The 72089-nt window shown below is 49.7% G+C and overlaps 1 long non-coding RNA gene across 1 annotated transcript; it reads right to left on the bottom strand.

Moving 5' to 3' along the window:
• Nucleotides 1-18583: 18583 nt before the first annotated feature.
• On the bottom strand, nt 18584-71012 carry LOC109436157 (uncharacterized). Its single transcript, XR_002136063.2, has 2 exons — nt 70771-71012; nt 18584-18895 (listed from the first exon to the last, which is right to left on the bottom strand). It is a non-coding gene; the product is annotated as an uncharacterized LOC109436157 (long non-coding RNA).
• Between the last annotated feature and the right edge of the window lie 1077 nt (nt 71013-72089).

Below are 72089 nucleotides of genomic sequence, written 5' to 3'. Positions count from 1 at the left end.
CAGGGCCTGAGGTTCTTACATAGCCGGAGAATTCTAGAGACAGATTGGGTCTTGATCAACCAAGTACTGCAGCTGGCCAGTTTTAGCCCTGAAACGTCCACGTCTCAGGACATCTCTGAGTTCCACGCAAATTATGCTTTGGACCCCTAGCTAGTAGGCCGAGAGTTTTAGATCAGGGCCTCTCCCTCCTGGCAGGGCCACTGCGTCCTGTTCTAGAACCTTCTGTAGGACAGGCTACATGATGCTGCCACCCGGCCCGCCTCGGCCTGTTCTGGCTTTATTATCTTTGCTGTGACCCCCCTACCCAGTGCCCTCTTGGGTTTCAGCTACAGTCTGTCGATCCCCATAGTGCTTGGTGCCTCCACCCCATCGATACCCAAGAGGCCACAGTTTAAAAAGCCTTTTCGAACACCTGTGATATGCCTGTCAATTTACACAGCTGTCCATTCTGATGATAAAACACCTTTTATTTGTGGGTGTTGTTTTATTTAGAGCTATGTAATTCCAAAGTGCTTAAAATTCCTGTGGCAGCAACACGCACTTCACTGTTCCCAGCCCGCGTGCCCTCAAGCAAGAGCCTGATTTGGGGGTTTGAGTTTTGATGTTCCTGGTGCACGTGAGCCCTGGAGGCATAGACTGGAGCCCTGGAAAGCAGGGGACAATGGGTGATGGTCACGGGGGCTCATCTCTGAGGCCTGACTGCAGCTCTGGAGGGACATAGCCATCTACCAGCAAGAAGGTAGTTTGCACTGCAGCATCCATGCATTCATTTATTCATTCATTCATTCATTCAATCACTCATTTATTCATTCACTCAGCAATATGGTGCCTCAGAGATGAAGCAAAAAACCCCAGCCAGCATTGCCCAAGGCTCTCACCTGCACTGCCAAGCCATTGCCCGTTTCTGTGACCTAAACATCCTGTGAACAGCTGTACATGTTGCCAGCTCATAGGCAAATATAGGACGGCAGGGGAAGAAGTTTCTCCTCGACCATCTTGGGGTTCTTTGCTGGGTCTGAAAGTTAAACTGAGCATCTCGTACTGGGTTTGGAGGACAGTGCCCAGCTGAGGTGGACAGTGACAGGTACGGAGAGCAAGGGAAGTGCAGTGAACTGGGGCAACTTGGGAGGCCTGCATGGAGGAGTCTTCTTAACATCCTTTGTGCTGGAGATGAGAGTGCCCCTATCCTCTGGATGTATCGAAGGCACCTCTCACCTCAGGGTTTATGACCTATTTAAGGGAAGAAGGGTGAGGGCTAAGGTCAGGGTAACCTTCCTGCTTCCACCGTCATCTCATACCCTTTCAGCTTAAAATACTCAGTGTGCCTAGGTGACATACATTGGGTAGTGTGTCTTGAACCCCGCCAGGGCTCTGGCAGTAATGACGCCATCTGACGTCGTGGACGAGCCTGTGGCTGTACAATAGAGAAGCAGGGGCAGACATCAGTGACGCCAACTCCAGATGCCTGCGCCATCTTTGCCCCTGGGAACCTCAAGCCCTCGTTGCCAGCACTGGTGACCAATATGCAGTGGCCCATTCGTCGTAAGATGGGACTGAAATGAATGCCCAAGTCCTCTGTTTATTCGACACAGCAGACAGTCCTTGTATTGCAGGCCTTGAGTACAAGGAACAGAAGCTGCGTCTGTGAACCCCATCACCCGGGCCTTGTGCGAAGGGAACGGCAGATCCCCAAATTGCGGGGAAGCTGAGCCATCAGGTTTGGGGATGGGCGGCCCCAAGGTTACCTGGGGGGCCGCGGCAAATGGGCAGGAAGCGGGAGTCACATGGCCAACGTCACAGCATAAACCCCCAAGTCTCAGGCACCAGCGACCCGAAAACAGAGCCAGTAGCATGTCCACTGCTTGCTGTACCGAGAGGGAGAGGAAGCACTGGTGCTTCCAGCTCCTGTGTGGCACCTGGGTCCCCCCTCCCCCAATGGATGTCACACAATAGAAGGAAGTACTGCCCCAGAGAATCTGGGTGCTGCACAGATGGGATGATGCTGGTGGCCTTGGAGACACTGCAGTTGTCCTGACAAGGTTTCATGGCACTTTCATCACTAGACATCTCCAAGCACCGCTGAGGGATGCAGGTGGCTCTGGGAGAGGGAGCATCCAAGGGAGCCGAGGATCAGGGTCCCCAGGGCTGCCAAAGAGAAGGGCACCTTAACTTTAGCCAGTGAAATCGATTTCAGGGTCTGGCCTCCAGAACTGTCAGGGGACACACTTGTGTTGTCTTGAGCCACCAACGACTGTTACTGCAGCCACAGGAAACTGGAACACTTTGTGTGAGAAAAGCAGGAAGGTGAGGGGGACCAAGGGTGGACTGGTCACATCTGGGGACCCCAGGCCTGCCTCCTGCTGGTCTCCCCACCAGACCCCTCCCTGCACCAGAGGGTCCTCCAGGGCTCAGCGAAGCCAGGGGTAGGCTGTGGTCCTCCGTTGGCCCAAGTGGGCCACTCTCTGGACAGGAGACCAGGCCATACAGATGCAGACAAGCCCAGTGACTACGAAAGGCTTCCTGTGGCTGGTTTTGTTTCAGCCTCAGCCTAATGTATGCGTCTCAAGCTTCTCAGCACAATGGTTGTGAAGAGGGGGAGGGGATGCTTTGGCGACTCACTGTGGGGGAGGGTGATTTGGTCACAGTTCCTATTTACTGAAATGGCTTTCCACTGACACAGAAAAAGTCCTGAAATCAAGCAGCCTGCGTTGTTTGCTTCCTTTTGCTTTTTCGGTGACAACAGTAAAACTATCCTTCAAACGCAGTCCCAAAAGATGTGAGAGTCTGACAATGACAAATGGGGAACAGATGTTCTGGGGCCGTCAGAGTGGCAGCTTCTTCCTCCACACATGGGCTGCGGCTCCCAGGGAGCGGGTCACTGTCCTGCCTTGGAAGCCACACAGGCCCGGCCCTGCAGCCAGCGCTGGGCGCCGCAGGTGTGCGGGACCCCTAGGCCAGCTTCTCCTGCCCGGTGGGCAGCAGCCTTGGGATAAGGATGAGCTACTGAGTGAGGCTGGGGACAAGAGGTCTGCTTTCTCAAGACCCGCCACCCCTCAGCGGTTTTATGCCACTGTCACGGGCACTCACTGACTTCCTATATCACTTCGCTCCCCTCTCCCTGAGAACCCTCACAGGACTAGTCCATGGCACGGGCAGAAGGCGGGCACAGGCGGGGGCTCATGGCCAGAGCAGCATCTTCCCCCTGGCCGCCCCCACCCCACTGTCTCTGCTCCTCATTGGCACCTACCTCCCTACCAGGTCACCCCACATTTCTCCTTCAGGACTCTGTGCACCATGCCACAGGCCCCCGCTGCCACCGCCCTGAAAGGGCTGTGTCTGAGGCTCTGAGGGCTGCAGTGGACACGGCCAGGTCAGCTCCCACAGCAGCCGGCACAGGGGCTGGGGGTCACCCTATGGGGAACCCCGATCTGCCTCTACACTCAGTGCCCTGGGCTGGTGGCACACCTCTCTTTCCCTTCCACATTCATGATGTTACCACATTCCTTTAGGGACCACTGCCCTGCTGTGTGCCAGCTCCTAGATGCCCGTGGTTAGGAGGCCGGCTCTGAGCACTGCTCCCAGGGCCCCAGCATTTCATAGCCTCTGGGTACCTCGGTTTCCCTGTCCTCAAGTGGTGAGAAGTTTAGGATTCTCCTGTAGAACTGTTTGCGAGGATTGAATGACACGGAGCCTGTCAAGTGGCCAGCGTGGGCCTGACTTGCGGGAATGTCAGTTACAGATGAGGAGAGGAGGCACCGAGGCCAAGACCCCGGCCCAAGGTGGCAGGCGGTCTGTGCAGGAACCCGCCGCCCCCGATACCCACCGGCCCTCATGGGCCCATAGTCACACGTCCGTGTCTTGCCATCCACACTGCTAACACCAGAGGGAGAGTTGCTGGGCCCAGGGTCCTCATGAGCAGGGGACAAGGGGGTGGCGGGAGTCCAGTGCTCACAAAGCGCTTCCTGAGTGCACCCTCCTCGCCGCAGAATGAGTCAAGGTCCCTTTCAAGTGGCTTGCTGTGCCTCCCTGTGATCTGCACAGCCTCCCGGGATGCAGCAGCTTCTCCCCAGGAGGCCCCTCCCTGGGCCTAGCCTCTGCTCAGCTTCCCTTCCCTGTGCAGCACCCACAGGGCAAGGTCTGCTGTCCCCATTTTCAAGTGGGGACACTAAGGCTCAGAGAGGTCGGGCGAGTTGCTTTGGGTCACACAGCCAGTCAGGGTCAGGCCTGAGTTGTGAATTCACGCCTGTCTGGCTTTCCCTCCTGGCTCGCTGTGGGAGGGGAGGCCACGGGCACCCTCCCTTTCTGACAAGCAGAGGCCTGGATACTTCTCTGGGCCTGTTGGCAAGTCGGGGCTGGGGAGGCAAGACTGCGGAACTGGAAGGATTAGAACCGATCTGTCACATCCCAGGAGGAAATGGGACTGTGTTCTCTAGGCAGGAAACGCAAGGGCCCACTGAAGGGGCAGTGTCCCTAAGGGGTCACAGTGTTTTCAAAGGGCCTCATCTCAGAGACCGTGGTTCCTTGGTGAGGAAGACACCCCAGAAGTCTTCACTAAGGGCTGGCCTTGAGACGGGACATCTGTGTGGGGTGGGGGAGCCTCAGTCCTTCATCCTGAGGTGCAGGGAATAGGGGGTTCTCCAGGAATGCACCGCCCAAACCCCCCTCAGGGCCTTTGGGTCCCTCGACTACCAGGGGGCGTTAATTCTCCTTGGCACTAGGGAAGCGAGAGGAAAGGCAGCTGGTGTGTTCTGAAACACAAGCACAGCCCATCAAAACCAGCGCTTGCCGGGGGTTCTGCATTGTGCTGGGGGTGACTTATTCTCTGTTTTTGCTTCGTCATTGTTGTTTTGGTTTGGTTTAGGAGTTTTGTCAGTAATCACAACTAGAAACGCAGAGGTCACAAAAACGAAAGGGGAAAAAAAGAAGAACAAAACAGGGCGATGACGACAGCTCGACACATCTGACGACATCTTCGCAGGACTCACCCATCTTGTTGAAATGGAACCGCGTCTGCACACAGAGGCCTCACATCTTCTATTCTGATGCCCTCTCACCCTCTGTCTTTTTTTTAAAAGTAACTTTCAATGACAGAAAGAATGCCCAGCATCCTTGTAAAATATTGCAACATGATAAATCAGGCTCAAGAACCCCTGGTCGCCGCTGCCCGGCGGAGGGTCCCCTCCATCCGTTACCCCATTACCCACCCACCCCCAGCCAGGGACCGCTGCTCTGCTTGGCGGGGTTCTTCATAGGCTTTCCCTTGTTTACTACTTAATTGTTGCAAATGGGCTCAGTGCTGGGGGCTAAAGCATATACTTAAAGACGGGTATCCCGCCAGTCAAACCTCAAACACTGCCCCTCTCCTCAGAAAGACCCAGAAAGGCCTGAGTGTCCTCCAGACTCTTCCTCCAAGCAGACGTCAGCCTCCTCTGCAAAGCTCTCATGCCCTTGTCCACTAACCCCACGTGGGGCCCCAGCCCCAGCTGGCCAGCTCCAGCCTCTCCATCTCACTGGCGGTGGCCAAGGTTCCTCAGAGTCCAGAGTTGAGCACAAAACCACCCTCAGCCATAGCATTTCCACGGCTGGGCAGCTCTACGCCACCAAGTCCTGCCTTCTCACCAAGGTCTCAGGAGATGCCGGCCTTCCCACATGCATGTCCCACACCTATGCTCCCACCAGACTCCCTAAGTCCCCAGCTGCTCCTGCCTCTGGCTTCATGAAGCCCTGGGCCCATGCTTTTATGGAAGGGGCTGTCTATCCAGCCCCTCAAAGCAGGAGCCCAAGGGGACTGTGAGGTTCGAGGACATTCTAGAAGGCCCTGAATACCAGGCCTTCAAGTAGCAGGTAGTAAAAGCAACAGAAGAGCTGGACCAGCCTCCATCCCAGCACTGTCTCTGCCACGGCTTCCAGGCTGAGCACATTCACACGGGGTTGTGAGAGGACCCCCAAGGTCCCCCACTGGACCACAGTGCAGCTCTGTGGATGAAGTGGGCTGCTGCAGGTGGTAGCAGCTCAGGTGGGTACCCTCAAGTGGGAACAGTTGGGAAAGAGGTAGAAAATCAGACAGGATGACAAACGTGAGGACCTGGGGTGTACAGTAGTCTTCCCCAAGAATACTGTGTAGAGAGTCTGCACACCACTATCTGCCAAGCTTGGGAGACTTGCAGTACTTGCTCTTCTGAGAGACTGACCGTGTTCATCAGTGCATTAAAGGCCCTGAGAAGTCCTGCAGGGAAGGAAGCAAACAGTCCAACCACCTAACCCACGTTTCCCCAAACTTACTAGTCCAGAGAACTCTTTTCTGGCAAAATGCCTGTTGCTACCTCCCTGTGGATCACGTGTTGAGACCTGCTGGCCTAACTTCAAGGGCCCTGGCTCCCAGTCTTGCCTCTGATGGCTTAGACAGACCCAGTGCCTAAAAATCTTAGGGTGTTGGTAACACTTGCAATGATGGCTTGAGTTTAAAACTGCGGGGTCTCAAACTGTGGCCTGTGGGCCAAATCTGGCCCTCTGCCTGCTTTTTAAATAAAGTTTTATTGGAACACAGCCACTCTCATTCCCTTCCAGATCTCCTGTGGCTGTTTCTGAACCACAGTGCTAGGCAGAGCGGAATAGTGAGACAGAGGACATGTGACTGCAAAGCCTAAAAGAGTCACTATCTGGCCTGTTACAAACCTGAGCTCACTTGAAACACTGACTCCATCAAGCCCCAATATCATGGGCAGTTCAATTCTGAATGCCTGTAATTTGGATGGATGCAGGTTGTGCTGTGGTAGGTGATTGATATTAATGGCCTACACAAGGTTCAAGTGTGAAAAGGGGCATGTATGTGTGTGCACGCACACGTGTGTGAAAATGAAGTGGACGAGAGTAGGAATGGGGATGGGACAGGAGGGAAGTTTCACTGCTGAAGCATATTGGATTGGGAGCCAGAACAGGGCTCAGATTCCAGCTGCATTACTGGACACGACCTCTGACCCCTCACAGAGGACTCGGCATTTCTTGTTCTATATGCCCAGCACGGGGCAAGTGCTCAACCAGTGTGGCTCCTGTTCAGGAATCATTCAAGGGAGCCCTAGTCACGGGGTGGGGGTGGGGAGGGGAGGCAGGATCTGGGCAAACAAAGCCCCTTCCCCTCCTGGATGGATGCCAGGTGCTAATTTGGGGCACCCGCATGTGACCTCCCGCCCATTCACAAAGACCTTGCTCACCCAGCACCATGGATAAAGCACATGACCGCTGGCCCCGGAAGCAGGTGGCCCTGTGAGTGTAGCCCATAGACTGAGAATGACCCCTGGGCCAATGGCAAGGAGTGTGTGACTTTGACACTGGAATACATAACGGGACATCTGCCTTCTAGGCAAAGCTGAGCAGCACTGCTGTCCACGGCAAGGCTGGCCTGCAGAGACCCGTGTTTATCTGCCATGTCCTTCAGTTTTTATTATACCGGCCGCCTTGTATAGTTAATGGGGACACTGGCTGAGGTGGTTACCAAGCCTCGGGGAAGGAAGGGAGGTCTGCGCCACCGCTGAGGGGGCAGACCTCAGTGTTGTTCGGGTTGCGGGGTTAAAACCTCAAGCTAACGTTGTAGCAGGAGTTGGTTGGAGTACAGGCGGCCTGTCTCTCTGCAGTAGATTTATGGACCTTACTCCGCAGTGGACGGGAACATCCAGAACCAGAAGGACTTCCCGTCCCTCTTTCCCAAATGCAGTGATCACATTCCTGATTCCGGGCAGTGCACAGAGCAGATCCCGCATTTGACCTTCATCTTTCAGAGCTCAATCGAAGGAGGGCAGGGCAGGAAGGAGCCACCTGCGAGTCTGGTGGTGGTTATCTGCCCGGATGGTCTATGGAACGCCACCCACACAGGCCCTGATGTTGAATCCGGGACATCTGGCCACTGTGCCACCCCACTGGGACTCAGAATTCCTGGGAAAGCCCCCACGTTCCAGGCTGGGGATTTGCTGTCAGGGACCTAGTGGTGACACTTCTTGGACCTGATTGGTGGTGACTTCAGAAAAGTGAGGCTTCCTATCTCCCAGGTTGTTGGTCGTGCCTCCTTTCCACAGTGAAGCCAGAAGCGGGAGGGCCACCCCCTTCGGTGTCCACCCAGACAGATGCTGCCTCTGGGGCTCACAGAGTGGAGGGAGGGCGTCAGGATGCTTTTCAGGGGGGTTCCCTCACGGTGCTGCGCGGGGAGCATTCACCCTGCACCTGGACGGGGGCCTGGAGGCCCCTGAGTGAGCTCAGGGGAAGGCGAGGGGCACAATGGGATGTGTCCCTGCTGTGGGCCTGGCCGATTGGGACACACTGGGGACAATTTTGCCAACCAGAGAGGGTTGTTTCACAAACTAAGTTCACCTTTATAAATGACTTCACTAAACAAACCCACACGGAGCGCGGGCCTTGCCACTTCCTGATGGGTCCCTGTGGGCAAGCTGCTTGCTCGCTCTGAGTCTGTATTTCTTGGCCTTCAAGTGGGGGTGAAGCTATTATTTTCAATAAATACTAGACTGCTGTCTTAATTTGATGGAAAGATGCATTTCTCCTCGAATTTAGGGGCGAAGGCATCAGAAATTGTGTTTCATGCCAAAGTCACAAAGTCTGGCATAAATCAGACTAAACGTCCCTCCACTTACACAGGCACTCTAAACAACTCCCCAACGTGTTACTCTTAGAGGGTCTGAAAGTCTCGCCTAGAGTGAACACTGCAATGTCACAGCTTTTCCTTTAAAGGCTCTCCAGTTTCTTAGGACTTCAGTGTTTGCTTGTTTTGTTATTTAAGCCCCTGGGCTGCGGCTGATTTAAAGTCGGCACCACGTTTCTTTCCCCGCCCCAAGGAAACACTATAGTTTCCCTGTTTGAAATAAATATAAGAAACACGATGTTAACAGCCCCCCAAGTTGTACTCTGGGAGCCCTTCCCTAACAGAGGGCAGCTGACGGAGTTCCACATGTGATGAGCGTGTGATGACGGCTTGTGGGGACAGCTAATTACCAATGCAAGGAGCATCTTCTAACGTGCCCGGAGCGTAATGGGGTATGTTTGTGCGCACGCCACAACTTCCACACGAGTCTTTATATAATTTTGCAAAAACTTTCAAAGTAGAATCACACGTGTGTGTGCACACAGAAGCTGTAATTCACTAACACTAGCTAGGCAGTCTCGGCCTTAAAACTCCTGTGTCATCATCTGGCTGGAGAACCATCGGCCTCGTCATCACAGAGGATGGGTCTTGTGGGAACCAGATCCAACCACCAACCAGAGCCGTGACACAAGCACCACCACCACAAAGGGACTTTGGCAAGACTAAAGTCTGCGACTTTCCAATTTAAATACTTTGAAATGAATCAAGGACAGAAAAAAGACAGCATTACCCACAAGCAGCTGGATTTCTGAAGAACCTCTGACTGACAGCCTTACAAATACAGCCTCAAACTCACCAGCTTCAGCAAACTCTGCTCCTGTCAGCTAAGAAGGAACCAGGTCGGGAAGTGAATGAAACCTCCATTCTTTGGCATTCATCTGCTGTCTCACCTTGTTTGCTTCAGGAGAGAGGCTGTTTTCAGAGCTACAGTTTGCAGCACGGCCAGCTCGGGCTTTCCAGAGCTAAACCTCCCAATGAATGCAGAGTCCCGGGACCTGGAGCCCCGTTTTCTGCAAAGCAGGTGTGTGTGTGTGTGTGTGTGTGTGTGCGCGCGCGATGTACCTGGAGAACAGGAAGGGGATTTACAAGCTTTACAAGCAGAGATAAGATACAATCAGGAGCACAGGCCAATCAGATAAAGGCACCACCGACACATGAGGGTTTTGGCCAATTCTTTAATTTATTCGGAAAGGAAAAGTCCGGGACGAGGATGGGCAGGGAGGGTGCTGGGAGCTGATGGCCGTGAGCTGCCTCTCAGAGGGGCTTGCGCTTGGTCTCGTCCCATCTTTAGGGAAGGTGAGCGCTTTGGTTCATCTCTCCTTCTCCTTTCCTCCTTTTCCTCTTTCTTCTTCTCAGAAGGCAGGGAGAAACTTTCCTAGAAGTCCTGTCACCACTGCTCTTGAAATATTTATTTTCTGTGTCCTTAGTTTACCTTCCAGTGGGAGCATTCTTTGAAAGAGAACAGACACGGTGTCGTTGGTATAAATAGTGAGGACAGGGAGCGTTGTCCTAAGGCAGGGGTCACTACCAGGCTTAGGGACACTGAAGGACCGCCATCACCTGCTGCCGTGCTGATGACAGTCTGTCACGACTTGGCCTGGAGAGGGCTTCTCCCTCTGACAATTTCAGAGCAAGTTACAGATCCTGTGTTTTGACAACACTTCCATGAGGCTTGAAGACCAGAAAGTCACATCTTCACTTAACAGTTCAGGAAGTGACAGGGCAGAGGGTAGATGACACATTCAAGTGAAAAGCTCGTGCAAGAATCCAGGTCTTCCTTGTTTGGGTTGGTTCCTTGTCGCTGTTCTCCTTTATCACAAAACAGCCTTGCACAATCCGTTGGCAGGGACTGTGTTTGCAAACATAGCTGGCTCTGTCCGCCACCTGCCTGGAGAAAGAAAGGTGGCACCTGGCAGCATGTGGCTCATGCTCTGCAGCCAGGGCTTCGGATGCCTCCTTCCTTCCATCACAACGTCTCAGAAGTGACAACGGATGGACGTATGCAGCGGAGGACCAGCGACCATAGGGAATGGCCCGTGGCGGTTTCTATTAGAGAGACATGTTGGAGTTAGGATTGCCTGTTTTTCTTGTCTCAGAGAGCTTCCACAGAATGACTTTCCTCTCTCTATTGTGTTGTAAGTCTTCCTAGTTTTGAACAGGTGTATGTACACATTTTAAAGGTTTTTTTTTTTTTTTTTTTTTTTTTTTGTAATATAAATTAAAATAAAGCAATTTTTTGGTGGCCAAGTGTCTCCTGATGCAGAGTTAAGATGCAGAATAATGAGGATTTCAATCTCGCACAAGACTGACAATTAGCTAATAAAAATTGTGGGTTTTTTCCTATTTCCTTAAAAGTCAGTTCTCAAAAAAACAATTCATTTACTCTTGGTACCCTGTTTACCGCAAGGTTAAAAGCTCAGGGAAAGAGAGGCATCAAAATACTTACATTAAAGCAAATCAGTGTTCCTGCACCATGTCTGGCTCTGCAGATTCTGGCCCCGGCCCTTGTCATACTTGTCACAAGTAGAGGAATTGGGGCTCCAGCCGCTGGCCCTACACTCCTGCTCGCTCTCTTTCCCGCTACTATAATTTTTTCCCCCTGAGACTGCTGTCTCTGCTACCTCTGCTTTCTAGATCTTTTCTTCCTTTTGATATTTTATGACTTAGGTCATTAGTGTGTTTTTACTGATGGCATGTTTCTACTACTTGATACGTTTATGTTTTTAAAAACCCTCAGTTTTTATGATGTAAGATGGTAATTCTGACAGCCACCGTTTGCTGGATCTGTGCTCTGAGCCAGCTGTCATGCTACATGCCTTCACATGATTCTGCAAATGCCCGTGCCGCGGGGTCAGCATCATCCCCCGTGGATGGATTTGGACACTGAGGCTTGAGGGACTGAACCACTTCCCGGGGACCCTGCAGACAGAATGGTCTGGTCTGTCCAGTCTATTTCTCCAACTCCAGCCACGATCATGTCTTCTGAAATCCTTTCCTGAGTCAAGAAACAGCCGATGGCCCTCAGATGACGTGAGCGATGCTCTTTCTGAGGGGATGGCAGGTGAGGGCCAGGCGAGGGCGGTGCAGGCAGTCGGCAGGTGGCCTCCCTCACCTGGCCTGAGTGACTTGGCCACCTGTGCCGTCTGCCCAGGAGAAGCATTACTGGGGATGCAGTAAGAGACACAGACACCGGACGTGAGACTTGCAGTGCCTCCACGTCAGTTGGCCGGGCACAAGGAAGGAGCTTCTGTTCGGATGATTGTGCCCTGGGCACATTCTTCCTGAGGCCCTACTGTGTGCCAGTCACCAGCTGAAAGACATAGCCCAGTCCTGTCCTCAAGGGCTTCAGGCAGGTGGCTCGGGGCCTGTGCCCGACCTCACCTCCACCACACCCAGCCATGCCTCCACCCGGGGTGCCCCCCTCCCTGGTGGTGCTATGTGGAGTTCTGCACGGGCCTGAAGAGCACATGCAACCAGCCCTGAGTGCATGCACATCTGTCCTCCCTCATATGCTCAGGAAACACCCCCCGCACCCATTCCACACACCCACACATGTGCACACCACAGACACCCCCACACATGCACACACACCACACATATACATGCATATGCACACAAACGCACACACACCAGACACACACACACACACGACACCCCCAGGCAGGCATACACACCAGAAAGGTATGTGCACACATATCCCAGACTCTCCCACCACCCCCCACACCCTCTCCACACACGCACACCAAACAGACATCCACACTCAGCCACACACAAACACACTTACCACAGATATACCCACTGAACACACATTACATTCACCTACACTCTACCACACACGTGCCATATCCACATCAAGGCACACATACATGTGCCATAGGCCCCAAACTCCCATCCACCCACACACCACACACACCACACACAGCACACACTCACAATGCATACCACTCTGTTCACATGACCACACATGTGCATGCACACACGTGTACCCGCACACATGTGCACATGCGCATTCTCACCCGCATTGCTGGCTCTGCCACTCTAAGGCCGTCCTACCAGAACTACGGGTGAATGGCTCAGAGCCTTTCTTCTTTGAGAGGATGTGTGTGAAGGACTTTGTGTCTGCGAGCAACTTCTTGGGGAAATAAAATAACAGATCTAATGCAACCTGTGACAGGGGACCATGGAATTTACTGTCCAAACCAGGATGTGTCTGAGAGCGAAAGGCACAGCTGAAAGTAATTAACAAACATTAATTTGGTCTCAGGAATAGGACCATCCTGGTAACCAGGGGCATGGTCCCCTCACTTGAAGGAAGCAAGAACAGTCATTAGTGTTGAGTTCTGCTGCCTGCAGAGGTCCCAAAGATAAAATAACAGAGTAAGAATTAGTGAGGGCTCTGGCTGGACACTCGTAAACTATAAACAGTCACCAACGGGGTTGGTCTATTTCCCTCATTTTCACTTTCCCTGCTCAGATGGCAGCAATGCCCCTTCTGTTGGGGTTTGCTAGCCCTTCCCCGCCCCATGCTGCTGGTCCTCTGTCGGCTGAATGGTGAAGGCTGGCCTGGGTCTTAGAGCTGTTAACTGCTCCCCCACCCGCTGACTAGTGGCCCAGAATGAAGACGGAACCCATTTTACCAACACCTCTTCCCCATTGATGAGAGGCGGGCATGTGTAGGGCTCTGGAGATAAAGGTGTGACCACAGAGCTCTGGCTCAGCGGCCCAGAAGGGCCAGCAGCTCCTGTCCTCTGCCTTTCTGACACCTCTCCTCCCCCCCTCACCCCCAATCGCACTGAGGAGCAACAGGCAGTTTTCAGAGAACCAAGTCTGTCCTCAGCCCAGGCCTCTAGCGAGTCCCCTCAGGAGACTCTGGCGGGGGCAGGGCCAGCCTGGCTGCAGCATCCAGGCGGAAGAGGCCAGGGGGCCGCCACACCCACTGAGGCAAGAGGGGGTCCCAGGACAGTGGTCATGTGACCTCCAGTTGCCTCCTGCTTTCAGCTGTGCTCTGGTGTCTTTCTTCTGAATGCCCTTACCACTCACAGCCCATTTTAAGGAAAAAAGCACTTGCTTTTGCACGTTTATAAACTACACAGCACAGTATGATGGAGGCTGGGGAGGCCGAGCCCCTGAGTTACATCAGGAGGCACCATCACATCCCTCGTCCCGCGAGCCAGGGCAGGCGAGACTCCGTTTTCTTACCAGAAATGAGAGGATGGGGACCCCACCCTTGGGCCTGCTGTGAGGACTGGAAATGATGGCATGACCCACCGAGCCCTGGGTGGCAGCACGGGTTACTCTGAAAGCACTAAGCCACCTACTTGGGCAGCCACTGAGAACGCAGTACCCGTACACCTGGGGAGGAGGCAGGGGCACCGGGCAAAGGAAGAGCCACGGGGACTCAGGGTGGCTTTTGAGTTCCTGCCAAGTCATGTAAAAAGAGAACAGACCCATTATTACAGAAGTGAGAGCGTCACGCGCAGGTCGACTTTCAAGCAGTAACCAACATCCCGGATTTGGAGATACTTGGGAGTCAAGGCCAGGTATCCCCCAGGCTCACCCCCTTCCACCAGATCGAAGCCAAGGTGACCCCAAAGCACTCAGTATTAACAAGAAAGGTTTAAGCCTAGAAAGTTCAAGTAGAGCCATTCGTCCAAAGGCCTCAGCACCGATAAGCATGAAAGTCTGGCTGCCTTTGATAACTGAGTCAGAGAAGCCTGCCTGGGGACTCCCGTGAGTGCAGCCAGGCCAGCTGTGTTGGTGCAGGGCATTTCTGGCCAGGTGCTCCCACGGGGCAAAGGGGACAATGCCCACTGAGTCCCATATCCCCGGAGTCATGTATCTTACTGGCATCTCTGATGCAAAGGGAACACGTGGCCCCAGCAGCACTAGGAAAGGGCTACCCAAAGGCCACATGGGGGGCTCGCATGTGAGCCCACGGCCCAGGGACATCCAGGGAGCGCCCCCGACCCCGGACAATACTCTTGCTGTGTGGATGTAACCTCAGAGCAGCTTGCAAACATCTTCCAGACACTGGAGTGAGAGAGGGAGGGTCTGGAAGGCTGGGATCGAGCTCTAGCACCTCCATTTTCCCAAGCCATGGGCCCTGACAGCTATAGAAGCACACACTGAGTCCGGCTTCCGGGCAAACCCAGAGGAGGCATCATACAGGCTCCCAGAGTTGGGGACGAAAGAGGTGGTCTCAGAGGCAACATGAGTTCTCTGAGAGAAAGTCATTCCATGCTAACCTCATTTCCTGTTTTGACGAGCTTCACCAGAACAGTCGATTAGGGGAATGCCCCAGAAAGTGTGTCTTGCTTTCAGTAAGCATCTGAAAACCTCTCGTTGTGTCCTATGTGCATAAGATACACAGATGGGCAGGGGCGGTTGTGAGCAGGAGTGTTCACCATCGGCAGGACAGCATCCCAAACAGGCCAACCCCTGGCGTCATGTCAGCCCTGTGGCCTCTGTGACATGGCCAAGCTGGCCGAGCCACCAGGAGGCCTCAGATGGACAGGCTGCTCAGCGTTTCCTCCCTGCTGGCAAGTCTGCTTTGAAAGATTCTCAGCAGTTCCACACTTAGAGAAGGTGGAGGACTTTAAGTTGTCAGTGTCTGTCTGGGGCTGGGGAGCACCAGTTATGTCATTTGAATGTTTCCATGAAGAGCCACAGAGCCCTGTCCCACGTTCTGTCCACTTGCCATATTGAAAATAAGTTGGACGAAGAGACACAGAAGGCGTGTTTATCCACTTTGCAAATCACACGAACCCTGAGGAGAAAGCGGCCTCAGAGAGTCACTTAGAGAGCTGGATGGGCCACGGCAGAGCGAGTGGGGACGCCGTGCCTCTTTCAGCAGCACGATCACTGTGGGAGGGCACAGTCCAGACCCCTCGGTGCTCGTCAGGCAGCCACGTGCCCGAGCGTGAAGAGGCGACGAGACAGTGAGCGTTCCAGTGTCTTCACCTGTCCTTCTGAAGGCTTTCCATAACATGGAGCTGTTAGGCTGGCACTAAAAACCCCTTCCCTGCTTAGTTATGGCCTGGTGGTGAGGGCGAAATAAGTCAGAGTGGGTGAAGTGCTTTGAAAAAGGGAAAGCTCTGAAATTCAAAATAGTATTATTTGTCGTAAGGTGCTTTCCCTCCAAAAAAAGAAAAAGAAAATCTGACAGTCTGTGAGCGATAAGCAGAGAATGATTCAGCTTGGGCTCTGCTTCTCCAGCTTTAACCCCAAAGTGGTTAAGCTTGCTGAGCGTCTCCTAGGCCTGGCCTCCCTTAGCTCCAAGCCTCTCCTCTGGCAACCTGCTTTTCCAGAAGTTCTTCCAGGAAGGCTTTCTTCCCAGTCTTAAATTCCAGGATCACTGTGGTTCAGTCATCATTCGACAAGCCTTCTTTCCGGGGTTGGGTCTTCAAAGATGCACACTGAGTGCCCAGCCGGAGTGACCGCCGGATGCCCTGGGTCAGGGCCTTAGAGTCACAGGCATGTCAAACTCTTTGCACCCTTCCGGGCAGCGCTGCCCAGGCACACGCCCTGGGTGGGGCACGAGCTATGGCTCAGAGCGGACATGAAGGATGCATGCACTGCCTCCAGCGCCTTTCAAGCTGGTATGATTTCACCGGGTGCTCGCAGGCTCAGAGGCTCCCCCAGGCTGAGCTGCCCATAGAACTTTCTGTGATAACATACGTGCGCTGTGTTTGCACTGCCCACCATCGTGGTCACAGTCACACGTGCATGTTTACATTTAAGTTAATTACAAGTGAAAATTCAGTTCCTTGGTCATACCAGCCACATTCCCAACAGACACATGTGGCTAGGGGCTACCATGTCAGAAAACACAGCCCTAGCCCACAGTTGTGTTGTCAGCCTTGGCTACACAATGGAATTACCTGGGGAGTTTTAAAAAACTGACATCTGGCCCCCATCCTGAATTCTGATGTTAGTGGTCCTGGGGGGCTTGGGCACTTGGATTTTGAAAAACTGAGTAATTTGGATGTCTGGCCAGGATTCAGAATCATTGCCCCAACTGTCTAGAAGTGTGTGGTCATTTCTCTCCTCGTTTTATCCTTGTGAGTGTGTGACTTCCATCTGCTCCAGGTTATAAATGCCCTAGTGGGACAGTCTCTGGGAGGCTCAAAAGTGCAGGGGAAGGAGACATTCATCCCCACGAGATCCCCTTGTTCCAGGACACGGCTACCTCCAAGGGGCCTGATTTAGGTCTGTGTGAGTGCCCCCAAGGCACATCCATAAACCCACAGCTGGGCCTCGGCTCTGAGCACTCTCAGGGTCTTAGTCCTGCTGTCCCCACACCCTCTGCACTGCCTTCTCCTCTTCTAGAACCAGGAGAAGTAGAACACTCAGAGGGGATAGAATATAAGGGAATCTCCGGGCAGGATGGGATCTGTGACATCACGTCATCTGGTCCCCTAGTGTTCTGCTGAAGGAAGTAGCATCCAGAGAAGTCAGGTGGCTCACCAGGGAGAAGAGCTGACAGAGGCCATGAGAGTCCACACGAGAACATGTCCCTCCAGTACACGGTCACCTTTAATCTTCCAGAAATACAAGCAAATAAAATTCAACCTCAGGACATTTAGGACCAAGGCAAAATTTGTCTGAGATGAGAGTCTGATTATCCAGGGAGCATGGAATCAGAGCAGCCTTTTCTGCTGGGTGGGTCCTCCCCTGGCTTCTCATTACCTCATCAGAGGTCAATGGAGGCAGTTTCCTCGGCCACCAAGCAGTTGGGCTGCCCAACACCAGTGTTGAGATGAGAAGTAATAAGATAATAGGTGTGGTACCCACAATCATTGAACAGAGTGCCAGGTGCTGGGGACAGACTGGGCAGTAGACAGAATAGGACCTGCCTTTATAAAGGTGACACTGGGTGCAGGCAGGTGGGAGGCAGACAGCTAATTAATAAATGAATGATCAGGGTAATTGCAGACAGTGGTAAGTTCCATAAAGAAAATAAAATCGTCACAAGGTAGAGAGAAACAGGAGGGGCTCTCTAAGGACGTCGTGGTCAGAGAGGGCCTTCCTGAGGGGACGTGTGGGCTGAGACTGGTAGTACACACCATGCCACGTGCACAGGGGTTTGAGATTATCCTCGCAGCATGTGATAAATCAACACCAAGAAGTGCAAACAGTACATACGGTCATTTAAAATTATTCTTGGATGTCTGCTAAGTGTAAAAGTGAAGAGGACAACAGTACTGGGAGGAAACACTCATGGCCTCGGAGCCAGGTCCCCAGGTGGGTAGAGCTGTCCTACTCGGGTTGGGAAGAGAGGGGGTCTCCACAGAAGGAAGACTTTGACATTTACCCATTCTAAAGGCATATTTAGCTGCCAATTCCAGGGCTCAGCCTTCATGGAGGTTCCAAGACGTGAGGATAGCCAAGTGAAACGGCAGGGCTATCCATCCACGATGAACCCCACAGCACCCCTTCCCTCCGGGAGCAAAGCCCCAGCAGTGCCACGCACAAGAGGTGTTGGGGATGCCAAGCCAAACTGGTCCCATCCAGTGCTTTCTCTCTGGAACCTGGCGGACAGTGGGCCCCACAGAAACCTGAGTGGGATGAAGAAGTGGACGGGTGATGGGTGTGTGGAGGCAGCTGAGAGACAGAGGTTGCCCGTTCAAAGCTCGAGGCTGGCCACCATTTTCAGGCCACAATCAGAGTGTACCCACTTTCAAATGTCTTGCAATGTTTTTCTCAAATGCCAGTGTGCCATGCTGACTCGAGAGAGGTCTTCTAGAGAAGGAGAAGAAAAGGCAGGGCAAACAAGGCCGAGTAATAACAGAGTCAAGTTCAACACAGTTCTAAGGATGTCATAATGATCTGTGTGTTGTTATGGAAGGTTTCCCTGTGGTCCTATAGAAATTAATCTCAAACACTGGTGTCCTTTAAATTTGTGTTTAAATATGGCTAATAAGCAAACAATTCTTCTTTTTTTTCAGTTTTGCTTTTAATGAAGAAAAGGGATTAAGACACATGGAACCTGGCCAGGTAAGTAGGAAACTGCCCAGACGAGACCATGGACGTAATGCCACAGACGCATCACCAGCGAACACAGAGGCCCTTGACATCCACGCCTGTCAGAGCTGGAACCCAGGGCCGACCGGTCATCTGCACCCTGGCCATGGACAACGGGCAGCCAGGAGAGGCGTCAGAGGGGGCTGAGTCCTGATTTTTTTTTTTTGTCTGTGTCATTTTCGATCAAGTGTGTCATAGAGCTTCCTGTTTCATCTCCCAGTTATTCTGAAACAAAAACATGCATGAAAAACACAGGTCACTGCCAACCGCATTGAAAGACAGTCACTCCAGTACAAGGAAACTGAAAAGGGAAAGACAGATTGTAAATGCCACAGTGAGCTGGCGGATCAAATTTATCAGCATCTATTCAAATAGTGATCGTCAACAAAAATTGAGGGTGGTGATGGGGGAGGGGGTGGCATCCGCTTAAAAATTATTCAGAAGACACTGAAAAGGCAAATGTTCCCAGAAGCCCACTGCCTGTTTACTGGGTCAGGGTTGACTATGGGGTGATCCTGTGGCCCACCTGGAGTCACACTGGACTTTCAGGACAAGCTTCTGTGTGCCTGGGTAATGCCCTGATCCTCCTCCCCAGGGTTCAAAGAGACTTGAAGGAGGTCACCAAGGAATTACCATCCCATGAGGATGGTCCAGGTCAATGGCACCGACCCAAGTCCTGGCTTCTCTCCCCATCCCGGGAGAGACGTCCTCCCGGGTGCATGAAAGAGTCATAGCAGACCAGCTTGTGCCAGGCAGCCCCAGTGAGGCAGGGGAAGGGAAAACAGAGGGGTCCTTGACCAAGCCAAGGCCTGAAGATGGCCCCAAGGATTGTGGCTCTACTAAATCTCACCTTGCCACTTGAGACCAGTATGGTTTGGCTCCCAAGTAGCACATTGTTTGCCAAAAGCTCATTTTCCCAAACAAGTAGAAGGGAACTTGCAAAGACACACAGAGGGAGGGCGACTGAAGAACAGATGGCATCTTCGTGGTTATCCACAAGCCAGTTTTGCCCTTCAATCCAGGGCAAGCACTGCCCTGGGAGGAGAGTCAACCCCAAGCTCCCTGCTGGGCCCCACCATGTTGTTCACACAGCCAGTTCTGATGCTGAGAGTAGGGGAGTCCTGGATACACATGACTTTCTTGGGGCCCACCAATGCCCTCCACATGCGGCCTGCCCTTGATGCAGCCCTGAGTTCACCAGGAGAACTAGCTGCCTCCGCCCTCCCATCCCCTGACTGTCATTGATGGCACAAAACTCTCTGTGAAAGGGGAGAAAGTGCGTGCTTTTGGAAGAGCTCATCCTTCCCCAAGCATGGTCCCACACAAAAGAGCCTGAGAGGTAGGAAGTAAGGAAAACCGCTTATGTTAGTGTGTTGTGTGTATCCCACACAACTGTGGGGCACAGTCCTCACACCCCAGGCTTCAGGGCGTGGGAACACTGCTGAGGGAAACCTGTGGCCCTTCCAAAAGCACACTTCTCTTACCTACATCATCCACTGCCCTGGCACTGATGGCCAGTTGTGGCCATCTGTATTTATCTCTTCACACTTTGTATTATTTTTCCACAGTCTCTTTGCTGGAGGTCCTGTACACAGGAGTTCTCCCATCCACACCAACACCTGTAGCCTTTGTTTTTCCCCTCAAAGTCTTCATTTGCTGGTGGCAATGAAATAGTGGGTTTTCTGAGAGGTGATGACCCTGTGGGATCCAACCTCCTGGGGAGAACGCTGCCCTGGTCAATCTAGTGGTAAGCCAGCTTCCTGGAGCGCACTCGCATTTTACAATCCAGGATGAGGGCCCACGGTTTCACAGGCAGAGCCTGCTGGGTGGGCCAATTGAGAAAGGAACTAAGAAATGCGCTGTGTGGCGGCCAGATGGCTCAGTTGGTTAGAGTGTGAGCTCTAAACAACAGGATTGCCGGTCCGATTCCCATATGGGCCAGTGAGCTGTGCCCTCCACAACTAAATTAAAGACAACGAGCTGCCGCTGAGCTTCCGGAGGGACGGCTGGATGGCTCAGTTGGTTAGAGCGCGAGCTCTCAACAACAGCGTTGCCAGTTCAATTTCCGCATGGGATGGTGGGCTGCGCCCCCTGCAACTAAAAATTGAAAACGGCAACTGGACTTGGAGCTGAGCTGCGCCCTCCACAACTAGATTGAAGGGCAACAACTTGGAGCTGATGGGCCCTGGAGAAACTACTGTTCCCCAATATTCCCCAATAAAAACAAACAAACAAGAAAAATCCCCCATCCCTCATTAAAAAACAAAAGAAAAGAAAGAAAAAGAAATGCACTGTAGCTGGTAACTGGAGTGGTTGGAAGGGGGAAGCCTGGTTCTGTTAGTTCCCCACCGAGATGGAAGGGGCGCTGAAGAACTTGTACTGTTCTCTGTCCCCCCACTTCTGAGTGGGGTGAGAGACCTAGGGCAGCAGCCCAGGCTTCAGCGTGGGGTTCCCGGCCAGGTGGACGTGACCAAAATCAGAGTGAGAGGTGGCAGGGCCTTAAGGATCATCACACAGGCATTCAGATGGAGGAAGCTGGCAACCTCCTGAGGTCACACTGAAAGGGACACCTTTCCTACCCAGTCCTAGATCCACGGCAAGGCCTGCGCTGGTCTGTCTGGGAGCTTTGGTACAGATGAGTCGGTCCCTCTGGACTCCATGTTGGTCTGGCTGTCCAGCAACCCCAGAGAAAGCCAAGGTCCAACCAGGAACCTTAAAAGGTTTGTGTCTACTTCACAACCTGTCACACGTGTGGCTTCCCAAATGCCCATGTGCACTGGGCGTGGGTGGGGACCACCAGCACCTCACACGTTGGGTCAGTCCTGGAGGAGCTTCTGTCCCACATTCCGCCTTAGTCTTTCTCCAGCGTGGCTGAGTTGTGCTGCTCCTACAAGTCTTTAGTATTCAAGGGACCCCAGTTAGGCCTCCCCACAGGTACACAACGTCACTGTCCCTCGTGTCTGAGGGGTGGCCTCAGTGCCACACACATCACACTGTGAATGTGGTCCCTCACCAGGGGCCTCCAGTGTAGCCCAGCAACCTTCTGGGTACTCCCCGAGCAAGCTCCCAAATCGTGCTGTCTCTGTACTGATGGCAAGCAGAGACTGAGAAGAGAACAGAAACAGCAGCTCAGGCATCCACCCCCAGACGGATGGTTTCACGGGCAGGGCATTTGCCCAACTTGGGCCAAGCCTCTACTCCCCAGGCAGGGGGACAGGAAGACCACAAATGTCACTTGGCTGTGACACTCACGACACTGCCCACACGTCATGCTGAGAGGCCACACCAGATCCCCAGCCACCCACGGGCAAGATATGCCCTGAGCCTGCTGGGCAGCAGGTTTTCCTCAGCACTCACAGAACAAGCCACCAGTACACATATCCCGATGATCGTGACTCACATTGGATCCAATTGTGTTGGAAGCCCACCTTCTGAGACTGCAAAGTGCCTTCCCAGGAGGATGGAGTAAGCCAAGGTGTTCAGCTCTCAGGAGGGCCCCATTCTCGCCACACAGAAAGTTGAAACCCGGAGGGCACACTCAGGAAATCCTCACTGTCTGTCACAAGCAATGAGGCATAAGTGACATGGGTCCCTTATGTGAATGACGAGGATGCGTGCTTCTGGGTATGTCAGGCGGGAGAGAGGAGCCCATGCTAGAGGCCTCTGCCCATTTCGAGAGCAGAAGCCACGTAAGGCCGTAACGCTGAGCAAACTCAGAAGCTTTCCTCATGGGACCCCCAAGAAGCAGTTTTTGCAAAGTGCTCCACACACTGCAGACCTACTTGTGGTTCAGAAACAGTCCATGTCCCTCAGCCCCCAGGCAGCAGGGTGCGAACCGGTCTCTGGGTGGCCCCAGAGCTCACCCAGTCCCTCCCGCCAGACACTAGTCCTGACGTGCACTCCCAGCTTAGCACCCCACGGCCTCCTCAGATCCCACTGTGGGGTCCATCGCTCCCACCCGAGGTTGGGGGCATCCGACCACGAGGGGTAAGCGGTGACCTCTTCCAATCCAGCATCCTGAGAGTGATGCTTGGCTACTTTCGGGGACAAGCATCCACTCATGGGTGACTCCAACTCCTTGATCCACTGAGGACCTTGGAAGCTTGCCCACCTTCTGGGACAGAAAGGTCCCTCCCTCTGTTGGTACCAAAAGTAGAAATAGAGATGAGGGTGGGCAACCCACAGGCTCCCCTCACTGGATTATTTCCTGGCCCAGCCACACCACCCCTCACCGTGGCCACTTTCTCTATAACATAAAACTCACTCTTCAAGAACTAAACTTCAAAAACATCTTAGCAGATCTGTAGTCTGGTTGACGTTGTGACAAGTAACCTTGCTGTCCAGTTCCTGAGAGATGCACAGGGTCTCCTGAAAGACTGGCTGTACAAGTCCAAAGCCGTGCTCGGACATGAAGGGACTCTCAGTGTTAGGGGACAATGCAGACAGCCAGCAGGCTCTGTGGGACTTTGAGGTACCCAACCACTGCCGGCCATGGCCCTAAGAGTGCCTCTCCGTGGGGCCTCTGGGCCAGCAGCACATAACCTGAGTGCTTGCTAGCAGTGGGAACCCTCAGGCCCTGCCCAGACCTGTCCACTGGAAACTGTGAGCAGGGCCCAGGGACCTCTGTTTTCACAAGCCCCTGAGATTCAAACCCCTGCCCAGAATCACCGGTGGTGAGTGACGCCAGCCCCCAGTGGTGCTCTTGGACACGGGGCCTTGGGCTCCGTCCCCTATGACAGTGAGGAAGTGCAGGTTGCTGTCCACTGATGTTCTCAGTTTAGTGTGCACACTCTTCATGGATGGCTGTCTCCTGAGAACCCCCGTGGGGGAAGAGCAAGCCACCCAGAAGCCGTCTGAGACAGTCAACCAGTTCGGTGACCTGAGGACTGTGTGACCCTATTCATCCCTTGTCTCCCTCTCCGGTGCTGCTTCTCTGCACAGCCAGGGCAGAGCACTGTGGACCCTCCCTGCTCATCACGTCCTGTGTTGGATGCACTGCACACCCTAGGGTCTCCCTGCCCCTGCTCCCAGCCCTATTGGCCTGAGGAGAATACTGGAGCCCTGAGGTTTACAGGCATGTCTCTCAAACAGGAGAACAGAAAATGCGTTCACCACCTTGACCCTGCTGACCCCACCTGGGAAGAGAGGGGAAAATGCTTCACCCCGACAGCTGACCAGGCCCAGGTCAGGGCACCAGCAAAATGTTCACCACTGGACAGGTAAGAGGCAATGTACGGCCAGGTCAAAAAAAAAAAAAAAAGAAAAGCTAAAAAAAAATCGTTTGTTTATCATTTTAAAAAAACTAACCTCATACAGGAAGTATGAGAAGAAGAAGAAGAAAAACACACACAAACTCAGGCTACGACACTGAAAGTGGCAGAACTGGAAGTGCACACACTTTATTACAGATAAATGTGTGTTCCTCAGAGTCCATTTCACACTTGGTGGGGCACTGAGTGAGGATGGGGGCTTGCAAGTGATGTTGGTCCAACAAGAAAGGAGACCAAGGGTCCCCAGGCACAGCCTTGGCAGACACAGGACAGTGCACATGGCAGGGCCTTCCTACAGTTGCAGCTGTCCCTCCAGACGTGGGAAAGAAGACAGCAGACATGGAAACTGCCATCAGGGATCATCCCACGCACCCGCCTCTCCTGCCCCACGTCTGCTCTCCTGAGTGTTTCAGGGGACGACAGGAGCTCTGAAACTGTGATCCTCTCCCCCAGCCCCTTTCAGAAATGCCACCTGACCCATGATCAGCCCGACAGACACCACATAAAGGCTGGTGACCATGCAGCCCTTCAGGGCAACAAGCTCACACTGGTTTTGGTTTGAGGACACTGAAGTGAGGCCACCAAGGCAGGCAGGATTCAGGTGCACACCACAGCCATCTGCCCTCTCTGGAATGCCGCTCAACTGGATTTTAAAAATAGGGGCAGGGGACTCACACTGTCCACCCAAGAATTAGAATGAGGGAAACAGGAAGCCTAAAGACATTTCCTCTTCCCAGCATAGAACAGTAGGATGGCGAGAAAGGGCCATTCTCCCCCATAATACAAGTAAATCCACACACTGTAAAGTGTGCACACACTGAAAAGTAACCAAAGGATTTCAAGTCTCCTGTCACTGTCAAAGAAAGCCAGGGTCTTAAAAGAGAGGGAGGGAGAGAGGGAAAGAGGGAGGGAGGGAAGGGGGGGGAGAGAGAGAGAGAGAGAGAGAGAGAGAGAGAAAGAGAGAAAGAAAGAAAGAAAGAAAGAAAGAAAGAAAGAAAGAAAGAAAGAAAGAAAGAAAGAAAGAAAGAAAGAAAGAAAGAAAGAAAGAAAAACTGCACACCAAAATCTCAAAATAGAACCAAAACCTGCAAATCATACTCAGGAGTCTATTGTGAACCCATGTTGAACACTCTGTTGAAAGGTTAATAATTTTCCTACCGAAACTGAATGTGGGTTGTGAAAGAACATTAAAATGAAGAAAATTTCCCCGTGGCTGCTATTCTATTATCGCCAAAGCCATCAGGTTTCATTTTGAGTTATTTGTATTTATTTGTGAAAACAAAGATTAAATAAGTAAAAACATAAACCTCATCCTAATTATTGCTCTGGAGTATCTGATTATTAAGAGAGAGAGAGAGAAAAAAAAGCACTAAGACTATCTCACACACACTCAAGGCAAAAAGTCAAAACAGCAGAGGGGAGAAGATGCTGCTATCCCCTGTCGTTTGAAAAAATGTATTGTCTCGTGTAAAACATTAATATTTGTTTACAGTCTGTGACTATAATTTGAAAGTCAGTGTTTCCTTTTAGTTGCTGAAATTTTTGTCAACTGTGTGCTCAGGTAGAGAAGTGTTTTTTTAAACTGCATACTGTTTGTTTTCTACTTGCAAGAATGTAGTAGCAGCCCTAATAATTCAATGTTGAAGACTTGAAAACAAAATGGAATTTAAGTGCTCTTTAAAAGATCAAATTATGAGCTTTGAGACCTTCACGACTGGCCACAGCCTGAGTGGCATGGACGGTGTAGGTGAGAAGCTGGGCTGTAACCCAGATGGGTCTCCCATGCCCATGAGCAGCCTGCTTTCTGAACTTTTAGAAGAAACTCACTAGATGAAATGGTTAAATCAGAATCTAGGGGTGAGCAAAACCTCTTCACGTACTTCCAGCACAACATAAACATCAGAATGAAAAAAAATAACATGCAAAAAGAGCTTCAGTGGTCTCACTTCACCGAACAAACTGTTTTTCTACCTATTTTGTGTTGCTGGCTTTTGTTATCAGCCCAATCGGCAAATTGTGGCCAATTTTGTCATGGTTTAAGCAGACATTTTGTTCCCAAAGTGCTTTCAACATTTTAGCTACCAAATATAGTTTATGAGAAATTGAACAAGCCACAATACAAACAGAAAAGGTACTTATTCTTACTAAATTAACCCCTTTTTAACGTCAAAATGACACACACACATAAAAGATTTTAAAAAAGAATTCTAGCAAATTGAAATTCTGAAACAACTTAATCAGACTTTTCCTGGAAAAAAGAATAATTCATGATTAACCTACTGACTGTATTTTGAAACCAACTACAAGGCATTCCCCGATTCTGACACCTTGAAACTTGCTTTTAATGACACAAGATGGAATTTGTATTTTACATACACACACATCAAATATTGTTTGAACCCTGCAGAGCAAAATTCTAAAGGAGTCGACTGAATTATGCTAAGACAAGATGATCGGTTAAGCAGTTATTTACTACTGAAAATAAATGACACCCACGTAGTTCATCTTATATATTAATATTGAAACCAAATGACAGTCTTATACCGCAAATCATTTCATCAAAAAAATAATGAAACTAGTTTAAATAAAAACACAGGGTTTTATTTTATGAAACATTAAATATGAAGATCAAAATGATAGAAAGCTGGCAGGGCTTTTAAAATTTTGTTTCTGCTTAATTACAACAACAAATTGAGAATGAAAAAAAAATGAAAGCCTCCTTGCTAAAAATCTAAGAATTACTCCTTGGGAAAAAAGCAGAATTTCAGACAGAAGACTGAAGAAAAGCCTCTGTCTGCAATCCCACTTCATATTTGGAGGCATATCAATATGTACAACACTTTTAGACTTTTAAAATACCAGCATGCCCACACACTATATCTCAGATTAAAACAGGAGAAAAATGACACATTGTGAAACCGTTTTCTAAAGCTTCTTTTCCTGATAACACTCAGGCTCGTACAATCAAATTAATGTTTCTAAAAAGCCCAAACAACTCTCCATAAAGAGACAGAATTGTTCACAACAGCCTGCAGACATTTCTAGATGTTTCGGGCAATACTTTGAGCATCAGTCCTCGCTATTTACACTTAGAAAAGTTAAGCTGTTTTTAATGTGTCTGTTAAAAAGAAATACTACTCAGGGCTCTGGCTACATGGAGGAACAATTTGAAAAACAGCAGATCAGCCCAGCATTTTCCTGATCTCAAACAATTTAAAAATTAGTTAGTTCTTCTCTCCTACATTCTTTGCACAAATATGTATTCTCACAATTTATTCATACTTAAAAATTCTTAAAGTAGCAAAGAAAGGAAACTCCACAGAGAATGAGAAGTCATTGCTTCTGAAAGTGGATTTCTTCATAAAACAGAGACCAGCAAAGAAACACTGAAAAGAACTAAAAACCAGTAACAAAATTCAAGGGGAGCACTGAGAATGTATATTGGTTGACAGGGGACTTAGCATGAGGAATTTTAAATCCTAGAGAAGATCAGGCACATTTGTGTCAGTGCCAAACATTCTTAGTTTGACACTGCTCTTGGTAAACTTGAACTGATGGCAGTATCGATGTGATATCACTTTCTGTCCCAGGGAATGTGTTCTGCTGCTTAACACCAGACCCAAAGCATGGGATTCAGAAGTTACTCTTGGTGTTTTCATGTGCCAAACCCTTTCTACATGATGTGACTATTCTGACACTTTAAATCAAGAACATACAAACCAAAAAACCTTGAATGAACACTATAGTTAAAGATGACAGGGCATAAGAAGACTCTGGTAATCACCTGAATTTGTCACTTAAAGACATTTTCTGTATGAGTGTCTTGCCCTGGCATACCTGCCCTGACCCCCGGCCAGCATAATCGAACGCTCATATTCAGAAGAAGCCTGACCTTCACTCACACTCGCCATTCTTTTAACCACGCAGCTCCCCTTCCCCGACAGAAGACCTGGGAAGTGATGGTGATTTTAGTCATCTGGAAATAGTGAAACATGACATGTTCTTCAAGCACTTTCTTCAGACCCGTTGTCATTCTAACTCTGTTTTACCACAACTAAAAAGGCCATGGTCACGGAACAAATTCAAGTTCACCCTCAGTCGTGTCTGTAACCCGGGAATTTCTTACGAGTAGAGTTGCACAGCACAAAAATTTTCACTGAAGAAATATTCAAAGCATTAAAAAAAAAAAAATTCCACCTTTTTTTGCAAGTATATAAATCAAAATGTGAACTTTTCCAAATTAAAAATTAATGTTTTTAGCACAATTACTTCACATGCAGCCAGCTAACTTGTTCTTCCTTGTTTTCACAAAATGCATTTATTAACACCAAGATTTTAAAATAGCATTGTTATATTTAGGGGCACTCCTGAGTCTAAGTAAAATAGAGTTTTCCTCTCATTTACTAGATAGATGTTTTTACTCCAAGTCAGTCGTTCACGTATGAAATTATGACAATTTTATTACAGTAATCTGGTTTGAGGGTTAGGGCAAGTCCAACTGTAAAATTAGAAAGACCAACCTTTTTTTTTTTTTTTTTTTTTTAAGCAAGTAATAATTTCTAGAATCTAGAAATAACTACAACAGGAAAAAAAAAATAAGAAAGACAGACAATAAGAAAGAAAGACAGATCAGCCCAGAAACTCAGAATTCTTGACCTGGAAACAAGGGTCTCTCACATTTCATTTTCTATTTTCCACAAAGAAGAAGCAAATAGCTTTCTAGTCTCACAGTGGAATATGTAACAAGTATAAGAAATTTGTAATATATTAAATACTGATATATGTAAGTGAACACAGAGACATGATTGCATTTCTTGTTAATATGAACCCAGCTCACTGTGTTGGAGATAGGATGAGTTGACAAAGACAGAGCAGATACTGGATCTATCATTTGGGTTGTAAACTCAGGTTAGAGCTAAATAATTCTCCTCTGATGGTGTCTGTTGGCACAATTAAAAAATACTGTGGATGTCCCTGGACGGTGAAGAGTGTAGTGTATTTCTGAGCCTAAAATCTTTCATTGATGTTGGCTTGTAAGCTGTTTAATTAGCTGTAGAATGCCAATCTCTTTATCAAAGCCAGCTGAAAACAAAACTGAGAGAGACAGCTTGTGGTTTCACAAAAATGTATTTACATGAAGTATATTTTAAAGGGAGTTCGATCATTAGGCACGATGTCATCTGTGATGTGCGGGTGGGTTTGACATTTAAAGATGTCAGAGGTTGTCAGATTTATCTCCAGTCTATACTTAGTTTAGAAGTAACCACTTCTGTGAGCACATCTTGTTTTGTTGATTTCCAGCCTAGAAATCTGAAAAGATTTAACTCTTATTTACGGAACACAAATTTTCTCCATGTCCTACCACTTCCTTACCTAAGTTCTACTGAAAAGAAAGTGGAACTGTGGGTGATAAGTGGAATAGAAGCCCACCCTCACACTCAGTCACCAGGATGGTGACAGAGATTGGTGACTACAGTGGACAGAGTGGTGAGGGAGGGAGCTGTTGATAAGCAGGGCATTTCCCAAAGCAGGTCGGAACTTTTAGGTCACTTCACTGCCACTAGGAAAGAACATTCTGATAAGACAGACTTTCCCTCACTTAACACTTAGAATTGTTGGCAACAAGGAAAACCCAGAGTGACATCAAATGTTTTACCATGAGTTAAGCTGTCTCCATAGAAGTCATACCAGAGGGCCGGTCAAAAGTCCCAGGTAAACAAACAACTGCCCTCAGGTGCCTTCACCCAGGTGCCTGGCTCAGGCATTTTGTCAGCTTGTTTAGCAACCAAGAATTAATGATTTGTATTTCATTGAGAGATAGGTCAGGGAATCTCCATTTCACTGTCACAAGAACGATGTCTGGTATATAAATCAGTCACTCATTCACTCTCTTCCAAATGCCATTTCCTGTCTTGCCTAATTTGTTGGGAATGGAATTAAGCTGTAAGACAAATTAAGGTCAAGATGAGCCATGGCACACCCATGTGAAATCAACACTCTGCAGCCAACAGCACCCTGAACCACAGAACCCCCTGCGTGGTACCGCACAGGTCTCTCACACAGAAAGGGAAATGGCCCTCGGGGTGATGTGACAACAATGTACATTCAAATAGGAACTCTGCTCCTTCCACCCTCCACCTAGATCCCCACTGGGGAGGTCAGGTCCCCACCCCAGGACACAAATGCAGGGGTTACGCACATTTAGCAACACAGCTTTTAAAAGGTTACAGAAAAAAAAATTGTTTTTCATAAAACTGCATTTCTTATCAATTACTTTCCATAGCAGTTTGCTTTAAAAAGGGCTTCTCCCCCAAACCTAACTCTTTCATTGTTAATTATTATTATTATTATTATTATTATTATTATTATTATTAAAGGAGCACAAAATCTGTCCATATAGGTTACCAGTCAACCCCAGGACAGCCTAGCCAGAGGACATCCCCATGGGCGCCCTGAAAGGGCAGCTGGAAAAGGAAGTGGACAGGGGTCTGGGGACAGCAGAGGACGGTAAGGATTGCCACCTATCACCTGCTCCTCAACTGTCTTTTTCGTGGGAAACAAACTTTATTTTATAAACTCAAAGTCACCTGGACTTTGAAAATGTGTTTTATTTATGTATTAAGGGCTTTCTTCCCCTTGCCTATGCTGTGGGTGTGTTTGAGAAGTATCAAGACCAGGACAGACCAGGAAGCTGGTCTCCGGGGGGCAGGCAAGGAAGGGCCTTCACCGCCGGCAGCATCTGGGAGCTCAGCTTCCAGATCTGGGCCGTGGTCAGCCAGCTCCTGTGAACACCAGGCTGGGGTTCTGAGCCAGCGCACAGAGGTCCCAGGGACAGCTGGTCAGCAAATCTGCTTCACGGATTGGTTTTGCGAAGGACAAATAAAGAAAAAGAGTTCCAACACAGCAGTAAGGCACTTGTGATGGAACTAATCCAGAATGGCCAATCTAGTATACGAAACAAAATGTGAAATCTTCCATTTCAGCAAACCAACAAGCCGTCCCACACAGCCCGATGCTTCCTTCCCACCTGCCTGGGCCACGGGCATAGACAAGACGCCAGTGAGGCCACATGCGGCCCGCCCTTGTGGCTGCCTTTGCTGTTGACTGTTGACACTGAGTTTGTTGGGACACTGCTTGCAACACCTTCTTTCTGCTGCTGCCTGTTGCAAGGGAATGAGCCCTAATCCTTCAAGAGGCAGTGGCAGCAATTGTCACTTTTGCAATGAGCGCCAGTGACATAGTGTGGTGATAAAGTAGAAATCATCCTTAAAAACGTCCTCGTTTGCATTTCCCTCAGAGAACAGCCACATCGCCCAATCTGAAACACATATTTTCTTCACTTAATGTTGGACTGGTGCCTTTGGAACAGATCTCATGTCCCTACGAGTTTCCGACCTTCCTCGCCAGCCTCCGTGCCCCTGGTGACTGTGGCCTGAGGCTCACTCACTCGTCAGACTTTATTTAGTTTTTTTCTTTTTTTCTTAGAGAGAAAAGCAAACCACATCGTCAAAGCATTTAAGAACACAACCCAGAGGAAACTGTGCTTCCAGGCTTTAAGCAGATGGTCTTTACCCACAATTTATTTCCAAGAAGTGACTTGGAGACCACTGTCATTTTCACGAGGATTATTTAGAAGCGTAATGTCAGAGTTGCTCCAATGACCTATATTTGCTTCTTGCCAGTGATCAGTAAAAGAGTAATTTCTGTCTTCAAACCTAGACTCACCTCGGTTCTCCATGTGGCTCCCCAACCCTTTCCTGTCCCTTTCATGGGGTGGCCACAATCTGGCCTTGCTGGGTGCCATGACCAGGAAGCTGGTCTCCTCCAGATGTGACCACCCACACCAGATGGGAGTCATAATGTCACTTTGTGGGTTGAAATGCACCTTCTCGTTCCTCTCCTCGGAGGATGGACTTGTCACTGGGCAACACGTGGGCTTGGTGTTCAGGCTTGCCTCCAGTCGCCAGGGCCTGCATGCTGAGATTGGCTCCATGGTGCTGCCCGGGAGAGAGGGCAGTGCCTCCTATCCCCACACACACAATGTTTGCTGCAAGCTGGCAAAGAATGCGTGAGACTCCGCCCCGTGGGCTCGGAAGTGGCAGGAAGGGTGCAGCCTGTCAGAGCAGGAGGCAGCTTCATCACCTGGGAAACAACTGCAATTCCAAAACTGATGGAAATTGGTTCAGTGAGATGATGAGACTGAAGGCCACCATTTGTGGGGGTACCATCCTGGGCACACCATGGAACCTGGTGAGTTTGCCCAACCCTCTGAGGCATATACTCTTATTATCCTCATTTAGAGAGAAGGAAGACACCAGAGAGGTGATTAACCTGCTGCGTTTTGGCCAGTGAAGAGTCAGGAAGGACCGGGGACTCTGTGGGACCACAGTCTGGCCTCCTTCCCGTGCCACCTTCACTGCCATGCGTGTCAGTGATGACACCCCACAGCCCATGGAGCCTCTCCTGCACAGGTGTCGGGCCACATCCCCATGTGCCTGCCTGGACCGCCACTTCTCCAGGACAGACCGCAGGGCCAGCTGGCCCTGGGTCACCAGCACCAAGCACTGCTGCTGAAGCACGGTGGACACTCCACACGTGTACATAAGACCCTCAGTGTTTGAGAAGTGGTTTGCCATCTCCTGCATATGAGGCCTTCTTAAGCAAAAAGGAAATTGTCTTCAGTGTTGGGTGTTTGAGTTCTTGAAGAGCAGAAGTCAGCAGATGTATGAAGGCTCATCGCTCAACAGGGCTCGGCCAGCCTCGGGTTCCCACCTGTTAACCGGAGCCCCTTACGGAGGGGCCGAGGGTGCAGGACGGTGGAGGCTTGCTCATGGCTTGCTCTCGGTATGAGGAAGGGAACTGGCTCGCTGTGACGTCATGAAAAGGCCCATGAGAGGGGTTGGAGGAGTGCAGCTGTGGTTGTCTCCCCATCAGATAGTTCCCTCTCCCACAGTCTCCGACCACGCCTTGGAATCAGGGTTGTCCTGGGGGCGAGCCTTTCAGCATCACTCTAGAATATTAATTCATTGCTTCCTTTACCCTCCACAGTCTGCCCAGGTGACTAGCAAGTCCCAGGATGAAGCCCTTCAGGTCCGTGAAGACTCAGAAATCTTTCCAAAGACGTCCTGTTGGCCATATCAGAAGTACCTTGAAATAAAACAGAAAAAGAAGACTACACCAAGGTTGTTTATCCAATTAAATAACATTTCCCTTTGGAGGTTTGCGTGTGTGCAATCGACATAATAAAGGGTAGAACATTCTGGCACCCTTGATGCAAGGTTCTGCTGAAGAGTCTCATGGGCAGAGATCCAGAAAAACAAAAGGGCTCCTTGGTGATAGTGGCTATTGGTGACTGAGGAGGAGCCGCCGTTCTCACGCTGGGTCTATTTGAGGTGCGACGACTGCCGCAAGGAGTCAGGGTGTGGGGCACGAAAGAAGGCTGTGATGCCAGGAAAGGGATCCAACGGGTTTCCTCAGGAGTCAGAGGCTTCTTAGGTTGATTATCCCAGTGTCATGATTATCTCCCCTCTGGGTTTGCAAAGGGTCTTTCAGTTCACAGGGGTGGCAGGCAGGGCAGGTGGGACAGGTAGGGCAGCAGTTGGAGCAGGAGGGCCAGTTGACTCAGGCCCATTCATTTGTTTGTTGTTTATTTAACAGACAGAGGTTTTGACAGACAGAAAGACCCAGAGAAGTGGCTGCTTAGACCAAACACAGTGAGAAGACCCACACCTTAGTCCTAGGCTGTCCCAGTGGGGCTGCTGGGTCATCAGGGAGGGGACGTCTTGACACACAGAGGCCTCAGGACAGAAGGCAAGTGAGCCCAGCATTGGGTTACAGGTCAAGGAGCTGGCTCTTCACATAGGGCCCTGAGTAAGCTCTCAACACACATTGTCTGGTCTATCGTCCAAGTCCCCATGCCGGGTGCATGCTTGACACATAGCAGGCACTTCATGGATAAGAATCAACTCACTGCTCCTGTGCTAAGTGGGGCCCAAGACCACGTACCCCTGGGGATTCTAAAGACGCAGAATAATATCAGTCGCCATCAAAACTTGGGTTAGATTAGCAAGAGGATTCACATTACTGAGTAAAAATGATACGCATTTAAAGATGTGTCCGCGAGCACATGCAGTCAGGTGTGGGGCCCAGTCCCCGACCGTGTCACAGCACTGTGAGTCAGCCAGACTCTGGGAGCTGAGAGCAGGATACCTCGTGTAGCAGAATAGAAGGAAAGAGAGAAGGACAGCTTTCTTCCCTTCCCTGGGAAAGGCAAGCCTGGGTCCAGCCCCCTTTAGACTTCTTTGTCCCTGAGTGTTCTCCCTGCACCCCGTGCCTGCCCAGCTCCTAAACTACTGAATGCTTCCTCTTCCTCTGCCTCCCACACCCTGCCATTCCCTGGAAAGCCTGGGGAGGTGGACTCTGGGCACTGGGTCGTTGAGCATGGCCTCTCAGGCGGGTAGTTCACACAGTCTATGGGGTGGGGAGAGGGGAGGGATGTTTGGAGACAGGCCTGTCCCACTGGCAGGCAGCTTACAAGATTTCTCCCAGGGGAGCCGCAGACTGTTCCCCCGACCAGGGCCTAGCCCCACTTTGGAGGAGCTGAAGGCCACAGCTGGAAAAATAAAAGTTGTGTTTCTGTCATTTGTTGCTTACCTGGGCCTGTAGACAAACATATTGAGGGGTGGTTTCATTGTTTAATTCATGCTTTTTTTTTTTTTAGAAAAAATATATAAAAATACCTTTCTTTTTTAAAAAAAGCAATTTGTGTGCATTGTTTAAAAAATGCAGAGAAAAGTGAAGATGAGGACCCAGACAGAAAAGCAAGAGGGAGAAGAGGAAGGAGGAGGAGAGGTTTGGGAAGAAAGGAGGGGAAGAAAGACAGAGAAACCACACAGAGGCCACCTCATCCTGAGAGAGCTGGAGGGAGCCAAAGACTCATCGTGATTCAGACATTTACTCCCTGGAGCTTTAAAAAAGCAGCTGTAGAAATTCAGGGGAAGGCGCTTTGGTCATAGACTGTCACGATTTTGTGGAGCACAGTCCTTTCACATTGGGAGAAGACCCTCTTACCTTGTTATAAAAATATTCCTTTGCCTCCCTAGTGTGTTGACAGGCCCACATTAAGCAGGTCAGTACATGAAGCCAGTAAGAGTGCTATCAAGACTACACATGACACTGAAAGCCCTGCTGTGGCATAAATCTCTGCCTGCAAGGGAAGAACAAATCCCAAGGGTGACTCAGGGGAGGCAGCACTTTTAATAAACTATAGTTCTAATGAAAAATGTTTCTGTAGTAATGACAATTCTGCTATTTATTTTGGAAATCTGTAAATAACTTGGAAAGTCAAAAGATTAAAATAAATAATAAAATAAAATAAAGGGTGCCCCCAATATGACTCTGTATATAATTCCCAGTTGTGACCCCATAAGCTGCCACACAGCAATACCGAGGCTTTCGCAGCACACTGACTGCCATGTTTAGGAAGCCGTGGTCTGAAGACCAGGAGTAGAGGTGTGGAGGGGCCAGCAGGCGTTCAGCAGCTCCCAGCCCAGGGGCTGACCTGACAGGCCTGTGGCTTCGAGGGGCCCTGCACAAACCCACCACTGTCACCTGGCCCAGCAGCCAGGTTTGGCTCAACACTGCCAGTTCCTCCAGCTCAGAGGCTTTTCACTGTCACCTTCTTTGCAATGTCACTAGGACTGGTCTGCCAGTTTTCTTTTCTTTTCTTTTTTTTTCTGATAAGCCCATTTCATACTCTGATAGCTACACTCCTGGTGGGGGTTTGGAAGTATATTTCCAACATTAAATTCCAGGACATCCTCCTTTGGTTTCACCCCATTACTCTGGTTACCCTTTATCCACGCTAAACCTTCTTTTACCTCCAGGGTACTGGTCACCTTCACACATTGACAGTGATATTTCTTTTCCTGTCCAAGCGCCACAATTTCTCCCTCAAGCCTCTCACTCCAGCATTCTCAGTCTCTCAGGCTCTCTGCCTTCCGCTCCCCTCCACGGAGGTGCTCCCGACTGAATGTGCATGGCCCATTTCTGAAGGAGCCCAGAATCAGGAAAACTTACCAGATTGGGAGAAATATTCTTCAGTCTGCAATTCCCAAGTAGCTGAACTGCAAAGCTAACCATGGAAAAGGCTGGAACCACAGTGACATGGAAGGGGATAGTTCAGGCTTCCCACCAGGGTGGCAGGGTGGTATGCCATCGCCCCTGATAAAGCCACCAGAGGCTTGCCTGTCATTCGTGCTGTGTTTTTCTGAATGGCGTTTACCTGGGCCATGGTGGCACGGAGCATCCGTTTGCTCCTAGCAGGATGTATTTTAAAAAGTGAAAGCCAAGTTGGCTTTTGAGCTGTAGTTGCCTCATTTAGAAAGAAAAAGTATGTCATGCTTTTGTCTCTGTGAGTTGCCTGCCTCACACGTTAGGCATTTGTGGTCCCTTACTCACAAATGATTTCTTCATTCTGCTTCGGCTCCACCCGGGACTATGGCTGCTGACACTGGGCACAAAATGTGACAACAAAACCCTGCATGGCGTGGTACTGCCATTAGGAAGTGGTACTTTGGGCACGAGTGCGGCAGCAGCTGCTGTGAGATTAAATATGATTCGTGGGAATCCACTGAGAATCCACACTAGCAAATGCAGCTGCAGAAGTTGTGTGACTACAGGAAATACACAGTGGAGTAACAGCTAAAGGCATGCCAGAGGAAAGGCTCGGCACGTTGTATTCCAAGGCCGCAAAGTGGTTACTGAAATTGGTTTCATGTGGGTTGGGCTTCCCAAGCTCACTAAAGCACTTACAAAGATCACATGGATAATTCTCACACAAAACTCCCTTCATAGGATGGCACATTAACAATAATAGATGTAAACTGTTCACGAGGTAAGATTGCAAAGCATGGGCGGAACTTGTCACATCCAAACCTCACACACAGCAGCAGTGTCCAGATGCTGGGATAGCCGGTGGCTGCAAACTGCCGCTGGAAGCCACTTTGGTTTCAAACTCGATTTTCCTTGTGAAACGAAAGCAGCCACCCATCTAATGGCATCTGAGGTCACGGGGCTCGGTGGGACCAGCTCCGGGTCTGGACCCTCCCCAGAGAGACACCGTCTAAGTCAGGAACTGGCTAGGTTAAAGGCTGCGGGATTAAAACATCTCACACAGGTCTTTACTTCGGAGCTAATCTAATCAAAGGCACGTGGCCTCTGACCATTCTGGGGGAGGCAGCAAAGGGCCATCTAAAGGTCGCTGCCATCTGGGCTCCTCTGTCATCACTCAGGGTGGTAGACACTCCCTCTAGCCTCAGTTCCCGCATCTTGAATCCAGAGGTCTGAGCTCAGTGGAGCCTCCTGAGATTTATAACTTTTATAATTCTGTACAAATCCCACCTAGCGTCTAACTTTATTATACATAGTAATTCAAATGCCCTGTTTCCATTCCACACATGTGCTTTTTTTTCCCACCGTGGCAAAATGTACATGACATAAAATTTACCATTCAACCATTTTTTAAGCCTGCAATTCAAAGTCACTAAGCACATACATGATGTGGGGTAGCCATCACTACCACCCATCTCCAGAACTTTTTATCATTCATGACAAACAAAAAGTCTGTCCCCATTAAACAATAACTCCCCATGCCTCCCTACCCCAGCCCCTGGAAACCCTACCACACCTTCTTTCTCTTCGAATTTGACTGCCCTAGATATCTCATATAATTGGAATTATCCTTTTTATTTTTAATTCAAAACACCCTCAGCATCATAAGGATTGAACAGGATCCCCGTTTCTGATGCAGTGTCCCTTTTCTGTCCGGCTCCATTTAGTTATACGAAAACAGAGCTGGCCTGAGCAATGCTTTCACAGATTTGAAAAGTGGAAGTTGAGTCCAAACACGTAATTGCACATCTAGCATATCAGAAATGGCAGGGACTTGCTGTTTTGGTTGGTAAAAGACACACTTTTAAAACTGGTATCTTAAAAGTCATTTCAGAAGTAAAGTAAACCAGGCTGCTATCTCCTGTCCCCTGTGAGCATCTGCACACAAGTTTTTTTCTCGCCACTGAGTGAAGTTACGAGAAACAACAGGAAACCCACGGCGGACCCCACATTAGTCCCCGGTGACCGTAAGCAGAAAATACAGTGAGTAATTCCCCTGAGGACAAGGACTGAAGTTGACTACGTAGTGTTCAAAAAATAAAAAGGAACCAACAAAAAAATAGAGGGAAGAGAGAAAAAGACAATATTTTCTTCATTGATAGAAAAAGCAAGTTTTCGTTTTAAAATTCATCTGTTAGTACCCAAAATTGTTGCTAAAGAAGGTATCATGTGTCATTTGTTTTGTACAAAAGAGCTACATGCACCTTGCTAATTTTCTTGACTTGTATACTACAAAATGAGCAGCAGCAAGCACCGGCAAGCACATAGAAAACACACATTTCATAGGTAAGCCTGTATAAAATATTAATTTAACAGGTAAGCAAGTATGAAATATTAATGTCATGCAACCTGAGTGAATATGAAGGCAAAAATCACCGACTCAGGGTGTGAATTATTGATTAATAGCACTGTTTACTAGATCACAACAACAGCAAAACATGTGAGTGGTCACAGGACAGTTCTAATTTGAAATATAATCCTACATCATTTTTATTTCAGATCTAAAAAAGCCTGATGTTATGCAAAAACTGTTAAGGCTGAACAGAGAAGAAAAAAATGAAAGCCAAATGCTGCATTTTAATTCAGAACTGGGCAAATGTCAGCTAGTTTTCATTTCTGAGCCCTCTCCTGTTGGGGTTGTTACACGATGCCCTTTGTGACACTGAAAAGAAATTGAGTTCAATCAACTACTATTTCTCTCTTTTTTTAAAAAAAAAAAGCCTCAGATAGTTTGTGTATGTGTTAGCTATGTAAAATATACAACATATAACTATATAAGGTATATAAATTATTACAATAACCAAGACAAGTTATTCATTGGTTTCCCAGGGAAAGGAAAATTTTCCAGAAAAGAAAATTCTTGATTGGGCACAATTAATTGTAGGCTTTCTTAATTATCTGGAAGGAGGTTATACACTTATATTTATAGAAGAGAGTAGATTCTGTGGCCCAACACACAAACACGGAAGCTCTAACATCACACCACGAGGTCCTCCTGCTTCCTCCTGTCGCTGGAATCCAGCAATGACCGTGGACGGCCAAAAGGAATGCCATCTGGGGCTACGCAGGCAGCTGTCCACCCCAGGGCCAGGCTCCGCATCCAAGCTCCCTCGCCCCATAGGATTTTGAGTCACTAGACCACACACCAAGCAAGGAGTGATCACTTAACAGAGAGAAAATAACTGTTTAAAATGAAAGCATTATCAACAGGGGCCTAAGGCTGGTAAAATGACCTTCGGAGAAATTTCAAACTGAAACAGATCGAATTAGTTTTCAAAGCCTCCAAAAATGTAAACTGTCAAAAATAGCAAAGTGCTGATGAGGGTCGGTGCGCTGATGGAAATCCCAACGTTTCACAACAGGGCCGCAGCAGGCGCCGGATGGTGAGTCGCTGCCCTTGGTAATAACAGTCACACTCCCGTGTCTGATGGCAGGAGCCAGGGGTGTGTGACTTCAAGGACCCTAGGGTGGATGTTTTGTTTTACATACATCCCCCACCACCAAACGCTGTGACCAAGTAGGGTGAGTGTGCTCCAAAATCTTCATGGATCTCAGACTCAGCTCCCTGGGACTACAAGCCAGGCAGGGCCCGCACTTCTGAAGCATCTGCAGGAGGGGGCAGGGTGGTGCTCTGCGGGTGAACACAATATTTTCTAATGAGTAAGACTGAAATCAGTGAAAATGCTCCACATTCAAGAGCAAAGTAACTTCTCGGCTCTGTAACCACGAGCTCAGTCATCTAAGAAAAGACTTCATAATTCATGAAAGTTGAGCCCCAAAAGACAAAAGTAGCCCAGTGTTCTTGGCACAATATGTAAACCCGACTTGACTTCTGGGGTTTTGACATTTCACCCAAATCTGTTCACAGACAGGGCATGGGTCTAGTCTAGTCTAGGAAGCATTTAGAGGCTTCGTTGCTGGAATTTTCCATTTACTGACAGGGGCTGACTTCGGTGGGCACACTTCTTGACTCTGAGCAGAAAATAAATGCTAAAAATAGGAATGAGAGTGCCGAATGTCTACGCACTCAACCCTAGAATGTGTGATGTGCCAGTGGGGCTCGGTAGACCCCGGAACGAGGACTGCTACACTTCCAAAGGCAAGGGGGTCCATCTGTAGGAGTCACGCTTCCTTTGAGCTCTGCCATAAAAGCTTCTTTCAACATGGGGCTCAGCATACGACCAACTGTGTCCCCTCTGGAAACTCTGCCCTTCTAGAACCTAGCCAAATGCAGCCACAGCTGACATTGCCCAGATCTTCCCCGACAGGGCTGGACCCTGAAAAGGCCGCTGGGCTCTAATCCATGAACGGTGGTGCCCAGGGCTCTGCCCTTCTCCTGGTGCAGACCCACCGAGGCGCGGGGTGCACAGGTCCATGCGCTCGGCCACGGCACTGTTCCCTGTATGTCCTGCCCAGGCCCACCCTCCGGCAGCCACCGCACCTCCACCTCCTTCTAGTTTTCAACACTGAGTTGCACTGAGTAATAAACACAGAAACAAAGGGATGGAGGAACCGCCCAGGACAGGCAACTGCTCCAGGAGCAGAGGCTGGGGTGAGATGACTCTAGGTGGGTGAATTCAAAGCCTGGTGATGGTGCAGGGGACACTCTGTGTGTCTCTGCAGACTGGTGGTGTGTTCCACCTCCCTGGCAGGACCTTGGGAACACTCCAGACAGAGCATGGCCCTGCTCCCTCTGGAGCCTTCCTATTTCCTCAGTTTCCCCTTCCTGCAACTCTGCACCCCTGCTGTGGGAGACCCAAGGACGTGGCACCACAGTTGGGGGCAAAAGGCTGAGGGTGTAGGATTCCAGGCTTGGTTCTGTGAGCCCCACACAGGATGGGAGCAGGCTATGGAGGACTTCACAACCCCCCCAGTCACGCTGCGACTGACACCTGCTCAAGACCGAGCACATTCCAGGCTCCGGGCCGACTGTGGAGCTGCTGGAGCTCCCGAACCCGGCTCACACTGGCCAGGACCTGCTGGGTCAGGGCCTGGGAGGGCAGGGTTCCTTTTAGGTTCTTGCCTGTTATCTTGTCTTAGATCATGAAACCAGCAACGGTTGCTGTGATTATGAAAGTCATTCTTTTACAAAAAGAGAATAAGATTCAGATTTTCATTAACTTGTTCAAATGGTAACAGACCAGAGTTGTTGCTAATTAATTGCCCAAAAGATAAACAAAGATTTGCACATTCCTAGTAAATTGCTTGCTCTTGGTTCTTACACACACACACACACACACACACACACACACACACACACACACAGAGTCTTGTGTCCTCAGCATGAAGAGCAAAGAAGAAAATACATTTTCCATAAGAATGGCCTCATTTTCACCCCCTTAAAATTCTACGGCTTGGTTCAGGACAAATAAAGAGGAAACTGCTGGAATGTGAGCAGGGCCCACTGGTCCTGAAGGCTGAGGCCCCAGCGGGAGGCCAGCTGCACCACAGGCTTGCAACCGAGGCCTCTCATTTCTTTATTAACACCACCACCTACAGGGACCGCTCTGAATAGGACGGTGCCGTGCGGCCCTAGAGCTCAAGAAAAACAACCTTCAGAACAATTGCACCACATTTTTTTTTTGACTTCCTGTTTATTAGTATTTTATCTAAGAGCAGAACAAAAGTCTGTATAAATGGGGGGAAAGAAAACAAAAGCATACACTAGAAAGTCTTACCATACACTCACAAAATAGCTTTTCAAATACTACTCAATTTTGTTTTTTTTCATTGAAAGAACTTCAGGTCTTCAAATGTCTCTGATGACAGAGGTTAAGATGAAATCAATACAATCCATTATCTTTTACAAATTACATATTATTTAAATGTTTTTTAAGTGGGCCTGTTTTCTGCATATCTGCGTGGCGGTATTCATTTCTAACTGGAAAAACCTACAATTTATTAGTAGGATTTTGCGTTTTGAGAGACACGTCCACAAAAGCAATGACATCACCAACGTCTCCCATAAGGTTACTGAGCTGGATTGTGTTAGAGAAAGACCAGGGTGCGCCATCAACGTGAAGGCCGTCCGTTGAGGTTCCCAGACTTAGAGGTGGTCAAAGGGCTGAGACATCTGTATTTCTCCTCACTGCAACAGGGCCCCAGCTCGGGTCACTCCAGCTAAGGCAGGCGGCCATTGCTGAGTCACAGCTGACTTCTGTGAACTCCGCCCTTCTTCCTTAATCTGACCCAGTGCTCTCCAGGCTCCTCCCTTGCCCACGGTTTACACACAGCTCAGGGCCAGTGGCGTTGAGGGAACAGAGACCAAACGGCCAGAGAACCTGATGGCCACATTTTCTCTGGAGAATGACCTGGAATGTGCAGTCTGTCTTGTGGATGTGTGTTCATCAAAGGCCTAGCTCCTAAAAAAGGAACCTCCTCTTTCATTCCCTTGCCCTCAACGCCACTGGCTCTCATTTACTTTCAATAGTTCTAGCTTCGTGTTTTCCCCACTCAAGAAGGACACTTACAGATTTGAGATCATCAACTCAGGGAACTGCCTAAGATTTTTTTTCTATGCCCTGATAATAAGGAATTTTATTATTATTTACCCTCCATGTCTGGTTCTCTTGTGACATTAGCATTAGCGTGTGCAGCTTTGCCTAGGTATTCCTGACACCAGTGACCTCACTCACATGGCAATGAGAAGGACTGTATAAGAAGAGGTCTCCTATTACATGGGGTCACAAGAAGCCTGCCAGGCAAGCAGGATGACCTTTAGGTGATGCATTTCTGCTGGGGGAAGGCTTACACCTTGGGCATGGAGCAGAACAAACGTTTTGTCATCATCGGAAAGTATTAGTGAAGCCATCCATTGGCTCTAGCTAAGTGACACACCGAAAAAGTCAGACACAAAACTTCTATGTCTGCTTCCCTGGCAGTAGGTGTGGCTGCATCACATAAGAAAGTCGTCTGCAAACATAGAAGACAGCTATTTGGGCCAGTGAGGAAGTAGCGTGACGCCTGGTACCAGGAGCCGGGGTTGCAGGGAGGGTGGTGGGAGAAACGACCAGGGCAGGCAGTCTGTGACTAGGAACTCTCCTGCCACCAATTTCATGCTGGGCTCAGAATAATGGACCTGATGCTCGATGTGTAAGGGGCTACCCTGTAAGCTACTGAGGTCCCAGCCAGCCTACAAAGGGATGACTACTGTGACAGGTGATATATCAGTGAGTGCTTGGAAGTCAAGAATTGGCTGTTTTGCACACCAAAAGCTAACATTTAGTAAGTCGCCTGTGTCACTGAATAAAATCTAGTGGACATCTGTGGTTTGCTTCCCTGTGTCCCATCCTCAAACTTCACAACTCCACCCCCAAGAGAGGAGTGGTGATAAGATAAGGGGGTCAATCCATCAGCACATCACAGTCCTCTTCCTACTGTGATTGGCTCTGGGATACGCACATGACCTCAGCTGGTCCAATCAGAGTGAAGTTCAGCACTTTGGCAGGGAAGGCTGGGACAAAAGCTCATTTCTGCTGGATTGGACCTGGAAGTACAAGTGGCAGCCACCTTGAGACCACAAGACTTGAGTCCGAGAAGGGAGTCAACTGAACCATGAGGAGCAGAGTAAGACTGAAATGTCCTCACTTTATTTGAGCAGTATCTATGCCAACCGCTTTCCAAGATGGCTTACTTATGTGAGATGATGGCAAGTTCTGGATTTTGCTTAAACCACTCTGAGTTGGGTTTTCTGTCACTTTTAACCAAAAGACTCTTAATTGAATTAGAAATGCCTCTGCAATTATATACTACCCACCCCTAAAAAGGAGGGCCCACAAAGTCCAGGTCTTTCATAATGTACCCAATGTTATTTCACAGTCGTCCCACTTCACTAAAGACATGAAACTGTGCACCAGAGGGTTCAGTAAAACCCAAGTTCTCTTAGTGCATCGGCTCCTCAGCATGATGAGAGACCGACCCTTCACCCAGAGGGGAAGCAGGCTTTCAGGGGGGAGCCTCAGAGATGCTTCACATTTGTACAATGATTATAAAGAAAATTAAAGTGGAAGTGAAAAATACAGGAAATGATAGAAAGCCAAATGACATGGTTTGTTGGAACAGAGAAGGCTAAGGAATGACAATGGACTACACGATACCATCATTAGACTTCTATTTTCAATGCTATTTCTCAACCAATGATTTTATAAAGCACCAGTTCCCTCTACTGTTTTAGGCTCAATATTCTTTGCTGTGGAATCTGATCAAGTAGGATGGAAGATAATGCTTGACAAACTCAACATATAAAGACTACTGGTTTTCATTTTATAACAAGTAATGCTGATAGGTTTCTTGGCAATAATGTTTTCTCACTGAGGTTTAGAATAGCTCAGCATAACCAGGGCTTTCAAAAGGTGCTCACGCATTCTAAACTTTGAAATAACAAGAAATAGGAATTTAACTTTGATCAAAGCACATTTTTTAAAAATGTTCTCGGTAGCATGAGATTTGATTAGCTACACAGAACAGTCCTAACTATACGGGCATCTGCTGAGGCTTGACATTTGCTCTCTCCTGGTCTTTCATTCAGTCTTCACTGTGCAGCCCTGAGTACAAGTACAAAGGGCCGTGAAACTGAACCTAGAATTTAATGTGACACCAATCCACCCGACCCTATCTAACCTCCCATCGGCAGTGGCTGAAAAGCCAAAGAAAGCTAGTGGCACTGACTTCAGTGGCCAAGTCAGTCCAGGGAGCCCCCACCAAGAGGCTGCCCCCACTGCTGCCCATGGGCCTCACTCTTCACAGCTTCTTTGGTCTATGAATGCATTCTGATCATAGAAGCCCCAATTCAGTCTCTCTTTACTTTTTAGGGAGGTATCTGGGGTGCTGCACGCCCTGGCTGAAAGCCTCTGTCTGGCTCTGGGACACACCAGGTCCCCCTAAAATCTCACCTGCCTTGTGGAACTCTATGGGTGTGGATTCTGAATTCCTTAGAGACCAGCTTGTCCACTCTCATTTTACAGATGAGGGGAGCTGCTCTCTGTCCAATCAGATCAGTCCCTCATGGGCTTGTCTCCAGGTAAAATCCCAATCTCCTGGCCCATCAGAGGTCCTCTGCCCACCAGGACAGAATACTGACATAAGGGAAGGAGGGAATCCCCTCATCTTGCCATGCCCATCAGTTATCCAGCAGCCCCTGGTCCTCCCATTGGCTTGGAGCTCCAGAGCTGACCCTTCCAGGGTCCCTGCAGTGCTGCTCTGGCAGTGGAGGCCCCCTGTTCAGGGACCTCCAATGCTCCCTACCGCCCCAACACTGAATTTAAATTCTCTACCCAGGTTGAAAGAGACCCCATATGGTTTGCTCCTACCATAGCTATGCAACACTCTCTTCCTCCCATCCATCTATCCACGCTTTTACTCTACAAAAATACACTGGACATTTGTATCCAGTGGCTCGGGCTGCCATAACAGAGTACCACACACTGGGGAGTTAAACAACATAAATTTATTTTTTCACAGTTCTGGAGTCTCAGAAGTCTGAGATCAAGGTGTAGGCAAGCTCAGTTTCTTCTGGATCCTCTCTCCTTGGCTTATCCATGGCCGCCTTCGCTCTGTGTCCCCACATGGCCATCCCTCTGTGTGTCTGCATCCTAATCTCCGCTTCTTGTAAGGACACCAGTCATATTGGATTAGTTTACACCTGAATGACCTCATTTTAACTTAATTCCCTCTTTAAAGACCCTGCCTCCAACCAAATACAGTCACATTCTAAGGTACAGTAGCCCCCTCTACCCATGGTTTTGCTTTCTGTGGTTTCAGCTACCCATGGTCAACCAAGGTCCACAAATATTAAATGGAAAGTTCCAGAAATAAACAACTCATACGTTTTAAATTGTACACCATTCTGAGTAGTGTGATGAAATCGCAAGACGTCCCTCTCCCTCCCGCCCAGAACGTGAATAATCCCTGTGTCCCCATATCCATGCTGTAGGTGCTACCTACCCATTAGTCATTTATTAACTGTCCTGGTATCTCAGTGTCTGTATTAGAGGCACCCTTATTTTCCTTAATGATGGCCCCAAAGCACAACAGCAGTGACGCTGGCTTGTGGGATACGCCAAAGAGAACCCAGAAGGCACTTCCTTTAAGTGAAAAAGTATGTGTGTGTAAGAAAAATCACAGTATATACAGCGTTCAGGACTGTCCGTGGTGTCAGGCATCTACTGGGGGTCTTAGAACACATCCCCATGAATAAGGGGGGATGATTGTACTGAGGTGAGGACCTCAACATATGAATTTGGAGTGTGACAACCCAGCCTATGACAAGCACAAGAAGATGCCATGGGACCTAGCGTGCAGCTGGGCATCATAGGTGCCAAGCCAATCCTTAGTTTTCTAACTCAAAGCACCCAAAGGGCGTGAGGGCGTCTGGCTTCCCCACAGTTGGTCTCCCCACATTTTTCGGGTGAGTCCCAAAATGTACTTTTCACGACTTACTGGGAGGCTTTCTAGTACCAGTCAGTGAACTCCCGTCAGTATATCCTGATGAAGTGTTCTTCATGTGTACTGATTTTACTCACTGTGTGCCCTGAATCTCATGTACGTGTTCCTATGTGGGGTGGGAATGACACGCCCACCAACCTTGACCACACAACACTGGAGTGAGAACTAGAAGGTGAAAAATAACCAGGGTCCTTTAAAACATAGTGTTTCCTTAGGTGTGAACAAAGGGCCCTTCCTGGCTGAGCTAAACATCAGCTCCTCTCTGAAGCCCCCCGGGCACCGCAGACACAGCCCTCCGAGTTCTTCTCTGTGCTCCCAATATGCTTTGTTCACTGTGTGGCTTAATGACACATGCACTCTGGGATCCAACAGTCTGGCTTCAAATCCAGGCCCTGCATCCACCTGCTGTGTGACCTTGGACAAGTTACTTACCCTCTCTGTGCCTCTTTTTCCTCATCTGTAAAACAGGGATCATAATAAGACTCCACTCATGGATTGTGTGAGGGTAAAATGAGGTCAGGTCACCCACATGATGAGCTGGGCCAGAGCCTGGCACACATTGGCCCTCAGGAAGCAGAAGTGTGAACCTCACATTTTCCTTCACAACTGTCTGCCCTTCCAAACTGTGAACTTCCCAAGGACAAGGGTGCTGGCTAGGGTGGCATGGTGCCTGGGTCATAATAATCATCCAGGTGATGTTTGTGGAAATAAATACATGTAATAACCCAATTCTAGTTTTAAAACTGGTTTTCCCTCCTTCTTCCAAAATGTAACAAGAAAAATAACACAGACCAGCTGAAAATTTTAAGTGAAGCCCCCATGTTCCTATCTTTTGGCCTCATGCATAGGTTCTCAGCGCAAACAGCCCACAAATACCTAATAGAATTGCACTTGTGTAAATTACCTTCTATTCAATGTTCCATAAAGTAAATACTTTTAAACAAGAAGTGGATGGTGGAAGCAACACTCATATGGCAGAATGAAAAGCAGTGCCTTCATGTTCATCCTGGGCCCACATAACAGTGCCCCACAATGATCACTGACAATTCCCAGAGAGCGAGCGAGGGAGCGCCCTTCCTGGCAGCCCACTGCCACCTCCTCACGGCCCTCCTGCCCAACGACAAGGCCAGTCTCAGAGCTGTGATGCTCATCTTCTGAGCCTGCATCACCATCATACACACACATTCTGATAGTAGTTATATTTGTATTATCTGCTAATTTAAAAACTACATGTAAAATAATTTATATTATTTGCATTAAAAGGGCTCCTGTACCATAGAATCCATAATTCCAGAGTCATTATTTAGTTACTTGCAATGGCTGACGTGCAGGTGCAGTTCACAGTCCCCAAGAAAGTCCTGGGTCCAAGGGCTCTGCAGTGGGGGCAGCTCCCAGAGCACCCCGCTGTCTGCCAGCAGGGAGCGAGGAGATGGCCAGCTGCTGGCTGAGACGCAGCAGAAAGAGTTGTGGCTGTGAAGGCTCTCTCGGGTTTACAGGAGAACATCTGTTTTACGTGGAAAATCTGGTCCTTCGAGCAAATCAGTCCTGTATCAGAACCATCGTGGTATTATCCCCCAAATCACCTTGCTACTTTGAGACTTCAGCTAGCCACACATGACATACAACTGTCAGACTCCTTCCAGCTAGCATTGCCTTGCAGACCTCAGGGGGCCAGATCCAGCAGGGAAGCTGCCGGTCCCCGGGCTCCTTCCATGACTCCCGGGCCTGGGCCGTCTGAGTAACTGTGAGCCATGAGCCACGCTGGCCCTCCGTGTCAGGCTCCGGGACTCTCAGACTGACTCAGAGCTGATTCTCAGGAAAAAGAAGAAGCAGCTCTTTACAAACAATAGAGTCCACTTCTCTGATTTCCCCTGGCACACAAGATGAGACCCCACTGAGCCAGGCTCAAAGGTGCATCAGGAGACAAGGATGCTGTGAGTTTCTTCCCAGGTGAGTGAGGCTAGGGAACCCACAGGCCTAAGCTCCAGGGGTGATTCTGGCTCAGACTTTGCCCCCACCCCTCGGCCTGGCCATGGCCCTGCCCCGTGGGCGGTGAGGCACCACGTGTCAGTGGGGGCGGCTGTGGGCGACAGCACTGACGTTAGGAAAGCAGGCCCCACCCACAGGCCGGGTTTCAGTTTCACCGTTATGCAAATTGTTTTCCTTGCCCACACCCACACCCCCACCTCACACACTCACTCTTCACTCTGAACTTAAGGTGCACACCAGGCGAGCGAAGCTTTGGCACCATATTTTCTGTAAAATGCCCAGGTGCAACTTTGAAACAAGATTCTCCTTTCAGAAGGACGATCGGAATATAAAGTGATGAATTAGTAGCAATGTCAGGAGTAAAGCCTCAGACTAACACCAAACTTCTAACAGAAATGGAGCCTCAAGCAGCCCACCAGAAATTATACAAATGGATGGAAGGAGACAGCTGGGGGGTGTCTGGCGCTTTCGGGGGTCCAAGGGGAGACAGGCCCCACCCAGGTGGACAGAGCCTCCGGCACTTACCGTTCAGGGCTCTCCTGGGGAAAACAAATATCTGGTTCTCATTCAAGTCACATTCTAGAAATGGGAAAGTGCAGTCATTTGTATCCACATTACGTGTGATTCATTTGCAATTTAAGTGACTTGGGGTAACATCCACTCAGACAAAAAAACCCAACCAGAAACTGTGTTAGTAAAAGTTGGAGGGTGCCACAAAGGGGTGTGTCTTCCTTTCCTCTCATGTTAAGTGAATTGTTTCGGGATATTTTTGTATGAGCTTTAGATCAGAGTAATTCTTTAAGCTGTAATTGTTACCACTTCAGTTATGAGACACCCTGGTGAATGACTGACTGCTTTCCTAAAAGATGACAAGGGTTTCCATCCACACAGATACAGGAGGACGTTTGCAGAATCCTCACTTCTACTCCCATCAGAGACGTTCTTCCTTGGTCCCACTAATAGTCGCTTTCATTTTCGAGGTGCGTTTGCAGGGTTCGCATGCAATGAAGCAACTGACGACTGTGAATTATCCTGAGTGCAAAGGAAACCTACTTCATTTATAAGAAGCTCTTAAAATAATTATGAACTAAACTGCAGGTGGGGAACTTTGATAAGGAAAAAACTACTGAAGTACAGACGCCTCTGGGAAAGCCCCAAGTCGTAAGAAATCCTCTAGTGACTTGTCACTCAACTAAAGCTGCTCCTGACCTGCCCTGAGAGTGGTGCCCTCCTGCCTTCATTGTAAGGCAGTCACAGGTGACAGACGAAGCCCGTGCCTCGTCAGAGGGGCTCTCAGCACACTCGGAGGCCAGAGATGGCATCTGCGTCTGTGAAAGGTCACGGCGTGAGGCTAGGTGGAGGACACTGGTAGCTGCACAGCCGACGTGACCTGGCCATCCACACTGGCCTGAGCGCCACCCATGCGTCAGGCTCAGAAGCAGATGTGCTCTGTCCCCACTGTAGGAGAGAAGCCAAGGCATTGGAGAGGCTGGGTAAGTCGCCAAGGTTCTGAAAAAAACAGAACTCAAGGCATTTATTTCTGACCCCTGTGCACTGTCATGTATTTGGGGGACAAAAATTCTGCCCAACTTCTGAATGCCATTTACTCAAGACTGTATTCCATTCCCGCCATGCACAGGCGGGCTGTGGCTGTCAGCCCTCCCTGGTCTGCAGGGACACATTTGGTTAGTTCTGGGCTGTGACATGGGGGATCTCATGATTTCCATACACCAGAACCGCGTGCTCCAACAGCTCTGCCAACAAAAGTAGTTGATGTCTGGGGATAGTGAATCTTGGTTCAGGTCTCTCTAGTGTCCTGGCCTGCAGGGAACCCTTGGGTGGAGCGTGGGACTTGGGGCTCCCTGCAGAGTGGGGACCTTCCCTCTTTCCTGAGGATCTTGGAGATTGCCCCTCCACAATTGTGGGCTCAGGAATGGAACGCGGTCCCTTCAGCCCAGCAGGGACATCAATGGTCTTCACATATACATCACAAAACATTGCACATTGGTGATCAAACTTATGGGACTGTCAGTTCTCCCAGAGTCCCCCAAAGGGAGAGTGAACAAGCCTTCACTGGATACCCCGGGGCCATCCCTGGGACTTGCTGTTTGTGAGTAAGTTTCTGAGGTCCAGAGAGCTCCTTCCCCTGGGCCTGGCCAATAAGCTGCTCCCCCCTGGAAACGCCTTTGCAGGGCCTCCCATCAACCCCTGCGGGCAGGGTCCTCTGGGGCAGCTCGCTGTACTTCGGAAACTACTCTGATTCTCACAGACATTCCTGCTTCCGATCAAACAGAGAAAGATCAAATAGATGGGACTTTGTTTTTTTGCGATCCAGAAGATATTTCAGAATGACTTCCAGAAAAAAAGAACCACTGAAGACATAAGAAATGAAACTGAGTTGTTTGAGGTGCCCAAGTAGGTTCTGAAGGTGCCAGGGTGACCGCGGTAGGTTTGCAGGGGGAGGAAGAGATAAAAGTCTCTTCCTTTGGACAAATCAAACCAAAGGAAGTTGAGCTGCCAGCCATCTCAGAAAAAACGGAGGCCCTGAGTGGGATGGAGTTTAGGGAGACTCAGGGGTGAGTCAGGCAGGCGCTGCGTAGCTCTGTGCTGGGGGAGGTAGAAAGAGCTGAGGTTGTAGAGGGCCTACGGTCAGTGTCCTCTTAGCTCTCCATGCACATGGGCACTTGGCCCCCCCTCCTGTGGCTATTTCCCAGTTACAGTCACCACGAGTAGATTAGGTGATTTTACCACCTGTCCCAAATTCCCATTGGTAATAGAAAGTTAAACTGGAGCATTCAGTAAATGTCCCCTCAAATAAGTGTTTAGGTGCGTAAGTGTATTTCCGTGCAGGTATATACACACCTGCGTGCAATTGCTCCCAGATAAATAAATGGTATCTGTACATACTGCTGATCTGACGATGGTGGGTGCTACACTACTTCAGAGCTCAAGACGAAGGAGTCTCGTCAGGACAGGTGGGCTTGTGCTGTGGGACCCATCCCACGTCCCACATCTCAGCAGCTCATCCCAGCCAAGACCTGCGTCTCACTCACTCTGCACGTCCCAGGCAAGTCTCATGGCTGGGCGTAACTTCAGAAGGGCTGGGCCATTACACTCCGCCTGTGTGTGCTAGACAGGAGAGAACGCTGTGGACAACTACAAAAAGCCACAGGGATGGGGAGGTGGGAAGGGACAAGCAGCCAGCCCAGTGGCCGAGGAGGCCTGCGTCTGTGCTGGGCTGACCTTCCTGAGCCAGGCTCACGCTAAGCGTTTTGTGAGCATCTTCTCATCTGAGTCCTTGGGGCTGGACAGCTAGGGGACTGGTAGGTCTCAAGAATAGGAGACCCCCAGAGACACCCGTAGCCATAGGGTGGCGTCTAACTGCGCGCTAAGTGGCATCTGAAGGTCCATGTTTGCGATGGGTTTGCACTCCCAGGAAGGTATGCCTCTGACTACCAAACATAGAGCTTGGCTTGTGGGAGGAAGTGCAGCCTACGCGCTGCTGTGCTACCTGTCCTCTGGCGAACTGACGGTCAGGCCGCGCAGGGCTCAGAAGTCGTCAGGGACTGTGGGATGTGCATGTGGGGAGAGAAACAAGCCGAAGAAGACAGGTCTACCTCACGGACTTGGCAGGGCAGGCTGGCAGGCCTGAGACCCAGGGAGGCGTTGCAGGTGGGAGGCTGGCTGTTGGCAGAATGCCCCCTCCTGTGAGGGGCCTGTGTCTTTTTCTAGTCAGGACTTCACCTGTTGGGGGAGGCCCACCCTGCTTCCCTCAGTGTCTGCAGAGTCAGATCTTAGCGTCATCTAAAAAATACCTTCAGAGAAACGTAGAACAGTGTTTGGCCAGACATCTAGATGCTGTGACCCAGCCAGACCAATCACAAAGGTAACCATTACAAGGATGATAAACAGCACGTGAGGCAACTGAGGCCCAAGATGGCAAGATGGGGGTGGGGGTAGATGATGACAGCTGAGCCCCGTCTCCCACCCCAGTGACCTGCAGCCAGGTGGGCCCTCAGAGATGCCATGCTGGGCTTCTCACGTGTTGTTCACAAGACATGGCTATTCTTGTGGCCACCAAGGGCAAGAAGGTGACTCCATAAACCCTGAACCTTTTGCTTGCCCTTGAGAAGATTCCAAAATGCCCAAAGTGATGCTTTATAAGACCCAAGAAAATGAGTGGGCGAGGCCCAGGAGCCAGTGGGTTAGTAAGACTGGTCACATCCAGCTGGTCTCATTTTTTTGTGGCACGGTCTCGAGCTTGGTAGGTCAAGGAAATAGGGGCAGCAGTGCACCGAGACTTCAGTAAATCACCCAGCAAGGAAATCCTAGAAGTCAAAATGGAGAAGTATGTCCACTAACAAGTTTAATTTTGCAGCTGTCTGACCCAAGCATTCTAACGGTGTGGCCTGGGGAGCCACCTCCCTCCAGTTATGCTCCAGGTCTCCATCCTTAGCACTGTCCTGTCCACCCCTTTCCAGTGACATGACACATGTCTGCCAGATCTACTGACGACCCATCCCCTGGGGGACAGTGCCCACACTGACGCACAGACAGAACCAGAAGCCTGTGATGGGACTGGATTGTGGCGAAAGTTCCAAAACAGAGTTGAATAAGGCTAGAATTAGGTCATACACTTTTGGGTGCAAAGAAGCCCTAGCTCCATACGTATAGAGTACAGGAGACTTGTTTTTTGTAGCAGAAATTAAAGAGGGGGAAAAAACCTCACAGGACTTCATTAATAATCAATGCAATGCTAACGAAAGTGTAACGTGGCCACCAGGTAAGCAAAGGGCCCCAGGGGACCAAGTAGGGTCCTGCAAGGGGGCGGTCGGGGCCTGTCTGCACTGGGCTGGCCAGACTCACCTGAAGCCTCTGGTTTCTTTCTAAGACCCACGGTTTTAGAAGGAAGGAAGCAGCTGAGACTATTCGGGGGGAGTGAGGGGATGTGTTTGTGAGGTACAAGGCAGTCAAGGGAACTTTGGGACTGGGACTGTCTTGGGGGGACATGAGAACAGGCAGCTTGAACTGTTCTGTACCAAACATCAGAACATGGCTCAGAAGTCAGCAAATTTCCAATACACAGGCTGGTTCAATGAAAAGCAGACTTCGTAGCCATTAGGAGATGCCTGGCATCTGGTCCCCGGAAGGGACATCTCAGAGCAGAGTGCAGAGGTAGAGAGGGGGTGTACAAGATGGCTGCTGGGTCCTGTCTAACCCTGGAGGGGAGTCTAGGGAAGAGACAATAGCTTGGTGAGGTGCCCAGTGAGTAAAAGAATGACGTACTGACATTTCCCATGCACCTACTTGGCACCAAACACTGTACAAAGAGTTTTACATTTAACTTCAGCAACCACCTCTGAGACCGGTGTCACCATTGACCTCCACCCCACAGGGGGACGCTGTGTCTGAAGGATGCACACTGACGTGGAGTGGCTACTGCGTGGTGGGCTGGGGATGTCCATCCTACCCTGTGGCCCCAGGGATAAAGAGCCAGCGCTCCCCAGGGAAGGGCTAAGTGCTGTGTTCTGAGCATCAGACAGAAGGAAAGTCTCGGGGCGACCGAAGGTCATTCCGAGAGCCCTCATCTCAATTAATCCCTGTGTGGGTAGAACATATAGGAGAAATTAACGTCAAAAATTGCAAAGTAAAATCCATCAATCTGGGGCAGAATGCATGCCCAGAGCACCATCAAACATAGCTAAGCCTTTGGAGGATGGGGACACACAACTTGAACCTGCAAGCTGCATGGGAGCGGCTGGTTGGGGTGGGCAGCTGGAAACCTGAGCTGCCTCGGGAACAGGAAGCACTGCCTGTGACAGTGAAGCTGAGTCCAGAGCCTCAGTAGGTCCCAGCAAGGGCAGCTGACACTGACCCCGAGCGCTGCTTCTGTCAGAGCGACCAGACAGTTCTGGTCGTTCAGCAGGCGATGCGGCCTCTTATTATGGGAATAAACCAGGGGCTCCTGGGCTCCCACAAGCACGAGTCATCTCACCTACTCACACTTGGCTGGGATCCACATCTGTAGAGATGAATGTGTACTGTTAGAAACCAGAAAGGGATGTGACACGGCTGCTAGCAAAATTCTGACTTTATAGCGGCCAGATTTACCGCTGGGACGCCGGCAATGACGAAGGCTAAGGTGAGCAAGTTTCATCTCTACATTTGAGCACGATGATGCCAACTGGACAAACGTCACCTGGCCACTTGCTGCATAATCCATCCACTGGTGACAAAAATACACGAAAGGGGATCTTGTACATGGTTCACTGCCAATGAATTGCTGTGGGCTGAATTGTGTTCCCTGAAGATTTCTGTTGTAGTCCTAACATGCAGGGCCTCAGAATAGGGCTGCATTTGTAGATGGGGGCTGCAAAAAGGTAATAAGGTAAAATGAGGTCATACGCACGGGCCCTAATGCAACGTGACCAGTGTCCCTACAAGAAGAGGACATTAGGACACATAACATGACCGAGAGGTGACCGTCTGAGGACACGGCGAGAAGGCACTGTCAGCAAGCCAAGGAGAGAGGTCTCCAAAGGACTCAAACCTACCAGCACCCTGGTCCTGGGCTGCCAGCCCCAGAACTGTGAGCAAATGCCTTCTGTTGTTTCAGCCACCCTGTCTGTGGCATTTTGTTACAATGGCCCCAGCAAATTAATGCACATTCCAAAACCACTTTCGTTTTTCTACATGGTTACAATCAGTTGCAAGGTGTCTGGGTTTTCTATCTCCCGGGCCATCATATACAACAGAAGCAGCGGCAGCTGGCAGGTGCTCAGAGGACCCTCAATCCACATGGTCTCGGCCCACATGCCAACTCTGATTTCACAAAGCTTAGTAATGTCCTTCCAGCGGATCCTAAAGAATAAGGGGAATGGTACAGAGCCAAGACTTCATGACAGCCCACAAGCACGCGCACAGATGCACACCCCCAGAGCCAGCCAGGCACAGCTGCATGGAGAAGCCGTTGAATCCATGCAACCCTGTGACAAATCTGTGATGATGAAAAAAAACCCTGAGCGTCACAAAAGAGACCCCAGGTGGGAAGTTTGGAACCACACTATTGCTGTACTATGCGGTCAGTCTAGAACATTCCAGATGGATCTGGGTCTGTAAAACAAGGGAGTCCTCTTGCTATTCGGAACCAGCGGGTCCATGCTCACAAGCCGGCTGGTCCTGGAGTCACAGCCTTGGGCATTGAACTTGTTAAATAAGGGCCCCATGCATAATTCACACAAGCCCTATGGCTTTCAAATCACCCTTTGTGCTGCTTAAGGTTCAGTTTTCAAGCTCTTCTTTTGGAAAAGCTTTTCAGGCCCATGGCGCCTTTTATGGATGTTTAATAGAGTGACAGATTCTGGGTGAGAAGCTTTAGCGACTGTCAGGTGGCATGAACAGGTGGGGGCCTGGCTGGGTCATGGAGGCAGTGAGGTTGGCTCAGTGTGGCTTCCAAGCGCAGTCCCCAAAGGGAGCGTTAGCTGGGGTCTGAGCAGTGTCTGCCCTGGCAGAAGAGCACGTCCTTGAGGCTTTGCTGTGAGGGGCACATTGATGTCACTGCAGGCCTGTGTGAGACCCAAACATGAGCTTCAGCTAAGAAGCCTTACTCCTCAGACACTTTCTGTCTCAAGCATGAGCATCAGGCCCCAAACCCTGGGACTTCCAAACCACAGGGCTTGTTTGAATTATCACCTTGGCTCTGTATTAACGACTTAAATGTGCAAAGCTGTGAGCCTCCAGGACAAGCACACACTGGGCTTCACTGGCTCCAAGTGGCAAGAGACGCACTTGTTTTAAAGAGCTAGCTCAGATGGGACAGGCCTCACTAACTGCATGTCACCTGACCATGTCTGGGACTGAGCTGTCCGTCACAGTGGGTGGGCCGGCCTGTGCCCCGCTTCTGGTGACCACAACGTGGCCTCCACCTGGACAACCGGCCAAAGGAGCCAGCCCTGCTGCTCAGCCATACACACCTGAGGAAAGAGGGGGACCCTGTAACATCCTTAATGCTGAGGCCACAGAAACAGCTTCCACTCTGTGCCCATCCTCACAGTCACCTCTGACCATCTGTACAGACTGGTCAGGTGTCACCATGTGTTCTCTGTTCTTAGAATGTCAGTGGTGACATCGGCGGTCCAGTCTCACAGCTGAGCCATTCCTCCACGTCACCACTTCTATCCTGTTCGTGGCTCTTGTGTGTCTATTCCACTGCCCCACCCACCATGGCCTGGCCCTTCCTGGCCACACCAGGCATCCGTGATGCTGAGGGCATGAGAGGGCACGAGTGTCCATACGTTTTTACTTCAACTCCCCCCACAAAGCCGATTTTCTAAAGGTGCAATTCATCATGCTATCCTCTGCTTGAAACCTGTAAGGAGCACACAGAGAGACACGCTCACAGATACACACAGAAACACACAGATATATAGACACATACGTGCACACAGACACATAGAGACAAACACAGACAAAACACACACACACACACACGTGCTCCCTGCAAATGAAGGGGCTGCCTGTCAAGGCTCTAACAACCCCACCCCCGCCAGCCAGGACACACCACGTGCCACAGGGCTCTCCCTTTGACGAGGCCACTTCTTCCATGTGGGGTCTCTTCCCATTTCTAAATTTCCATCCAAATATCACTTACCTTTAAGCTTGGACTCACACATTCCTTCTAATCTATAACTTTCACATATTTTGTCCCAAATAGCATTTTTTGGAATTCTGGTTCCATGAAATTCTCCAAGAAAAGGGTAGGAGGGGGGGAAGTTTCCACCACCATCTACTTTAGCATAGACTGCCTACTTCATGCCATTTCAAATATTTGCAAAGCATAGCCAAAGGTTCTGAGAAGTCCTGCAGTAAAAAAAAAAGTTTCTCTTGGCTCGCCCATACTATGTCTGACTGGAGACAATTTGGGGCGTAGCACGTAGCACTTGGTACGCCTCCCCTGCAGCGCGGTCCTGTGGACACTGATACATTATGAACCACTGACCCACAGGGGCCCGGGCACACCAGCAGAAAGTCCCCTGCAGCTGCATGCTCTGGGTGTTCCATTTTATAAGCCGTCGTGTTGGCTGAGCTACCAGCGTCCAGGGACCCTGCAGCAAGGGCCCATGGCTGGAACCTGTTCTGTGACATCCAGAAGAAGAGCTCACCTGACAGCTGTGAGTCCAGGAGCTGCTGGGTTGGGATCCTGTCCCCAGTGCTTCCCTGATAACTGGACAGCATTTCCCCTACATGGGGCATCCCTTCTGACTGGTGCTCTCCGGTCCCTGAATGCCAAGGCCACGTGATGCCATCTGCATAGGGAGGACCAGAAAGGGGTGGAACATAGTAGGGCGGTGACAGAAGGACCCAAAACATGCCACTGCCCCACTCTCAAGGGCTCCAGGGATGGGGGATGAACTGGAAAGCTCGTGCAGCAGCCCCCCGTGGGGCACATCTTAGAATGGGGTACAGAGGTCTCTCTCTAGCGCTTCGGGGCCCGGCTCAGTTCTGGGGACCTTGTAGGACCACAGCGTATCTGAGCATCTGTCCGGTAGTGCACCCAGGCCTCCTGCTGGCGGCCCAGTCTCTCTGCAGATCCTTCTGGTACCGAGACCCTGCCAAGCACAGCAAGTCACATGGCTAGAGGCCTTTAATGGGACAGGATTTCACCGCAAATTCTCTCCCAGCCCCTTCATTTCTCTAAGCTGCTTGGAGTCACATTTTATGCATCATAAAGCAGTAGAGGACAAGTCACAAAATACAGCAACATTCTATCTCCCGGGGGTGCTGCACCTGGCAGAGCTGCCTGGAGCACTGTACTCGGGGACTGCAGGCAACGTCTGGACACCCAGGGAACGTGCTGGGCTGCCACCGAGATGCAGGGCACGGACACCTGGGCCCTCACTCAGAAGCTATTAGGAATCTCAACCCAGTGGCAGCCCACTGTTAGAGCAGACACACGCCTTCTGACACAGGCCTGCACACATGGCCAGCTCAGACACCGTGGGGCTGGCCCAGCCACATCTGCCACAGACCCGGGAGGGACAGCACTGGGAACTACGTGGTGTCTCCAGTGACAAGACGGAATCCCCAGCACTCTGGAACGCCTTCCCTAACAGGGGCGCTCAGGGTCCGTCTGGGGGCCCTGCCCAGTTTCCAGCCTGCAGAGCCCTCAGCTGACCGACTGGGCCCTCTCACCAACTGGTTTGTTGCCACGTCCATGCTGTGGTGGGATCGGTCTCCTTCTTGTAGACTGTACTACAGATTCAACCCAAATGTATTTCACCTCTTCCAACGCCTCCAATATAAAACTTAAAAACTTTAAATGTATTTTCAGCAGGAAAAGGTGGACTTCTTAATGAATGGTGCCAGGAAAAGTTGCTGTCCATTAGAGAAAAATTAGACACACACACACACACACACTCGCCCCACTTCAAATCATAGACAAAAATAAATCACTATGGATTTGGTATCCTAAACCTCAAAAATAAAATTATAAAACAGCAGGAGAAAAAGTATGTGAGGATATTTATATAATCTAGGGTGGGGGCAGACTTCCTAAGCAAGCCAAAACCTGAGCATCAGGATAATAATAACAGGTCAGACTATATAAAAATGAAATATTTCTGTAAAATAAGACACAGTAAAAGTAAAAATCAAGCAACAGACTGGGAGAAAATATTTGCTGCATTTCTATCAAAGATTTAAAACCCAGAATATTAGAAGAGCTCTTATAGAACCATAACCAAAAAAAAAAAAAAAAAAGAAGAAGAAAGAAGGAAGGAAGGCAGGAAGGAAGGAAGGAAGGAAGGAAAAAAGAAAGGGAGAGAGAGGGGGAGGGAGGGAAAGGGAGAGAGCGAGAGAGAAAGGAGAGAAAGGACAAAGAATAAGCAGGAAATTTATAAAAGAATAATTAATGGGCCACAAACACCCTCCCTGCATCAGTCTGCTAGTTTATATATTTGTTTTTGAAATCAATATTCTGGAATCTGTGTTTAATTGTTTACATTGGCTTTTTCAGTGATAGCTGCAGTTTCATCAGTTATGCCATAAAGCTCTTCAGCAGGGAGGGCAAATTTTAAACACACCCTAAAGGCAGAGCTCTCCTGAAGAGAGACAGCTGTGTGTGACTGCAAAGGGAGGTGACCACAAAGATGAGCAAAGGGTGCCAATGACCTGGACCGCTCCAGATTCTGAAGAAGTGATATTGTGTCACTTAAGCAAGTCTTAAACATACACAGAAGGAGAGGCCTGGAAGGAAACACCCCTGAGGGGACAGCAGATGTGCTAGCGTTAGAAATACAGGCATCGTTTTCTTCAGAGCCCTCTCTGCTGAAGTCCCCCGCCTGGTGTCAGGACGGCCCCCGAGGGCCTTAGAAGAGCCAGTGCTGTCCTGGGGCCTTCCCCCAGACCTCCACCTGCAGGACACCTTTCACCCGGAATGCTGATGGCTTCTTCAGGTATTACCTCCAGAGAACAAGCTATCCACATTCCTCATAGTGTTTTAATGGCTTTTTGCCTTGCTTCAAATGCTGCCCTGAATTTTACAATAAAGAAGTTATTTAAACATTTAAAAGCCATGTCAACCTGAGGTTCCCAACCAGAGGTGGACATGTCCCCAGTGCAGCCCACACGCTGTGCCCAGTTTTGCTCCGTTCCGGCCCCCGGGGGGCCCAGGCCTGCCAAGGCTGAGCACGTGGGCCCCACCCGTGCGGCCTCTATGCTGAGTCTGCGCCCGTGCTCTGGCTTTGAAGTCTGGTTTTGGTCTCTTGACACAGACTCATTGCTGAAGGCGACCCTCATTACTAAAATAACTTTCCTTGAAATGCTCTGAAAGCTGCTTCTTGACTGTAACTGCCCCTGTGTTATAAGAAATGCCTGTGTTTGTGTGTGGTTATGTCTTGTGTAACCGACTCCACTGGGTTTTTGAGGTAAAAATTGTTCATTTTTGTCATTTCCCAAACCTGACATTCTTTCACTATAATGTGGCAAGTTCTCAGTTCTTTAAAGTCCCCTTTTCTTTAAGTTCTCGTGAATTGATGGTTCCTGTTTTTCTGAACTGCTGGTAGGCCCCGTGCTGCATTAGGCTCACAGTCATCAATAACTAGGAAACTCGGGGAAAAGTCCCCACAGAAGATGTGACCTCTGGGCCTGGCTCTGCCACTATAAAATGGAGTGAACACGGGAAGGAGAGAAAGGAGCAGCAAGGTGACAATGCGGGTGAAAGTGGTGACTGTCATGAGGTTGCGCTGTGAAGTCAGCCTGCTCCCCCCCAGAGGAGGCCGATGCTCAGTTGCCGACCCAGGGTGAGCCCCGCAGGCTGGCACAGGACACACACAGAGCAGGACTCCATCACGTACGAAGACAAGTCAGGTCTTTCCTTTCCTTCTTTCTTTTTTTCAAGCAAATATAAAGACCAAATTCCATTTTTGAATCTCTGTGTTTTTGCAGTTCAGGGAAAGTTAAAGTGAGGACACTGTTTGCTTAACCAAAAGATGGTTTCCTGCGTGCTGGTTACTCACTCGTCCATAGTCAGCAAACGTCCCCTGAGCTAGCAGTTTGTTCTGACCTAGACCTGGGAGGCCTCCTGCAGTGTCGGGAAGGTGTCACTGTATCCAACTCCTGGAGTCTCTGTGACCAAGCACCACACAGGGCCTCAAACCACAGAAACCCATTCTCTCCTGTTCTCAAGGTGGGAAGTGTGAGATCGGGGGCCACGCTCCCTCTGAAGGCACAGGGCAGTCTGCCCCAGCCTCCTCCCTCCTTCTGGAGGTTCCTTGGCTGTGGCAGTGTCACCCAGTCCTCACATGGTGCTTCCCTGTGTATGACTGTGTCCAAAGGTCCCCTTCTTGTAAGGACCCCAGTCATATTGAAATAGGGGCCACCCTACTCCAGCAGGACCCCATCTTAATTACTTCCATCTGCAATGACACTATTTCCAAATAAGGTCTCATTTTGAGTTATTGGCAGGGGTAGGACTTCAACCTATACATTTGGGGGAGACACAATTCACCCCATACCACACGCTGAGGCCTAAATGATGACTCACAAAGTCTGGGCTCCCACTCACTTTCTTTGTCATTTCCTCAGCCTGTCTCTCCCCCAGACTCATTCTGAAGTAAGCTGCCTTCTGAATAAACACAGGCATTTGCTTTCCTCCCCATCAGTGTCAATGTCTATGCTAGAAAGAGTTAGATGAAAGGTGACTGAAGCTGTGCCGTTCCATTCAGCTGGAATCCCGTGCTGTAAAAACGCTTCTCCTGAGAAGTGCCTCTCAGGGAGGCTCCTGGTTGCCTGGCCTGGAAAGGAGCTGCAGCTGCTCTGCCTCCAGGCTGGCCCCTCACCCCTGGGTACTCGGAGGTAAAGTGTGAAAAGCCCCACAGGCCTCGGGCTGCTGCCTGAAGACCTGCTGGCTGGGGCTGTGGGCCTGGCCTGGATCTCTGGCTCACCCAGTTGTTGGCTATGTGACTTCAGGCTCTGCTTCCTCTGAAAAGTGGGGCCATGTAAGCATGGGAGGGGGTGATGGAGGCAGCCATGGGCCCCTCTAGAGTGACCATTTCTGTCCTGTCCAAGTGCCCCTGTGATGGACTCAGCTGGTGCACAGAGCAGGCAACACCGTTCTGAACACGGAGCAGTGACGGAGCATCCTGGTTTGCAGTCACCTCTTGTGCGGCTGGGTGGCAGTCTGTGCTCATTCTGCGCCTCACCTCTGCCCTCCCCAGGCACTCCCAGGGACTTCAAAGGGACCGCCACACAGGGACAGCCACTCATCTGTCAGGCGCCGCTCAGCACACCAGCTTGAAAGGCATATCTGAGGTGAAGCAAACGCCCTCGACCCACCAACTCAAGGATGTGACTGTGTGTACACAGCTAAAACATCACTGGTGGACGAAAGAGCCTTCACACACTCTGTTGTTTAAGGTACCTCGTTACCAGCTGCCCAGGGCTCACCAGCCTCGCCAAGAAGTGCTGGGCACTTAAGGATGGGGGATGAGTGGGCAGAGAAGGGGGACTCCCATCGGGAGTCTGGCTGCGTCTGAGTCATCGCTGCCTGCCGCACTTGTCTAGGGGGTCACAGCACACCCCTGGTTGTATGGAAGGTCTCACTCTCCTCACACCCACATCACTGAAACCTGCACGGCGAGGTGAGCTGTCCCCAGAAGCTCGGTGCTGGCAACCTTGGAGACAACCCCAGCGGAGGGCCACAGGTGTCTGCTCTTGTCTCCCCTGAGCCACAGGTTTTCTGGTGAAGGCGGAAAAGGGTACCTCTCTGACTTGCAGACACTGTGACACTTCACATGCTCTGCTCAAACATCTAGAGGTGAAGTCTAGCAGAAAAAACAGGATAACGTGCAGTGCTACTTAGGGTTCACAAAATCAAAAGCCAGCAAAAATGTCAGCCCCTTAAATGCGAAACGAGGGACCTGTGGGTTTGCACATGTCCCCACACAAAGAGGCAGGGAGGTCGAGCAACTGCAAGTACAGTGTAGCGTGTTGGCTAACACCTCCGCCTAGTGTCCAGTACCAGGGGGTCACTGTACTCACACGAAGAGAAATCTGCCGTTTGTGCCAGAGAAGGCAGCATGGGTCACGGTTGCTGGACACCTCGCTGCATGCTGCACGTTCAGGAGCCGTGGGGAGAAGGGAGAGCTTAAACGTGAGGTGACATCCACACTTGGAAGGGCTGTGGCGTAGACTTGTGTTGTAATTCAGCAGTTTGGGGACAGAATAACTGCTCAATGAGTGCTACTGAATGTGCTGAATTAAAGACATAATTATGGTCATGGCTGTGACTCAGTGGCTTCGGGAAGCAGAGCTAGGTCCAAAATGTGCACATGCCAGTGGGTATTGCAGGGCTGGGCAGGGCTGACTCTGGAGGGAGAAAGGGGCTGAAGCATAGATTAGGTGGCCCCTCAGGGCTCATGGAGAGGGACCATTGTGCTGGCAGTGCCTTCCAACCCAGAGAATTCCCAGTGCAAAGTGACGTATGTCGTCCTAACAACGATGACGACAAGTTGGGCTGTTGGGCACTGGCCATTGCGGGTCACCTCACCCATGCCACACAGAGGATCAGAGGCTTAGTGAATTGCTCGTGGCCACACAGCTAACAATCGTGGCCACACAGCTAACAAAGGGGAGCCAGGACTCCACTCTAGCTGCCCTATGCATCCGGGAAAAACAAAGCAAATGCGGAAACCTAGTCCTCTCAGATCTCCACTCAAATGTCTTCTCCTCAGAGGGACTTCAGCGCCCACCCCAGACGTGAGCGGCCCCTCTCCTGCACGGCCCACACCCTTCTCAAAAGTACATGTACTTATCAGCTAGCTGCCTCCATAGGTCTGTTGACGAATGAATGAATGAATGAATGAATGAATGAATGAATGAATGAATGAATGAGTGAATGAAACTCTTTGCCCAGCTGTTCAGGGATCTATAGCAAATGCTGCCCCTGGCCTAGATGAAATGAACCGTGGAGGCAGGACTGTGAGGCAGGGCTGTGAGGCCAATTCCTGGGAGGCCACAGTCAGAGCACATGGACCATTCTGGGGGTGGAGATCTGGGCTCAGAGAAAGGCTCCTCAAATCAGTAGTAAACAGCAAAAAGGCATCCATTCCACGACAGCAGGTGATACTATTGAACACCCATGATGTGTGACAATTTTCTAAGAACTTTTCAGGCAGTAATTACCTCCATCCTCAAAACAAGCCTCCGTGGTAATTACTCCTGTGTTTCTATTTCACAGATTAGGAAACTGAGGCCAGCAGCCACGGAGCAACTTGTCACAGGCAGGGAGCTGGCTGAGTGCGGCACTGAGTGGTGGCCTCATCATGCTGTCCCGCGGCTTCCCTACGATTCGCAGTTAACAGAACTAGTGCAAACGTCACTGTGCCTAGGGTCACGGCCAGGAGCAAAACCCTGGGCCCACCCTTCCGAGGCCACCCCTACAGGGACCAGCCTATGTTTCTGTGACAAAGCCTGTCTGTGATTGTTCTCACCCTCCGCAGGCTGACCTCTGCATTGGGCACAGAGGGGACAACATCTGGGGTCCACAATACTCTTAAAAATAAAGTGTTTTAGTTCATTTTACAATTAGAAGAAAACCCTGAATATAATGAAAATGAATGTATAATGATGAAACCAGTTTCTGGATGACATTCATCTGTATACCAAGACAGTCATAATAGGTTTCTCCATAAGGAAGGGGAAATGAAGGCAAAAGCACCTGGGCCCATGGAGTCACGGTGCAGCCCTGGGTCGTTTTCCCTTATAGCAGGCACATGAAAGGCAGCTCCACACAGAACGGACCCCAACACCCCAATGGAGCCTCCTAGTTGACCTGCAGGTTAAATTTCAGCGGTGATTTCTCCCACCGCCGTCCACATCATGTAGGTAAATCCACTCCAAAAACCATCAATCTCCAGGCAAAGTGCCTGGCCCGCCAATGTCCTGTGACCGTCTGCCTTCTTTGCCATCCTTAGCACTGGCTTCCTTCTTCCAAGTTGTTTTATGGTTTCAAGAAGGCTGCTGGAGCTCCAGTCATCACTTCTGCGTCTCACCAGGAGGAAGGAGGGAAGTGGGGGGCAGAAGGTTAAGCCTCTTAGATGTCAGTCTCCTCTAAGGAGCTTTCCTGGAATCCCTACCTACCCATTGGCCACCTGATCTGTAAAGGGGCTGCAGGAGGAAGACAGAGGAGCCATCCATCCTGTCCTCATACATCCTTGTGCCCCTGATTGTGTCACCGGGTAACGGGGTGGAGTGGAGCAGAGGTTGTACGGTTTCACCTTCTCTGGCCTTTGGTCAGGTTGAACAATGTGAATAAACCCTGCTCCTTGGAGCCATGCCTCTTCTCTTCAGCCACTCTGCCCTTTCCTGGGCCATCACCTTGCCATTGAAGCCAGGTTTCCTGGCTTTGCCTGGGACTGGAAGGGTGTGGTTTTGACTTGAGCACAGTGTTCTGAAACTGCTGGCTGCGGCCAGGGTGAGTCATGAGCCCAGACATGCTGAGATTCCCAGTGTATTTTCTGGGGAGCGTGCTCAGCATGAACTCGATTCTGCAATGTGGTCCCTCGAGGTAGGAGGTGCCGCAGGGGTACCTGTCTCCTGGAGCACTTACAATGGCCTGATGCTACTGGACTTCTGTCTGTTTCATCAGAAAAACATAAATAGGAGAGGCCTTGTGTGTTGGGTCACCTCCACATCCATAGGTCAAAAAACCATGCCACTGGGCTCCAAGCCGAGCTCCTCCACTTACTAACCGTGTCACCCTTGGGGTCTCCCTAAAACCCTCGATGTTTGGATGGTGAGGGTGAAAATGCTAAGTACCACACACAATCCTGTGAGGGCTAAATAAGTCATAGCTGCAAAGCACCAGAGCAGAGCCGGGCAACAAGTAAGCATTCAGTAAACAAAGCAGTGTTCAAATTATCATTACTTTATTGGATACATAATAAATATTTGTGCCAGACATGAATGAAAAGAAATGCTATTTGGGTGCAACAAAAAGCAAACAGTGCTTTCTGCCCCTTTGAATGCCCTCCGCTCCTCCAAGTTGTTCAAAACCCTTGAAGCCACAGGCTCTGTACTGTACCCATCCTGACACTTCTGGTGAGAGAAATGCGGTTCTTTCACAGAGTGGACCATGGTCACAGAGGAGCCATTCACAGGACTGAGAATCTACCTGTCTTCAGGAGCACTCTGTCGCAGCTGGTGGCCCATCCTCTGTCCATTCTCCTCTGCTTCCTGTGTTGTCAACAAGTCCCAGCAACGTGCCCATTTAAAAACTCTATTTCCCAGGCTTTTTACAGATCAGGTAGCCAAGGAAAGATGAAGGCTGAAAGGGTTTGTTGGGGATTCTAGGAAAGCTCCTTAAAGGAGCCTGACATCTAAGAGACTTAACCTTTGCCCCCTGCAATGCCCACTGGAATGTAGTGGTGATGGCTGGAACTCCAGCAGCCTTCTTGAAACCAGAAAACATCTTTGAGGAAGGAAGCCAGTGCTAAGAGGGCAGAGCAGGGAGATGGATGAATGGGCTGCCCAGTGACCCTTACTCTGGACAGCCTACTTCCTGTCTTTTTCTATCTGAAAGAAAGTAAGACCAGCACTCGTTGGAGCCACTGCTATTTTGTGGAGTTTTTCTTTATATCTAGCTGAATATGTCTGCATCCCTCTCATACTCCGTAAATAATTTGTCCAGTGAGAACAGCTAAAATGAGACCTTCCTCCCTCATTAAAAATTCCACTATCTTAAGTATAATGAACATTTGAAAGGGCAGGGTGAAGGGAAGGGCTAGAAGTCCTGTAGCAGAAGCCCTTGCTTGCAGGCCGATCAACCCCAAAAGAAAAAGGTAAGCAGAAAAACCACAACGGATGAGATCTGCCATCACCACTAGTGCTTCAAATTAGACACGATGCAATAAAACCCGCTTTGTTAAATCAGAGGAATCCTCTGAGACCAGCCAGGCCTCCGGCCTGCTCCTCCCTCCTGGCATCCAGCTTCCTCCGGATCTGTGTGGACTTCCCCTTTCCTGAGCCCTGTGGTATAACCGGAACCCTCCTGCACCTGTGGGGAGCCCGCCCGCCCGCCCACGGCACTGTGGGCAGAGAGAGTCCTCTGGATTGTGGCACAGGGAAAACCCCCCACAAATGAGCACCAGTCACAACTGACCAACAATACAGTCAAGGCTCAGCACTCCAAGCCTAACGTCTCCGAAAGAAGACAGAAAGCACTGGGCGCTTTCCTTTGCCCGGGCAACCCCAGGAAGGGTGGCTGGGCTGAGTGAGTGTGCCAGTTTGGCTCCGAGGCACTGCATAATCTTCAATTACCTTCACAACAGGCAAGGAAGGGCCATGTTATGAGCACCCTGGTTTTAGTTTTAAGTATATCTTACTTAATATTTTTCAGTATGAGTCAGCTCCTTACACTGTGATGATTTTCAAGTAATCAGAAGTTGACTGTAGCTAGCTTAGGCAGGAAGTGTGAATACAGAATCCAGCTGCTTCCACCCTAGGGGCAAGTCTGAGGCTAGTGGCCTTGGCTCTTCTGGATTACCTTCCTGGTCCCCTGCTTTTCCTGACTGTTTTCCTGCTAGAAGGAAGGGGCTCCCCCAACCAGTGCGTCTTGGAAGAACATGCTCTCCCTGATACACTTGCCTGGGAATCCTGGAGCTCAAGTGAGTCAAGTAACCAGCCATCCTTCCTTCCTCTCGTCCAGGGTGTGTGTGTGTGTGTGTGTGTGTGTGTGTGTGTGTGTGTGTGTGTGTGTTGGGGGTAAAGGTAATCACAGAAAGTTACTACCATGTGGTTGGGCTAAATAAGATGGGAAGTAAATAAATAAATTTTACTGTGAAGATGTTGCCGACAACAATGATGATGGCGGTGATGGCAGTGATGGCGGTGATGGCAGTGATGGCAGTACGTGATGGTTATAGTGATGATGACCCTGACATCTAGAACCCCAGGTTCTCCTGAAGAGAGAAGAGAAGCATTTCCCGTTTACCTAATCAATAACTATCTTGTGAAGACAGAACATGCCATGGAACTGATGACATGGAGGGGCTTTCATGTCAAGGGCGTAAGAGCCAATTCCTATGGATGCTGGCAGGGCAGAGCCCAAGTAGAGATACACAAGTGTAGGTTATATTTCTGAGTTAGTGACTGTGTAGTTAGCAGTTATTGAGCCGCCTGTAACTCAGATGCTAATCAGTCATCACGGATCTTTACAAGAACACACGAGGCAGGTACGATCACCATTCATGTTTCATCACAGGGAAAGTGGGACAACAGGAAGTTAATAACTTGCCCTCAGGCTGAGGGCACCTGACAGCAGGGCGACAGCTCCCAAATGTCATCAAACTGCCAGTGTTTTCTTTTTTGCGTCGATGTCCTGTTAAGTATGTGATCAGCTTCTGACGTAGAATGTTTCCCTCTTCCCTCACTGCTGCATCCAGTCAGAATCAGCAACTCTCAGTAGTTGGAAAAATAACAAAGCAGCAGGTCATATCTATAAATGTTCTCTTTCCAAACATGCCCATGGCCTTATTTCTGGACTCTTCCTCCTGATTACAAAGTGATAATATCAGTTCACACCAGGCTTCTTTCTCATGGGTAAGGAAGGGTGAGTGCCAAGATTCTACATGAAAGAAGATACTCAATGTTCAGGATAAAATCAGCCACCTCGAGCCACCACCCAATAGCATTTATCTGGGAGAATGTGATGACACAGGACCTGGGGATCAACACACACTCAACAGCCAGGATTCTCCGAATTGGGACAAGAGGAAGTATATGCACTGGTGTCAGCCTCTCATGGGCCCTTCTCTCCATGAAGATAACCTTTCTCTAGGTGCTTTCGAGGACGACTCAGTGAGAGAGTGAGAGTGAGAGAGACAGACAGAGGTGCCCAGCTACTCCCCGAATTTGGAACCCCATGGGGTCTGCCTCACTGAGGCCCCAAGTTGGCACTGCTGGCTACATTGGGGTGGCAGGGTCCTGCCTGAAAAGCCATGGTGCTAAGTCAGGGGCTGTGAGCCCAAGGCCTTCAGAGGCCAGGTCTGAGTGAAAGCTGGTAGAGCTAGCGATGCTGGGGTCCTTGTGTGTGTACCTAGTAAGCACTTGGCAGACACCAATCTCAGTCCTCCATGCATCCCCCCAAGGCAGGCCGGGCCTGGGACTGGAACTCCGAGGCTTCTAGAGGCGAGCAGCCGGATCGGGGTCCCCACCCACAGTCATCCAAGCACGAAACCCTGACCCTGGGCAGGCCCAATCGAACTCGATGGGGGGCTGCATTCCAACAGGATGGCATTTGTCCCTTGAGCTGCCTGCCTGCAACCCCAGCTATTTTATTTGGAATTTTCTTAACATTTCTCTCCCTTTATAAATCAGAAGAGCAAGGTACAAGGGAATCCTGCTCTCTGGCTTCAAGGCAACAATCTTCCCATCCACGTGCACATGCAGAATGCCAGCTTGAAGCTCAAGCGGGCAGTGCTTCTGCACTTGGGATCTCAGCGGGCGTGACGTCACAGGACACCAGAAGCAGCTTTAGCCCTGAGCCACACCAGCCCGTCATAAACTGCATTTTTTAACAAACTGTGTACTCAACCAGCCCCATCAAGGCACAACCTAGAAAATATCACCATCAGCCAAAGGATCTGGTCCTCACACGGGGACCCCTCAGCCAACGGGCCTCTCAGTGTGACAGAGGAGCGGGGACTAATGTTAAGGGGGCCCCCCAAACCGGGAAGGTGTCCAAAGTTGATTTAAACCAAAGACCAAACAGCGAATTCGTCCTAAAGGGGGCCACCAGTCAGTGTGTTGTGCTGGGGGGGTGATCAAACGTTCTCTTAGCTCCACCAATTTTAGAAATTGGGTGCTGACTCATTACTAACCTAGGACGCCCACGCACTCAAATGACTGTACTGAAAAAGCTCTCTGTCATACTCTGCTCACTGATGTGCAGCTTTTAAAGCAAATTCGAAAAATGTTTATCATAAGGTCTTGATGACATTGTAACCGTTTCATTTACAGTAAGTAGAATGATGTCTTAAAAAATATATATTTCCTGTATTTTGCTTGACAGTAAAGCTAAGCCTGATCAGAATGGTGACAGCTTGAAAAACACATATTGAGGCCACCTCAGGCCTCCATGACTCAGTTGCCCCAACCTCACCCCCTGCCCAGCCCCCAGCATTTTTTCTTTCTGATTCAACCAGTTTGTAACGCTCAGTGTTAAGCAAAAGGAAAGACATACAGTAAATTCCTGGACTCATTCATACGCCTGTAGAGAGGAAAGCCAAAATTCTCCCTCTCTATTGTGTTTCTTGCACTAAAACTGGGCAGCTGAGACCATGCGGCCAGTAACTGCTCCGAGGCTGTTTCCTGCAGCTCTGAGAGGCGGAAGCTTCACCTCAGCACCCGTGGGTTAGCACAGATCCCCACCTCTGCCTCGGAGCTGGCTGTGGCTCCACACAGGAGTCTCTAACAGCTTCTTCTCCAGGCAGTCATCACCGTCTTTTCTGAGACGGCATACTGACAATTACCAGCCCAGAAACTTTCCCAGACAATCAGGCAGAAATGCAGCAGCTATGAGGGAGGGGACAGAGGGAGCCACTTCTCCCAAATGGTGGCTCCTCAAAGTCTGAACGAAACACAGTGTCCACTCCAAACACAACTTTGACACAGCAGAGACTCTGAGGCAAACTGCAGAAATGATCATAAAAATGACAGAAGCATACTCACCAGAGAGGAGCTGATGGTTCCACCTTCCCAGGAAGGGTGCTGTGACGGTCAAGAGGCAGACCCCGGCTCAGGCACAGCCTGCCTGAACTTCCCGTTTGAAACTGAAAAGTAAGGCCCATACAGTCACTTATTTCCCTCCATTCCCAATGATGGTCACACGACTGAGACAAAAAGAGAGAGAGAGAGAGAGAGAGAGAGAGAGAGAGAGAGAGAGAGAGAGAGAGAGAGAGAAGGAGAGAGCTGCACACCTCAGTCTTCATTCTCATTGGAACAAGATGACTCATGCTGACTCACAGCCACCACTTCCTCTCCCGACATTCTGTTCATTCTTGTGAGCAGGGTTGGTCGGTTCCCAGCGTCTGAGCAGCCTTTCCTGGAAGGACAGCCTTCCCGGCCCTGGCAGGGAGACCCACGACCTCACATGTCACCTCAGGGGAAAGGCTTTGTTTGGGAGTGTTGAGAACAACTGAGAAGTAACATTTCATGTGTATCTGAATTTCAAACATACACTGAAATTTTGGAATGTATCAAAGCTCATGTATGAAACTCTTGTTCTTTTTTTTTTTTTACATGCAAGTTTATTTAAACCTTCAAGGAATTATGCTATCAAGTCAATTGCAGAACATATAGCTGACCCTCACACTTTAACTGGTCATTGGCCTGGGTGTACAATTCCAGGTTGAAAACTACTGTCCTCAGGATTTTGAAGTTATTGAACCATTGTCTTGTAGCTTCCGATATTGTTGCAAAGTGTCATGCCATTCTGATTCTTGAGATTGTATGTGGAACTATGTTCTGTCTCTGGAAACTTGTAGGCTCATCTCCTTGTCTCCAGTGTTTTGAAAATTTTCAATAGTGTGGACCTATGTTTGTCCATTGGGCTGGGCACATAGTAGCCCTCTCAATCTAGAAGTTTCTCCAGTTAGTTTCATTGCTATTTTTTTCTGATCGTCTTTTTTTTTTATGTTTTTAGTTCAACATTCATTTATTGTTCTCTTTATTCTTCATTCATCTTTTTTTTATTAGTTTCAGGTGCACAAGACAAAGTAATACTTAGACGTTTATCTTTTATATCCCTCACACTGTGTGAACCCCCCTCCCCCCATCCACTATCCCTCTGACATCGCACACAGCCATTACATTTCCACTGTCTCTATTCCTAATGCTGTACTCCGCTTCATATAAGTACATACATATACACATATATACACATATATACATACATGTATGTATGTATGTATATATATACACATACATACACACATATACATACAAACTTGTAGTTGACATTCGTTATTGTTCAGCTTCAGCTTCAGCTG

This window comes from Rhinolophus sinicus, linkage group LG05 (assembly GCF_036562045.2).
Source record: "Rhinolophus sinicus isolate RSC01 linkage group LG05, ASM3656204v1, whole genome shotgun sequence".
Classification (NCBI taxonomy): domain Eukaryota; kingdom Metazoa; phylum Chordata; class Mammalia; order Chiroptera; family Rhinolophidae; genus Rhinolophus; species Rhinolophus sinicus.
The sequence above is the reverse complement of the archived record's forward strand: the minus strand, read 5'-3'. Positions and strand labels throughout refer to the sequence as shown.